This window comes from Sphaeramia orbicularis, chromosome 12, assembly GCF_902148855.1.
Source record: "Sphaeramia orbicularis chromosome 12, fSphaOr1.1, whole genome shotgun sequence".
NCBI lineage: Eukaryota > Metazoa > Chordata > Actinopteri > Kurtiformes > Apogonidae > Sphaeramia > Sphaeramia orbicularis.
In genome coordinates, this window is record NC_043968.1 from 51327169 (window position 1) to 51383398 (window position 56230).

At 37.2% G+C, this 56230-nt stretch overlaps 2 protein-coding genes across 2 annotated transcripts; both read left to right on the plus strand.

Annotated features, from left to right (window-relative positions):
• Positions 1–7421: 7421 nt before the first annotated feature.
• On the plus strand, positions 7422–39193 carry fam163ba (family with sequence similarity 163 member B, genome duplicate a). Its single transcript, XM_030150517.1, has 3 exons — positions 7422–8391; positions 33527–33642; positions 36501–39193. The coding sequence occupies exons 2-3, from the start codon at positions 33550–33552 to the stop codon at positions 36936–36938; spliced, it is 531 nt and encodes a 176-aa protein (XP_030006377.1). The 5' UTR covers positions 7422–8391; positions 33527–33549; the 3' UTR covers positions 36939–39193.
• Positions 39194–45247: 6054 nt separating this feature from the next.
• On the plus strand, positions 45248–52453 carry swi5 (SWI5 homologous recombination repair protein). Its single transcript, XM_030149954.1, has 5 exons — positions 45248–45445; positions 47188–47236; positions 47337–47440; positions 47819–47913; positions 50922–52453. Exons 1-5 carry the CDS (start codon positions 45348–45350, stop codon positions 50984–50986), a joined length of 411 nt encoding a protein of 136 aa, XP_030005814.1. The 5' UTR covers positions 45248–45347; the 3' UTR covers positions 50987–52453.
• Positions 52454–56230: the final 3777 nt, after the last annotated feature.

Here is a 56230-nt window from a genome sequence, read left to right on the forward strand (position 1 = left end):
TTGTCCTTTGCTGAGATAATCCATCCACCTCACAGGTGTGGCATATCAAGATGCTGATTAGACAGCAGGATTATTGCACAGGTGTGACTTAGACTGGCCACAATAAAAGGCCACTCTAAAATGTACACTTTTACTGTATTGGGTGGTCCAGGGGGGTCAGAAAACCAGGCAGTATTTGGTGTGACCACCATTTTCCTTGCACAGTCTTCTTCATGAATTCTCTGAAACAGCTTTGGAGATGGCTTATGGTAGAGAAATGAACATTCAATTCACAAGCAAAAGCTCTGGTGGAGATTCCTGAAGTCAGCATGCCAATTGCATATTCCCTCAAAACTTGTGACATCTGTGGTATTGTGCTGTGTGATAAAACTGCACATTTTGGAGTGGCCTTTTATTGTGGCCAGCCTAAGGCACACCTGTGCAAAAATCCTGCTGTCTAATCAGCATCTTGATATGCCACACCTGTGAGGTGGATGGATTATCTCAGCAAAGAAGAAGTGTTCACTAACACAAATTTAGACAGATTTGTGAACAATATTTGAGAGAAATAAACCTTGTGTGTACACAGAAAAAGTTTTAGATCTTTGAGTTCAGCTCATGACAAATGGGAGCAAAAACAAAAGTCGTGCATTTATATTTTTGTTCAGTATAGATTGCCAATGACCCAGAACAGATGTCATTACATTTTGGGAAAAGTAGGTCAAAGTTTTAATTTTTTATGTTTTTTTTTTTTTTTTTTTAATCTTTTTTCTTTCCCATCTACTTATAATGGATAAAATTTCAAATGTCTATAAAAATATCAATTTTGTTTCAATTTACTTCAACCTTGGCACATATACAGAGGCAATTGACATCAGCACACGCACAGACATGATGACATCAGCTGGATCGATGCCAAAATAAGCTACAATGCATGCAAGGGGCGGGGTTTGTTGTACCTGGCACCACTTGTTTCTTATTGCTTTGATCTAGTTGTATTAATTCTCCTGCCATTCTTCCTGTGGTAAGAGATAGAGCATAAGGTGGAGTTTAATAACATTCAGAGGCTAGGGAGTGGTTCATTAGTTTTGATAGTTTAGGCCGGATTAGGGTTGCTTTGTAATGGCTTATAGTTATCGTTTCTGTTATCCTCCCCCATGTATCTTTATTGAGATTTTCATCATTAAAATAAAATACACTGAGTAACAGGAAGAGAAAGGCACCAGACGAAACTGATGTAACTGAAACGTATGTTTGACCTTTAAAGACCTTTAAAGAATGATTTTTGTGGCAACTTCCAAATGACTTTTTTCCCTACATTTAACTTTTCATAAGTGGTTTATCACCATTTATTATCAAATTATTCTCTGCAGTTTGCATTTTTCAGTCAAAAGTGGGCATTTTGCGACAGTAGATGTTCATCAAAGGTCAGAATAAATTCAAAGGTTATTATATCAAAACAGAGAGAAGTGAACAAAATGTGACTTTTATTATGAAATATCTACAACCAGTGTCATTTGTCCAATTACATGAATTTTACCTGATTTTTTTTTTTATATTGATGGGATCAGTGTGTCACACAAGCATTTTAGATTGGTAGACACTTTTGAGCACTGGTGGCTGTTTATGTCCTTTAGGAGTAAAAAACAAAAGCACCTAGAAGTTCTCTTACTGAAGGAATATATATGTAGGTTTACTCCAGCAAACTTCAACATTTCAGTTATGATTAGATGAAAACACTCTTATGACCTCATCCAGGCACACATTTAACCACCAGGGCTGAGGGCATCGCTGGCCATTTTAAGTTACCCTGATTAGCTCTTCATCAAATGTGGAGCAGGATGACTGCAAATTCATCGTGTGTTAGATTCAATTTTATACATGACGTCAGATCATTGAGTCCTTCCGGTAGACGCTCATAAAAGGGAAGATTTGGGGCTGAGCAAAAAAACAGAGAGCAGAGCAGAAAGGCAAACTGGTATCATGTTGGTTAATGTAATAAAGACTGTTATCCCCTCAGGCAAAGCTCTGTGTGTCCCTCTGATGTCTCTGCTCTACGCATGTTGCTCATTAACCTTTCCTCCCTCTGTGGCTTTCCATTTGTTCAATAGTGTTTTTTTTATCTTTTAACCACCTTTTTATTAGTATTTCTTCTCGTCAAAGCACTCTCTTTTAGAGCCTATCACTCTCTCTCGTTGCTATCTCATTGCTCGTACATGCACATTTACATTTCTGCTGCAGCTACTGATGTATCAGCAAACAGAAATGAGATGAGAAGCCATAAAGTCAGCTTTAAACCGTGGGGAAAAAAAGGAGAATAGGAAGAGAGTAGAGGACAGGGAGGAGGAACAGATTTAGACAGAGAATGATGGTCTTTTGTGTGGGTGTGTACGTGTATATAATGGTGTGTGTGTGTGTGTGTGTGTGTGTGTGTTTGTGTGTGTGTGTTTATGTAAAGAGCCTGCGGGTCTATCTGACATTATCCTGCCTAGAACAGTCCAGATACTGCCCTGAAACCTTCCCATCATGCACTGATGTCAATTTGGGACAGCACGTGTGTGGACTTACAAACCGCTGAAAAAGTGAATAATCCATAGATTACAAACATGGTTTAGTTATAGTTCGATTATTACTGATGATTATAGCTGTAGATTTATATATTGTTGGTGTTGGTAAGGATTTCCCTAGTTTACAGTGAGCTTTTTAATTTAGCTAAAAACTAAACTGATGCGCGGAAAGCACTATGTCTCTTTTATGTCTATGTCTATTTTAAAATCTCCAGGCCCCCCTCAACCCCAACAACATTATAACAGTAATGCAATTATAACTTTTATTGAAAGAAACATCAATATTGTAACAATACTTCTTGCTTTTCATTGAATAATTTGTTGAGCAAATTAAAAATAACTTAATTAAATAATGAATTAATTTTTGGTTGAACAATACAGACAAACTCAACAGGATTGCTCTCTTGGACAATATTTTTTCAAATAAAAATAGGAAATGCAAAATTATCTTACAACTATGACAATAAAGTTACTTTTTTAGAACAACAAACAACTATTGGTAGCAAGGATGAACATTTTAACAATATAAGTGGCTGCAAAGAGCCTGTTTTCATTGCACATCTCAGAACATTGAAGTGCAAACTGCACAAAAACAGAAACAATGCACATTTTTCTTTTCCAGTCCAATCCTTGTCCATTCTCCAACCTAAACTCTTTGTCTAGTCTAGTGACAGATCACCATGGCAGTAGATTTGTTTAATGTCCCTAAAATGAGTCCAGGGTGCCCCAACACCAAAACAAAATTCCACCTGCTACATGTTCAACCTGAAGAAAAAAAAAAAAAAAAAAAAAAACTAGAAGCACTCGGAGAGCGCAGACCTCCGCCAAGGCTGATCAGTGGGCCCCCCCATGGGCCCCCCCACCCCCGATCACCACCAAAATTTAATCATTTCTTCCTTATCCCATTTCCAACAAACCCTGAAAATTTCATCCAAATCTGTCCATAACCTTTTGAGTTATGTTGCACACTAACGGACAGACAAACAAACAAACAGACAAACAAACAAACAAACCCTGGCAAAAACATAACCTCCTTGGCGGAGGTAATCAACCAAGAATGATCCCATCCCCCCCGGCAAGCCTTTGTGCCTCCCCTAGGGGGCCCGCCCCACAGTTTGAGAAACACTGGTCTAGACATAAGGAACAGGTAAACTAAGCACCTGCTCTGGATTCCCGTAGCCACTGGAGGGCCCCCTAGAGCACTTATAATTAACCACAGAGGAGCTTGAATATCTGTATTTCAATCACTGCATTATATTCTATATTGGGATACTAGTAATCAATATACAAAATTATTACCGCTTCTACTGGTTTGATTGATCCCTGCTGCCCTTGTTAGCTCTGTCAGTTCCAGAGATTAGTATTGACCAAAGAAAATCATTCTGTGCATGTTCACCTAATGGAAAAAAAAAAGTAACAGAAATAACAGAACTATTTTTAACCCCTAAGTGGATGGCTAGCTTACAACCCTCAACTGAGACCTTCAGTTAAATGTGACAAATGTGACAGTTTGGAGCTCATCTGTCTTATGTTATGTATCCTCAATCCCCTCAAACAAAAACAAAGACAGTTGGTTAAAATAGAACTCTGTTATACTCTTCTTGTGTTCTTTATATATTAGCTTATCTCTGTTAGACTGAAAACAGCAACAGTAAAACCACATATAATCTCCATTTTGTGTTGCCAGTAGTTGCACTGAAGATTTGTTTTGTAACTGTCACGCTTAGGACAGAACCGTAGATCAACAAACAGTAAACTTAGCACACTTAACAACCTAACATATGAACTTTACCTTCACAAGTTTCATAATCAATCTCACCATTGTAGAAGAAACAATATCACAATTAATCTTCATTCTTTTACTTTAGAGTCATGTCCGGTTGTGAAAACAGCACTGATGTTTTATCAGTTGTCACTCTCTTTAACTCTGAAAGTTGTTTCTTAATGGTTGTCATCCTCAACTCAATCATGGTGTCAGTTTTCAATGTCATGGGAGCCCAGTCGAGTGACTCACCACACCCTCTAGTGGTCACATACATTTTCTGAGATGTTGGCCTGTGGCTGTGAGTAAATTTGGTGCATATCTCTACAGTATACTGCATTGGAGTCTGTGGAATAATCTCTCTCTCTCTCTCTCTCTCTCTCTCTCTCTCTCTCTCTCTCACACACACACACACACTCACTCACTCACTCACTCATTCACTATCTCTCTCTTTTTTTTTTTTTTTTTAGAAAACACTTTCAGGTCTTTTTTTTTTTTTTAAACATTTGCCTATTTATGATACAGCATACCAAAATATTTTTTTTATGTTTCTGTAAGGGTTAATACACTATTATGTAGACCTTTAATCAAAATGGAATTTTTAATAAAACAATTATTATTGCTATCCTGGAAATTTCTAATTTACTGTTTTACAAAAAACAGAAAAAAATTGTAAAGCACATGATTATTTGTTGATCAAGATGTGAAATTGAAGTTATTTATGTGCATTAATGATCAGAAAAGGTAGTTTTAGTGGTTGAATACTATGTTCGTTTAATTTCTAACTTCTCAGAGAAGCGCGGTGAAAAAATATGGATTAATTTTGAGATTACTCATTGCTATTCAGAATAGTAAAATCAAAATAGTAAAATGTCGAGAGCTCACTGAAAATGCCAAGCACTTCACAATGCTAGATAGTCTCTGGGACAAATAGGGAAAGGTGGTCTAATATATTTCTTACCTTTTGTGAAATTTGCACAGTATATCCCTTTTAAATAGACAATATTTAATTCAGTTTTAATGTTTCTGAATCAGAATCCAATGTCACACAGGTGGTGACATTCAGCCAACAGGTCCATACAGGGAGGACATTAGCATGTTGTGCAGCTGAGGATATGAGATCATAGTTTATATTTTTGTTGACTGCAGACACAACAAAACAGAGACAGAGATGACTTACCAAGTCAGACATGAACTGCATTTAGGTAAAAGCATAGTCAGTGAATCTAAAATGAAATTACAGTTCCCTCCTCAGTGTCAAAGGAAAGGGGAAAAAAAAGAATGTTGTAACATGTCAGAGTCATCTGTGTTTCACAGTATTGGTTAAGTGTATTGGTATTGGTTAATAGTGTTAAGGCAGTGGGGAACCCATATTCAAATTATGCATAGGGCCTCATAAATGACTGGACCTGCGCTGTTCCAACATATTATTAAACCTTAAACAAACTGCAAATTACAACCTATGTTTTACTCCTCTTTATCAGTTAGTTTATTATCTGTTAGGAATGTGAAAAAATCTCCAGGCTCCAGCCAATTTTATGGATCTGCTCCAGAATTTAAGGGGTTTGTCCTTGGTTTGTGCTGTACTGTTCCATCAAGACAGGCAGGAGTGATCACACATCCACCTTGGCAGAAGTAATTACCCTACAAGAGTGCAAGAGTGAACCACAACACTAAAATTGAGGATCAGACAGTCAAGCGATGAGCTGAAAATTGCCATAAAGCCCTTGGCTAAAATCCTGCTTATGTTGATTTGAAGTGGATTAACTCAGAGTGAATTCCTCTTGACATGACAGTTGACCATTATAACTGGTACAGAAGAGCAAGGTCTAGACTACACATCAGTGGTGCTGGAGCAGAGATGCAAAAAATATCAAAATATAAACCTAGAGTTGACAGTGTGGTACAACTTTAAACTATTTTTGTAGTAAAACTGTAGTATTACAACATTATTTTGACTAAAGAAGAACAAAATCTGCACTGACTCATGAGTCAAGTCCACTGTGATACACTTCTTTCTCTCTAACGTGCACACATGGACATAGGGAGAGAAATAGATACTAGGATAAGATAAGACAAGAATAAAAGCAGATTTCATCTTGACATGACCATTCCAACCATCTCATTCGCTCCTAACATACATATTTCAACACTGCATACTCTCAAAGTGCACTAATCTCCGCTTCTGTGAGCTTGAATAATGAATGCAATAAAAACTCACAGTCCTACTCTTAACATCGCCTCAAACTGTCCTTTATCTGATCTGAATGCAAAAAAGAAGGGGATTTGAGGTGGTGGATTAGATAGTTAGGGGAGAAATTAGGTGAAGAGTTGAAGACGTCAGAAAAAACCAATGAAACAGTTCAGGCGCTGACATCAGGGGCAGAAGGACCACCTGACAGGGGGTAACAACTGGAAAACAGTGAGGAAGTATTTACAGACTCACTCTTCCATAAATCCATTCCTAGTGTGTTCTGTTGTCAGGAGACAGTGATGGAGACAGAGCAAAAGGACAAGAGACAGGGGGAGGTGCAGAAGGAGAAAAATGACCCTTCCAGAGACAGTTGTCTGTCTGTCCTCCTAATGGAATTTAACAACGGTTTTGTTCCAGACTGAGGGCCTGTTTACTTTTCCACCTTGGTAGAACCTTGGGAAGAGGACAGGTGTAATTTTTTAATTGTCTCTATTGATCTAGCTGTCATATTTTCATATTTCTTGTATGATTAACTGCCGATAATTAGCAAATGTCTGAATGCTGCAGCAACACATGTACCATCAATGGGAGGGCAGATCTGAGGGCTGACGTTTGGTCTATTTGTGAACCTGGTTATTCCCTTCTGTTCTTTAACTCTTGAATATTAATCCAGAACACAGATTTTCCACTTAAAAACACATTTTCAGCTGCATCTGTCACACCAAACACATACAACACTGCTCAAAAGTCAGTAGGAACCTTATCCAAAGCCTTGTTTATTATTATTATTATTATTATTATTATTATTATTATTATTACCATATATACCCTCGTTTGTCTCTTGCCCCCTTAGCCAGTCTGAGTCTCTGACTGAAGCGCCATCTCCCAGGATGCTCACTCCAGGATGCATTTAGTCACTGGGTCTGCAGGCACTAAGAGCCACCTCTGGATTTAAGCGCATTTATCCGTCTCCATGCTGCTCCGGACGTCGCTTTGTACGAATCGGCAATTACACGAAGATCCAACAACCGTGGATCAAATATACAGCAGCCGACATTCTCTGAGACGAGCCAGCTGCAGACAGCTGTAGCCCTACAGCGACTTGCCGGCATGGCAAAACATAGGATGCAATGAGAGAAGCATGCTGGAGATGGAAGAGATAGATGAATAGATTGGATGAAAGAAAACAAAGAGAAGCGTGTGCGAAAAGCCCCGGCAAAGGAACAGCTTACAACAAATATTTGACCTCGACCTGATCGGACGGTGGGAAACTGGTATTTGAAATGGAGATGTCGAGGTTTTCTCCTCCTTCCACACTCATGCTGCCGAGGCTGATGATGATGTTTGCGTAGGAGTGTTTTATTTTGCGAACAGCGTTGGTTTACCAGCCTCTACTGTTCAAACAACTCCAGACTAGCGGTGGATCTAACTGCTTGTTCCAAACACATCTTCCAGAGATAATATTGGAGCCCGACTTTTTGCATATTCCATCGTTTTCATACTCGGAGTTTTTCTTGATTAGTTTTCTGGAACTGGACAGAAAATGTCGTGCATGCGAATGAAAAGAATGTACAGAAAAAAGTAGACAGCAGTCAAAGATCAAGATTATTTATTATGTGGACATTTTTCCGCTACTTTGTGGTTTTATGAATAATAACTAAAGATTAGACCCAACAGGGCGTATTTTAACTCAAAACGAGCGCCACCGTCACTTCGAAAGTCGTCGCTGAAGTGTTTTGCCAATTTTTGCCAAATTTTGGGGTTTAAGCGGTATTATTTCTGAGTGACTGAGGTCGACACCAAGTAAATCCAACAGGGGTCGGGACCTGAGCTCCAAGGAGCCGCCAGTATCTTAGATGTGACCTGGTGAATTCCTCTTATCTCTGAAGGTAAGGACCTTAAAACCTTCAATATACATATCCTTTAAATAACTTAGCCCTGCTGTTGACAGTAGGACACCAGATACTTGTTGTCAAATCATGCATACTATGGGATAGATAGATAGATAGATAGATAGATAGATAGATAGATAGATAGATAGATAGATAGATAGATAGATAGATAGATAGATAGATAGATAGATAGATACTGATAAGTCAGTTCTAACAAATGAAGTGCTTCATGAGTTTCAAATTTCAGCACCATGGACAGTACCACACTTACTTCCTTGCAGAATAGGAGGAATCTGTTTTCTTCTCTCTGTTTCACCCTAAACATTTATAATTGATTACAGTCCATATACCATACACTCTGGACAATGTGCATGAAATAGAGTGTGCATTTATGGAAGCTAGATAGGCAGAATTACCAGGCAGACTCAGAGAAACATGCGCATACATTTAAAAGGATGCATAAAGACTAAAGGAGAGGTTCACTGCTTTATATGACAGATTTGCTGGCTGGCCGGCTTGCCACATGCTGACAAAACAGCATGGCTTGTGCGCCACAGCTACTGTCACCAACTGTTAGCCATGGTCACATCCAAACTGTTCACTCCGGATATTTTTAGGAAGGGTGGAAATGCATCTCGAACAGCATTGAGGCCATGGATCAAGAAAACATTTCTCTGAATGTTGTTAAAATTATGAAATATCTTAGGCAGGATGCAACCCCATGTCTACTAGGTGTTTTTTGAAAACACTTAGGTAGAAGAACCTTTTTCCAAACACAGAACAATGGCAGATTTAGAGTGTTTTTAAAGATGAGTAGTGATAAAATTTGATCCAAAAAAGGAATACTTTGTAAGAACATCCAATAGAGAAATAGGAATAATCAATGAAATATTTCAGGATTTGAGTTTTCCATTTCCACTTTCTAATAGAAGTACATAGTTTTATAATGTAAGCATGAAGTTTGGGGCAAACTCCTCAACTTCTGTCATAATGCACTCATAAAGTTTTAAGTGAGTCCACACCCCAATAGTGACAAATTAAAAAAAACAACAAAACAAAACCATATTTGTAATTAAGTAAAGAAAAAAAACAGTGACTCTGCTGATGCGTCCATGTAGACCATGAGGGGTCACTAGTGATTTAAGTAAATGATGCTCATGCTACTCAATCTTTCTGTTATATGAAACCCTTCATGTTGTGGTTCTAATAAGAAACTAGATCTGTGAAAATAGATATCCACACACATACTGTAGATATTGTGGTCTTAGAGAGCCCACAACAATGAAAGGAAGGCGGGGCTTATGTTCCCATGGTGACTCCCTCTATGACCCTCGAAACAACCTTGGCCCCATGGGAGATCAGTCATACTCTTGCTGTATGCGCACACACACAAACACGCAGATTGAGATCCCCCTCGAAGCGTGACTCTGAGTGACTGTGTGTTTCTTGTATGCTTGCTGCTGCTGCAGCAGCCTTTCAGTCTTTGTATCAGAGGAGAGGAGAGGAGGCGATAGAGTCTTGTTGAAGGATAAGGATATAAAAACAACTCTCAAAAACAGATGGGCAATGAAAAAAGGAGACAGGTGTAGGGAGAAGAATGCATATAAAACACTGACAGAGGGATGGAGAAAGGGAAGGAGGGGAGCTATATACACTGGCAGAAGAGGAAAGAGTAAATGCAATTACAAAGGCAGTGTATCCTCTCCTCTTTTTGCTGGACATTTAAAGTGTACTCACATATCAGCTTAATTACTTTTAAAATGCACTGTTGGGAGGGGGAATCATGATAGATCAGCTGTGGTAGAGATAAAGAGGAGAGAGAAGTGGAGTGGATGGAGTGAGACTGGGGGAAGGGAATATGGCTGCTCAATGATCATGTTAAACAGTCACCACCCGTTCCTCCCTTCCTCCACCCGTCTCTCCTCCCCTCCCCCTCGACACCATGCTCTGCTCCCCTCACAGCTACACCCTGACATGCTCACACATCACGCTCACGCACAGATGCATTTCCACACAGACACATATCACCGGCACACACGGCTAAGGCACAAGCACACACATGCACAATCCATTGGTCAGCTGCCCTCATCACAATGAGTGATTGTAAAATCTGAGGCACACTGCACAGAGTACATGGGAGGTTCTGGAGGAAGGGAAGGGGCATGAGAGGAGGATGAGAAGAAATAGCAACAGAAGAAAAGCTGCTTTTCCCTTGGGCTCTTCTCTTCTGTGCATCATCCAACGCAGTTTTACAGTCATGCATTTGTTTTTTCCAGCACATAAGACTACTTTTTGCATACACACACACATAATTGAAGCACATGTATTACCAAATTAAGATATTAAAACAGCATCATTCTAATTCAGTTTTTATCAACGAGCTGTTATATCATTGGTCAACATTACAAGGGGTGGGACAAAATATTGATATGGTAATATATCTTATTACACAATATGTTATATATTGCATTGTAATGATGCCAGATATTGATATTTTTATGAAAATGTGAGACTGACACCACAATCCTCAGAATATTTAGATATTTATTTTCCTGGTACACGTACCTGCAATTTGTATTGTAAATGATTGTCTTTCAATATCAAGTATCACAGAATAGCCGTATTGTGACATCATTATTATTGAGGACAACTTATCCTTTGTAAATGCATATGTTGAATTACCTTGTGATTCCAACCTAGTCATTGCTCATCAAGAAAGTGACTCTGATAATAACACCATGAAAACTGTAAGTCTAAATAGACAAATTACCTTATTTACCTTTGGTGAAGTCACAAGTGCACATAACATAAAATATCAATAAGTCAAAATGTTTGTGAACTAAAAGTATTTATTTTAAAAATGAAAGTCAAGGCAAGCACACTAGAAATGTCCAATAAAACCAATCACTAGCAAGAAGCAAAGTAATTGATATTTTCAGTGGCAACAAAGAAAGAATTAAAGTAAATTGTGTAGTTGGGGTGTAGTCGGATGTCAACTTGGAGGGTAAAGCATATAGAATAATAAGAACTAACTACATGAATGACAGCTGATGCTACAAATGAGGCTCATGTTATAGAAAATTTAATTTGACAAGAAAATTTTTTGTCTGTCTATATGGTCTGCTGCATGCCGCATACACACACAAACACACATATATGTGTGTGTGTGTGTACATATATATATATATATATATATATATATATATATATATATATATATATATATATATATATATATATATATATATATGTGTGTGTTATGCTGGAGAAATGCAAGATTATATTTTCATCATTCACGGTTTCTGTAATTTTAATTACATTACCAAAGCTCTTTTTCCTTGTATATATTATGTGTTTACAAGATAAACAATTCAGTTTACAGTGTGTATAGATGCATTTGAGACTAAAAAGTTGCAATGTCAACATGCTCTTTGGGAAAATGATGAAGCAAAAAGAATTCAAGAACAAGCCAGCTCAGCAAGGTCATGACTTACTGTGCAACAGTGGATGACAGCAGAACAGATTAAACGACAAATTCTCATTCATAAAGTCTTCCTCCACCGATGTGTTTTTACCACATTATGCATCTCTGAAATTCAGCCTGATTGCATCTTGCTTTATTTTTTATCACTTTTGCATCTCAGCATTCCCTAAGCTGGAAAAAGTTGGTTTAAGTGCAAATATGTCAGAACTTTTAAGCGTAAACCACCCACTCAACTAACAGAAAGGCAATGGTAAAATGTCCGTCTCTAATAGCCCTGTCGCCATAGTAACTGCCAGATCATACTTTTACACACAAACTGCCTCTTGAGCAATGACCATTATCTCTAACAACGAAGCAATCATCAGTTTTGAGTTGTCAACACAGTTCTCTATATGTTCTTATAGACCATATAGATTTTCTGACCCTCTCAAAGGTCTCTTTGTCTACATTCCACTTACTTATATAGTTTCCCATCTTCTTTCTTTTCACCCCATTTGGCTTTTTCTGTCCTTTTCACTGCTAATCACACTCCTCTTTCATGTTCCTTCCTCATATGGTTTCCATTTTGCCCCACTCAACTGCCTTGACAAGCTACTTATTGTATTGCAAGGTTTAATTATACATGTCCACTGCTGGACCTTCATGGAGTGTTAAACCTTCAGTCTGAAAACACAGTGCAAAAAGATGGAAATACCCGGTATTGCACAGAAGGATTTTCTTTGTTGATAATTTTATATCACATGTATAATGTTTGAAGGATGTATTTCCTGATAAATGATAGTGAGATAAACCTGATGCTTCATATACAAGGATCTGAGCAGCACATTGTTTTTGTACATGACGTGTGTGTGTGTGTATGTGTGTGTGTGTGTGCGTGCGTGCGTGTGTGTGCGCGCGCGCGTGTGTGTGCGCGCTCGCGTGTGTGTGCGCGCGCGCGTGTGTGTGTGTGACTCAGATAAGACCCAGACAAATTCTGAGATGACGGATGAACACTCAGTCTGTTCATGATCCCTTTCAGCATGCTACAGATTTTATCAAAACTTAAATGAGCATTCAATGGAATTTAGGCACAATATTGAAGGTTTAGAAAAGATTTAAATGGGTCTCAAAGGTACAAAAATAGTGTCTTTCAGGCTTTAGAACTAAGATCAAAATGTTATTCTTGAAAGTCTTAAGACATCATCTGCACTCAAGACAGTATTTTGCATGGAGACCAGATGATGCATTTATGGGGGGACAGGTTTTGCCTTATAAGGCTCAGAGGTGCAGGTTCTAGTCTAAAGGGAAGACGTTTTGTGTTGCATGCAGCTTACCTCTTTGGACTGTGTCATTAGCAGAGTGAGTGATTGAAAATGCAGTGACTATTTATTCTATTTAAAAAACCACTGGGGGGCTGCCATTCTGAGATTGTAATTGATTGCTTTCAATAACTGCTCAATTTGTTCATAATTAAATCTCATCAGAGTTCTTCGATTCAGTCCACCTTTTGCTAATCTTCAAATGTCCACAAAAGCATAACATGTACTTGCAAAATATCACAAATAAAACAATGACTGCTTGCATGTTTGCACGTCGGTCAACAGCTGATTCTACTTTATTCTCTTTGGTTACATTGACAGACCTATCTCAACACTTTATTAGCACTTATTAGCACTGTGTCTGGATCAGTCTACTATTTTGGAAAAGAGGTAAAAGCTTGCCAGAGTTCTTATGCCAGCGCAGGATGCAGTGACAGTGCCTTTGCAAAACTGTGTTTGGGCGAGATTACGTTCATAGATCATTTGCATGAAAAGTGAGCCACGGAAATAAAATAACTAAATTCCTCCAAAATGAAATACAACGTAATAAAGTTTGCCATCTTCAGCTTGTACTTCCTGGTTCAGAGGTTGGTGTTGTTCTTTTCATGTAACAATGGGGACTTTGAAAACAGTGACCTGCAAATAGAAAGAACGATGCAGATACTTCCAATAAGTACATTTAAAAATTAAACCAAACTAAAAAAGAACCACATGGTGGAGTAAACAAAAACGCAAACAAAAATGCTTCCTACACCGTTTCTATTAAAATACACTAATACAGCAATTCTTTATAATTTACAACATTGGAAAAAGAAGAAAAAACACATTTTGGGAGAAAAAGCAAAAAACCTGCTGAAGATATTTCTCAGAATGCAAATTATTCATCTGTGTCACACTATTGCTCATGCAGATTCCATGAGTAGCATTTCATTGCACTGTTTCACAACTGTAAGATGATTTCATCAGCACCTCTGATTCGTAGTAACTCCTGACACCCCTGAGACTCTTTGCAATGAGACTGTAAGTTGTGTAACTTCTTGTAAATATCACGCATGCTTCACAGAGTCCACTTTGAATATACAGGGCCAGAGAGATATGCAGTGAGATCCATCCATGTCAGAAGTGCTGTTTCTGCTAGCATGTCGCACTGCTGTTCAAAGTGATGTTTAAAACAGAGGCCTGCCCACGCTCCCTTAGGCAGTGTACATCAGCTTAACAGGCAGAGAGTTAGAGCAGAGAGGGAGACAAAGAGAGCAAGGCAAATGGAAAAACAGGCTAAACAGACTAAACAAAGAATAGGGCACTGGGAAGGAGACAGAGAGAGCAGGTGGAGAAGAAAAGTAAGGCAGAGGAGAGCAAAAGCAAGGCAAAGATGACGAAAAGTGAATGACATAACTGGCACTATGCCATGAATACAAATGGAGATATAAAAAGATGAAGGAGAGTGGCACAGGTGCCCAGCTGCTCTTTGGCTAGAAATGGAAAAATACACATGCAGCAAGATGCAAAACAATTTAGTCTACACTGCCTTGCATCAAAACACCCCCAATCCTTAAAATAAATGATATAACTTTGTAGGGAAGGTTGCCAAGAGAGTCCTAGAGAGAATAAAGAGTTTTGGACAACACTGATCTCTCCTCTCCTCTCCTCTCCTCTCCTCTCCTCTCCTCTCCTCTCCTCTCCTCTCCTCTCCTCTCCTCTCCTCTCCTCTCCTCTCCTCTCCTCTCCTCTCCTCTCCTCTCCTCTCCTCTCCTCTCCTCTCCTCTCTTCCTCTCCTCTCTTCCTCTCCTCACTGACCATATGTTTAGTCATATGTGCACATCAGCCAAGGTTATGTAGCAGTGAGCGCTGAGACAACCATGTTGTAATGTCATAATACTACTTGACCTTCACTACCTCACCTCTTGTTTCACTACATTTATTATGGCATCTGGCCAGGTGTGTGTACTTTGGTGTAAAGTGTGAGTATGTACAGTATGTCCCACAGGTCCATTTCAATGCCTATGACATATCAGATGAAATCCCCATCATCCAGTATGGGGACATTATGACTGATTAGGTTACATGTCCTTGAATTCGGCATTCAGGACAATCCATGTTGTCTGTCTATCTTTCAACCCTTTCTCCTCTCATCACACAATAGCATGAACTCTTCTTCTGATTACAGGAATGCTGCACACTTCAGCATGTTGTTTTAGCCACACACTAAATGATACAACTGTAGGTTCACACATGAAAACATGCACCACACCAAAATTTGTCTTCTGCCTTTAACCCATCACTAGATCATGCAAGCATCACACCACACACCACATACCAGGAGCAGTGGGCTCGCCATATCAGGCACCCGGGGAGCAATGGAGGAGAAATGAGGGGTTAAGTGCCTTGCTCAAGGACACATCAGCCAACAACTCTCCGCCAGTCCAGTGCATCGAACCAGTGACTCATTGGGCACAAGCTGACTCTCCAGCCCACTCTCCAGCCATCTAGGCCATGGCTGCCCCCCCATATAGGTGCTGGGGTTACCGTAATATTGACAGTCTTACAGTATTTATAAAACTGTTCTCTTCATTGGTTGAAAATGGCTCAGTATGGTGTCTGTGGTATAAAATGATCTGAACCTGAGGCTTTCAAGCCCAGTGCTGACGCAGGATCAGAGTTAAATAAATATAGACACTTGTAATAGTTGCACTGAAGCCTGTGGCATGTGGAGGCTGTGCTGGGCAGAGAATGGGTCCTAGTGAAAGATTCAGAATGCCTGAGTTCAATGAAGAGCTTATACCAGTATATTAAACATGGTGCCATATGCCTTGAAAAGGTAAAGCCAGACTACCCATGAACTCTCCTATTAGTGCATTTATCCTATTATGAGGCTGAGTTAATGCTGTGGCATGGGCCCTTTCGCTGCATGTCACCCCCTCCTCTCTCTTCCCTGTCTCACTCCACTGTATCTGCAGTAAAACAGAAGATCCAAAAGTAATTCACAACAGGACAGAGAAGGCAAACCTGTCTCCTTTTTTATTTTTACAAAAGTACATCAGTCAAAAATACAATATTTTGTTGGACTGACTTTAGTATTGATTTCAGAATGTGTACACTCTGACATCATTTATGCCATCCAATGCTTCAACAATGTCACAATAAATGTCACAACAATTATTTCAAGTCAGAGTTGCATTAGTTTTTCAACAAGATCTGGTAGAGAGTCAAGATCTTATGACAGTCAGTTAAGCTCAGCTCAGTTTGGTTTAGTTTATTTTGAATATGCAACAAAACAAAAGTAATCCTACATAGTCTTCAGAAATATAACAGATTGCAAGAAAACATGAAAAAACATATACATATACATGAAAACAAAGTATGACTTCATTTGCACATATGAAAAGGAGTGGGAGGAAGTAGAACCTATTTAATCCCACCCCTTCTCCACACAACAGTTCATCCTTTAGCTTCCTATCAGCAAATATCAGCAGAGTCAGACCGCTACATAAGTCTTCTCCATCTCATCTCAAAGATTCTCAATGGGGTTCAGGTCTGGACTCTGTGGTGCTCAATCCAAATTGATGTCTCATGCTGCAGAACCACTTCTTCACAATTTGAGCTTGATGAGTTATGATATTGTCATCTTGTAATATGTCATTGAAAGAAAAAAAAATCGGCGGATGTTCAGATCTGGTCATTTAGTATGTTCAGGTTCAGCTGATGTCATTTTTGTGGCCATGATGTGGCTCAACCTAGGACTGACCAACTAAGTCAACCCTAGATCGTAACATTACCGCGTAGGCTTGTACTGCAGGCACTAGGCATGTGGGGTTATCACATCATCCACCTCTCATCTCATCCTGGTGCACCCATCATTCTGGAACAGGGTTAGTTTGGACTCATTGGACCACATGACTTTTTTTCATTGAAACACAGTCCAATCTTTATGCTCTATAGAAAACTGATGGTTGTTTAAAGGTGGGGTGCGAGATGTTTTCCTGGAGCATTTTTTATGATATTACTTAAAATCCCCTTCACACCCTGATTACAACCAATTAATTAAATGCTCTAACACAAAAATAAAATAATTTAGTCACCTGTGGAATGGACAGGACTGAAAAAACACCATCCAATCATTTGAAGCGCCCAATCAAAATGATTGAATGGTGATATGTCTATCAAACTCAACTGTCATCTGTCCCTCTTCCCTCTGTGCGTACCCCTCTTTGGGCATGAATCGTGCGATCTCAGAGGCTTGGAGCACTTGTACAGGAAACGAAGCCAGAGCCAGAGCTTGGCTATATTAGTTATATTAGGATGGTAAAGTTCACCGGCAAACTGTTTTATCACTCACATAAATCAGTAGGAAATGTAATGTTAGCCAGATAGGTATGAACTGGGGCGATTCTGTAAGAGTGGAGGTGTTGGAGGAGATTGAATGAGGTATCCATGGGTCGGGGCCGGAGCCGGCGAACTGTTGCTGTGTAGCACTCGTGAACCTCAAGAACAAGCATTGCGCATGCCAGTACTCTGGAGGCTTTGGGGGGATGTCTGAAGGAAGGGATTTGGACTTTTGAATTGAGCATTTTCAAAATGTAGTTTGCTCGAACTGTTTTTCTAAGATCTCATACCCCACCTTTAAGAAATAAGAAGCTATTCACTGCATCAGTTAGGATTACATAACTGTATTAGATAATCATTACAGTATTGATCCAATGGAAGACACTTGTTTATTCGTTTAGTTAAAAGTTTAGGTGGTGACTATACTACAGCTATTTTTCAGTTTTGGCACAATTAGCTAAATTTGTGTTTTAAACAGCTGTAGAAGAACCACCATACTGCTCTCTTTCCCTTAACATTTCCATTCTAAAACATCTCCCAACCTCTCTTGTACTTGCTTCACCTTGGCTCTGAGAGCTCTGGCTTTGGGCATTACAGGAGCTGGATTCAATGCATCAAGTTTACTCAGCTTGTGGCCACCATGATCTTCTAACACACTAATGTGCACTTCAGGGAATTCCAGAGGCAAACAGTCTCCACCTCAAATGAGCCCTCTATGGACAGGTGCCTTGGAAGCTCTGTGTCTGGGATCTCACTGCATGACTGTTGTTACACATCCATCCTGGAATCTGGTAAAAAGGGCGAACTATACAGTATGTTGTGTGATGTTTTTTGTACATACTTGATCGCATTTAAAAAGTAGTTCTGTGTATTTTTGACAGATCAACTTCAGTTCAACTTAAAAGTTCCCTGTGTACCATACATGTAGTACACACTATTTTTAACACCCATATTTCCAAGACAGCAGCCCACTGTTGATGGATGTGGGAGGGGAGTATGTGTTCTGTTCACAACAACCCATTGTTTGACAGGCTGACAGACAGTCTCACACTGGGGGTGACCACGCATGAAAACTGTACACAGTATGGGGTTTGGACAAACAAGATGTGAAGCTTGCACTACCTGTAAACTGTGAAGTGATTTCCTGCAGAGTTAGCAGATGCAAAGTTCAGCTTATTTTTAACATTGAGAATAAAGAAGCTTTAGGATATACAGTACATTGCGAATTGTAAGGGCACAAATACTGTATGTGCAGCAAGGCAACATGGTGGCGGACCTTTCTGTGTAGAGTTTGCATGTTCTCCCTGATTTGGTGTGGGTTCTCTCCAGGTACTTCGGCTTCCTCCCACCATCCAAAGACATGCACTAGTAGGTTAATTGGTTAATCTAAATTGCCCATAGGTGTGAATGTGAGACTGATAGGTTGTTCGTCTTCATATGTCAGTCCTGTGATGAACTTGCGACATGGCCACATTCGCCCATAGGTAGCTGGGATAGGCTCCAGCTTCCCCACAACCCTAGTGTGGGGAAAATGATTCAGAAGATGAATTAATGAATGAAAAAATATATGTGCAACAAATCTAATTTACTGTCATCGTCAGTGTAAAATAAAAGTTTACAAACCTTAACCCATAAAGACCCAGAGCTACTTTTGTTGCAGCTCCCAAATTCATTTTTCTCTATTTTTAACCTTTCTTAAGTGACTTATTAACATTTATTATAATATTGTGCTCTGTATTTAAAGTACTTTTAGTGAACATCATGTATTTTTCTATATTTAATTCACTGATCATGTAGATTTTCATTGAAACTCAGATTAAAGTTGAGGATTATTATATCAGAAACACAGAAAACTGAAGAAAAAGTGATTTTTTTCTGTAAAACATATTAACTAAATCTAATCCAAGTGTCTCCATCCACTGTAATTTATCAAACTCCATGGATTTTACTGGTGAATCAATGCTGTAGAAGATGACAGGGTTTCCAGGGTAATGGTGGGGCTTCTGAACATCCAAATGGGTCATATCTAATGACCATGAAAAGATGACAAACTGTATTTTACACCAATTATTTACATGTATTGATAGAATTAGTGGATCAACAGGTATTACATAGTTTACATCAGTAGATGGTTTTGATCGACAGTAGATCTTTGGGTCTTTATGGGTTAAGTTTAAAAGGGGTTATTGATTTTCACCTTACATCACATTTATGAATTGGTAGCTTATCTGTTACATAAGAAGGTATTTTAAGATGTTTTTTCAGCAGTCAACCCACACTGACTATGCTATTCACTTTTAATCTAAAATGATACATATAATGCCATTGCTTAGGGGAGAAAGGACCTGAAAATGAAAGGAAAAAAGAAAATGCCTAAATTTGGAATCATCTCATTGTCAACTGCCAAGGAGCAAATGTAATTTAATGGTGTCTCATCTAATTCAGGAAGAGGAATAGGAATTAAATTTATCTGAGGGCAGTGCATTACCCTGAACAGAGCATGTTGCTAGAGGGAAGGTTGGTGTATGTCTTTGTGTTGCGTCTGCATGTATGTCATTACATTTTCAAATAGCATATTAACCTGTCATAGAGGCAGAGTCAGCACAGTATTGTCTGCTTCAAGTGTTTACATTGCTAACATTTTTCACACCAGCAGGTCTTAACGGGAGTCTGAGAATCACAACAAACTGTCTCCCCTGTCAGTGTGATTTCTCAGGAGCAGCCTTGACTGATACTGAACTTGGATTCCAGGACTGGATCAGAGACAGGGAGAGATTATGCATTGCAAAAGCTGACATGTAGTCTGTTAGCAGTTTTCTTTATTGTTATTCTTATTTAATATGAAAGAACAAACAATGAATGGAGAGTTTGCATAATTGTCTCTCAGCATACTGGTATTCTGTCGAAAACAGCAGTTTATTTGTGCAGGGCCTGGAGACTCAAGAGGCTGAGGCAGTTTTAACTTTGCTCTTGTCTGTTTATGCAATGCTAAGCAGAAACAGTGATGACTGCTTATGCTGTTAGAATGAATTTACTCGAGGTGAGTATTTTGAAGAGGGAGACCAGAATAAGTAGTTTGCTCTGCAGCATCAAATATTGGCTCTCCTCTTTACTAAAATACTGCAGTTATTCGAACAGACATAGAAAAACTAATGTGCAACAAAAAAGTAGTGATTTGCACACAAAGTAAGCCTGATATTTTGGAATGTGTTGGGTGAATTTGTTACTTAATGCTGACGTTTATCTAAAACACCAAGCTGACAATCATCCATGTGGTGCCACTGGACTGTTTTTGAGTATCTATGGTTCGGCTTTTGGCTGTAATACTTGAAATACTATACATGTCGCAGACCAACAAAGGGTAAGATACCAGCACCTGTTGCATCTAGTTCACTGTGGAATTTGCTTGTTGCTTTAAATTATTTTCAAGGGTCCTCTTTCTCTCAGTAAAGCCTCCCTTAAAAGATGCCACTCAACCGTGTGTTCTGTAAAACTGGATTTTTATGCAGAGATACATTTTTCTTTTAACTTTGAGCCAAAAGAGCAGGTTCAGGCCAAACCAACTGTCAATGCTTTGTACATTTCCTACGCTAAAATACCTACATCCAAAGAAAATGAGAGGATGAGGGCTGAAGGACATCCTTTTTACTGCTTGCATCATTCAGTTTCAAGGCCAAAAAACTGATTTTCAGTTCAATAAGCATGAAGTTTGAAGAGCTGTAATATCTCTGTACTAACTTCAGTTCCTGCTGGTGCCAAGATTATAGCCTGTCACACACACACCACTGGTATTATTTGCTCAGCAGAGGGTAAACCATGGCATGGCAGAGAGGAGGAGCAGGAAATGCAGTGACAGATAGACAAAATGTGATTATATGCAATTATTTTGAGAAGATTTGAAAGTGAATGTTGATTTTCTTAGATTTTCTTTTTTTTAATGAGAATGTCCGTTTTGGGAAAAAAAAAATGTATAGGGGTCTGACCAAGCGAAAGTGAACATCAACATAAAAAAGTAAATTTGCACACGTCATTTATCAATGGGCTCACTTTTAGCTAAAGATCATTATTTTATGGCACTGTTATCCTTTTTAAAATACCACTTACACAGTACAGGAGAAGTTCCGAACCTTCTGTTAGGCTGCATTAAACTAACAAAAAGACATGCAATACACTGTCTGTTACTTTGAGAAATTTAAATTCTGAATGATGAAGTTTGTGAATTCATACACTGGTCACATTTAAAAAGACTGCCTGTGAACTGTTACTGAGAAATTACTCTTTATTTGTAATTTACCTATATCAGTATGAACCACCACAAGTTGTAAATACCACTGTGTTAGTATTAAATACGTTAAAGCATTGTGATTATATCTGGCTGTTTTAAAAATAAGTCAACCTTTTGGGGAATGCATACAATGGTAAAGAGTTGTCCATGTGTTACTATGGCAACCTGTTCACATGTTACCACATTCTCATGTCAATAAAACAGAGTTTTCAATATTTTACTCCAAAATTGATTGTCAGCATAGTTGAACATAAATCTAAAAGCTTTTGTTCTACTTGATATCAGTTTCTGTCAAGAACTGCTGGTTTTGAATGTTTGCATAAAGCTTAAAAAATGTTATGTCCATTTCAAGTCCTTGTGTTATTGAGCAGCAATTTGAAATTTTTCACCTGAAAATTTTATCTCCCCAAATTTTGCTATACATAATGTTAGTGCTTATAATATGTATAATACATGCATGTAAGTTACTCTGCTAACATGACAGATTGTTGAGCACGAAATGTGTCCACATGTTAGTGCTTGATTGGATCCATAGATGACATAAAGGAAAATATTTTAAAGTTGGATTTTTATCAACAACACATTAAAGGAAAGTGACAGTGTTTGCACCAAGTCTCCAAGGCATCCAGCAAATATTTGTAACTGTGCAAGTCAATTAAAATTTTGCACGATTTAGCATACTTATAATGCATTAGCTGAAGAGTTCTGTCACTATATGACTCCTGTATATATTTATCCTGGTAATTTGCTCTAGGAGCTTCAGTAACTACAACTTTTAATAATAGAAAAAGCCAGTTTGTAGTACATTTGTCTTTGTTTTCTGTTAATTGATTCAAGTTAGTGCAAGTGACAGTCAATCCCATATTCACTGTGAATGCATCAGGTCACAAATAGAATTTGCAGCCACAGAGATGTGATGCTAAATTACAGCAGGATGTTCATGACTTTGATAGCACTGAACTTTTGGCTTATCTCAAATGTGTACAACAAGAATTTTCAGCACTGGAAACATTAAAGGAAACACCAAGTTCACTCTATGACACTTAGGTATTACTTGTAGCCATTTATTCCTGAAAAAAATCCATGCAGCATTTTGAGAAGCACTGCAGAATGTGAGGGTCAGAGTACGAAAACTGAACCCACATGCAAGACCCAGAGACAGACGTAAAAGGTTACAGTGTTTATTAAACACACAGTTAACTGACAATTCTCTGCTAGTGATATTGAACAGAATCTTGAGAACACAGAGTCCCAGGTTCTTCTCAGGGTTAGTGAACCGGACCGGAGACGAAAACCCACAGTCCGGACCAGTGAAACACGTCGGGAGCCCGACTAGGGCAAAGCAGAGGGAGGTCGGTAGCGGAACCAGGTCATACACGGGCAGGCAGACGGAAAGGCAAAGGGACATAGGGAACAGGCTAGCTCACATACCGTTAAACAGGCGAATTAGTCGAACACACGTAGAATCGTTGGAGGCTGAGGCACAGACAAGGGTTAGGCAAAATGCAGGAGTCAGGAAAGGCAAACCAGGTCAAAAACAGGCAGACAGACAGACAGGAGCCAAAAACCGCTGGTAAGTAAAGCACAGAGGCAAATACGAACTGGCAATGAACAGGGGAAAACACAGGGCTTAAATACACAAGAGGGAGGGAAGACAATGAGACACAGGTGGAACAAATCAGGGTGAGGACAGGTAATCACACAGGTGGAAACAGTTAGGGACAGGAAGCAAAGATACCAGACATGACACATGAGGAAAACTTAACAAAATAAAACAGAAAGTGACAGACAAAACACACAAGACAGACAAAACCAGACTAACGTCTGGTGGCAGACGTGACACAGAAGGCATCATTGATATAAATATGATATATAATCATATTGTCATATCCATCACTCCATATATTCTGGAAAGCTAAAAATGTACAGGAAAATTAAAAGTATCATCTACTGAAAGTATTAATTTCATTCAAAATGAGAAGGTACTTATATTAGAACAGGACTAAACTGTAAAGTAATTTGTAATAAGATCTAAAAATGCAGTATGTGATGGACGAAGAAGGACAACTGCAGTCTGCTTCAACTGCATGCAGAGCACGTTTAAAGTTACAGCGGGGCATCTTACATCAGCATTTGCAATCTGAACTGAAAGAACAACTAAGCAAGGTCATTCAGATGGATGAGACATTTAGTGAGCTGTATAATTAAATGAAGAGACCCTCAGGTCACTGTAAAGTTTTTTTCAACTGTCCTCATGGTGCTATTTTCATGCTAGCTAAGAGTCATTTATATGATATATCATTCACAGGAGTGCACTAATTGCACAAATGTTGCCAGGGCAGTAACAGAACTCTTGAGGCAGACTGAGAGAGATAAAAACTATTTCTGACATCAATTCATGGTTACCTGAGTAAACCAGTTTAATCTCTTTTCTTTACCTCTGACTTTACCCTCTCACTCCCCCTGACAGCCTTTGGCAGTTTCGTGGTTTATGATTCAATGTTTCAAGGTCAGATCTGGGGTTGAGTTTTACCTGAGGCCTGCTGTATGTTGTCATTATTCTTTCTGGGCAGAGGCAGAGTGCAGGGACACAAAGAAAAAGTGGCAATGGAATTTTTGTGCACCTATAGTGAAATTTTATGCTGGAACAGGGTGAGCCAGGTGCCAGAGAGTGAGAAGGGTTTGGTAGTGAGGCTGTAGTCAGGGTCAGTGCAGCCAGACAGGATAATATTGTGACAAGGCTTAAAGAGGAATTTGTAAGCTGAATGAAAAATGTGTCCCTCTGTTCTTTCATTTGGGAAAGGGTCATACTATAATAGTTATTTAGAAAAAAAAACACATAAACCGTATATTACCATCATGATATCAATATATTATAAAGATGCTAAAGATGTTTTACATCAGTGGATCTTCTTTTTAGCCTCTTAAATGGTACTTTTTAATGTAGAATGCTGTGTTCAATTATATTCTCAATTGTGTACAAGGTAAAAAAACAAACAAAAAAAAAAAACATCTGAACTTAGTTTGCGTTCTTCAATTCATCATGTCAACAATTCATTATGCCAGAGGAATTTATGCCACTTATTCATTTTTATAAAGAATACCAGTTGAATACTCACTGATTGTATGGTATCTCAGACGATAGACAAAAAATAATAGGAGACCAGAGCAACTTTGTCCAAACCCTTGATTAGGGTCATTGTGTATGTCTTTATATGAACAGCTCTATCATTAACCACTGGGAGACTGAAGATAAAAGCCTTACATAGAAACTTTAGCTGTTTGAAACTTTTAAGTAAACTTTAGTCTTGCTGGTTTGACAGGGGTAATTTCCTTGTGTGTGTGTGTGTGTGTGTGTGTGTGTGTGTGTGTGCGTGTGTGTGTAGGTGTGTGTGTGTGTGTGTGTGTGTGTGTGTGTGTGTGTGTGTGTGTGTGTGTGTGTGTGTGCGTGCGTGTATTGTGTCTCTTTATAGGCTCGTGTGTCAAATCAGTCTTTGACAGCTACAGATGTAAAAGAGCTCATCTCATTGTTCTCAGGGCATGTTATTGTCTATTGTGTATGATTCAGATCTACCACCTACTGTGTTCTTCCCCTCCATTCAACTGAAAGCCTGTCAACAGCCATTTTTCCCAGCAAGACCTCTGCTGTGATCTCTGCCATGTTTCATCAAAGCGTTGCAATACATTCCGAAGCCCACTGTCTGAGCATGTTAGCTAGTACTAAAATTATTGCATGTGAGTGTGTTGGTTTGGGTTTGTGTGTGCGTGTCCCCATCGCTATTCTTCTTCTCTCCAAACCTCTTGTCATTCCGCTGGACGAATACCAGTGAAAGGAGCTGAGCAGACAAGTTTGCCTCCATCCAGTGCTATTTCATGCTGGAGTCAGTTATGTGTGTTTGTTTCAGCATGTGTGTGTTTGTGTTGAATAGACTGAGTGGTTAAATAATTAACAATGTTCGTCGCCTTACTGCAACACATGCCTCACACAATGATCTGATTAGAGGAGCCTCAAGGGATGCACACTGCCTGCCTACCCTGCACACAATGACTAATGCTACATGTGTATTCATGTGTGTCTGTGTGTGTCCTGGAGCATGCTTAAGAAATAGTGAAGAACATATGAGTAATAACTTTTCCTTGTGTGCATTAGCGTTCGGGTGTTTGGTTTGGTGTATCAGTGTTTGTGGAGACTGTAAGATTTCGAGCTGTTTTAGTAACTTAGACTTCAAATAAATTCTGCTACCATCATGCATTATGAGCGCGGTTTATTATTGTGTGTGCATCCATGCAATTAGAGCAGGGTCAGAGGTTATAGAGGACCAATTTTATAGACATGCTCAATACTATGAGGACAAATATCAGCTGTAACATGGTTTGTATGAACATGTATAGAGAATATTGATGTTTAATGCATTTTAGGATAATGAAAGCAGGTAAACAAAATGTAAATCCATGTACATGTGCAATACAGGCAGCCTTGTGGAATGATGGAGATGATTCCAGTTTCTTCACAATAAGTGCACTGTAGACAAGATACAGAACAGATCTACTTAAAAACAGAGACAATGTAGAAGTAGTGTATTTTTATTGAGCTCAGTGATTTGTTGTCCGTTATTATTAAATTGTCATGCACTGTTGCCCATAAAGTTGGAATAATTTTGTTTTCAGACACATTCCTCTTCCGTTATTCCTATTTATACATATCAGTAATCACCTTTGACCTGCTGAGTCTCAGTTACACTTTTTCTACCAAGAATAAATCATATTGCCATAATAATTTAAAGAGAAGAGGTAATATATATATATATATATATATATATATATATATATATATATATATATATATATTTGTATGTATGTATTTATTTATTTATTTATTTATATATACAGAGAGAGAGAGAGAGAGAGAGAGAGAGAGAGAGAGAGAGAAATTATTCCAACTTATTGGGCAAAACTGTATTTAATCAGTTGCAAAATAAAATAAAATAAAATAAACCTCAGCTGCCTTGCTCTCTAAATAATCAAACCACTGACAAACCTGTATCAGTTGACCACCAAAGAATAAAGACATATTTAAATAGAATAATATTTATTTATCTATTTATTCATTTATTTATGTATGTATGTATTTATTTATTTATTTATCAGTCAGTATAAATGCAACAGAGGGTGGTCTGCATTATCAGTTTTATTTGCTGTTACTCTTCGATCAAAACCGATAATAAAAAATAATTGCAGAGAACACTGGTAATGGATTTTTAAGAAGGCCAATATAATAATTATGAAAATAACTGACTAGTTCATCTTGCAATAATACCCTTACTCTTCCACCAAAAAACATACAGATGAAAAGTCTGATATAATTCATCAGCCTTTACTGCGGCCAAGTGTTGTGCAGTAAAAATCTATGTCTAAACATTTTCTTGTCCCTGGATATATTAAATCAATAGAAGCACACTTATTTTCAAAAGTTCCACTATATGTGACTAAAGGATTCGGAGGGTTTAGCATGATCTAATTGCAGAACTGGCGTAAAATGTTTCTAATTATGTATTGTATGTTTCATTGGAGTGTAATAATGCAAAATAACAATCATTATGTTTTTGTTACTTTGGAAGGAAGGTTATGTCAATAATGGGAACAGGTCCTCTTCCAGTCCACCAGATCACATGTCTACAGTAGCTTCAAACATGCTTCCATTTGTTTTTCTGTTTTATGGTTGGTGGACTCAGGGTTTAAAATTAGAACTTTCAGTATTACTGTCACCTCCTTATATAACTCTAGACCACAGTTAATATCCTCTTAAATAAAAAAAAAAATAGAACCGACAAAGCAAACATTGTCAATAACAAGAGACTTTTGCATTTTCTTTGATCACCATAGGTGAGGGACAGAAGCGGAAAAATATCACTAAATATCACACACAAGCCCCTTTAACACCACTGCACTGCTCTGAGTGTCGGGTGCAAAAAATAACTGTGGTTTTGCTCTATTTTCATCTCCACCAACTCTTGAGAAAAAAATATTGGATTCTTCTCCAGCTGAAATTTCCACTGTGTTCATCAGCTCTTTGCTAACTCTGTTTAGCATTTAGCATGTTGCCTTCTATGTATTTATTAAAGCATATTGTCTGGAACCAGCTGGTTGAAGCATGCAACTGCATTTGTGGACAAGAGTTTCAAAGCTTTATCTAAAAAAAAATTTTAAAAACATGAAAGAGACAAAAGAAAAAGCTATCCATTGTAAAGGACATTAACTGAAAAAATGCTGAATGCTATTTTTACTCAAGACCATTTTTTCATGCAAAAAAGCAGAAACTTGTACCATCCTGAGTTTCAGGAGTTTAAATGTGTTGAAATAACTTGTACAATAAGCTGAAGCATGTTGAAATACTCTGTAAACATTGGATGAACTCCAGTCAGGTGTCATTCTCTGTAGGTCTCATTGCATCATTGCACATATAAAGATATGAATTTTTATTTCTTTTTCTTTTATTTTTTTTAGTTTTTATCTTTTCTCTTTTGTTTACTCATCAACCTTTTATGTATCATTACTGATATTTTGTTGGTTGGTTTTGTTTTGATTTCACTGTCTACATGTTCGAAATAAAGATTTCAAATATAAAAAAATGAGTGCAGCTTTGAGGTTTTCATGATCAGCAGCCAGTTTTCATTTTTGATATTTGTCTCTCTCAAGCAGTTTGCCTTTTGAACTTCTTCCTTTAACATGTTGCCTAAACATAAGAGCACGGCAGAAACATATATCAATAATCAGTAATAATCATATATCAAATAGTAGTAATCAGGAAGCTTGTATCATACCCATATTCGAAATAAATCAATAAATTAAAAAAAAATAATAATAATAATCTTCGATGTAAATGTTAGATGTTCAGAAAAACATTGGGGGATGGTTCTTTTCCTTTTTTGGTTCTGAAATGTTCACAAAAAATGGAACCATTTAGTAATCACCAGCTTCCCTCTCCTCACCAAAACCCGTTGTTCTTGTTGTCCTTCTTATTGATTTGGTTGGTGGACTGTGTGGCCAGCAGATTGGATTACAGTCCAGCTGTGTTCCAGCCTGAAGGGACAGAAGCTATTTTGTGTTTGGGGACATAGCAGACTGTACGTTAGCAACCATCTGATCTATTCTAACTTTATAGAGCATCTCTGGAGAGAAGTATCACAATGAACACTAATACGTTTTAGACAAGTTACCTACAAAGGAATTTAACATCGATATATATGTTTCAGGGTGAAAAGGTCGAGAGTTGTCAGTCATTTGGTGAATGTTGCACACTCCATCTTATAGTTTAGTAGCAGTAGCTTACAGGTACTGACAAAAAGTTATTTTTAGAAGCTGTAAGAGTGGAAACAGAGTCAATGTAAACTGTAGGAAGAAGCAAGAATTTATGTTGACTGTTCATTTACATATACTGCAGGATTCTTGATTCTCCATTTGTTTAATTATGATTTTGTTAACACGTATTCCTCTATTTCTATTTTAGGGTGTGTCCATGCCACAGTTGAGTTAGATCTTGACAAAATGGGCCTACGCTGCTGTGTGCTTGCTGCTGATAATGGCTTGCACCATTGAGTCATAGCTTAGCAACAAGCCTGCTGGCCTATTTTTGGTCTCAGGCAATTATCCACAATGCAGTGTGGTCGTATGACACTTCCAGATTGTGGATGTAATGAAGGGAAGAAGGTCTGTACCCACATCTGTCAAGTATCTGCAGGGTTTTTTTTTTCTCAAATATAAAACAAGTTGCTAAACTGAGAGACTGAGTGGCAACTTTTTCATCGGATCATTGTCTGGGGAAAACAGTGTGAAGATTTACAGGTAGAGCTTACCCTCAGAACAGAAAAGAGCCAAAAACTTTGGATGATACAAATGAAATCTAACATCCATCTCATCTCTGCATTCTTCATTTGAACTCATATGTTGGAATGACATTGGTTTATTCGATATGATTACAGGATCAGACGCAGAAGTCACACAGAATTTACTTGAAATATGATGCATTCAGTTGAATCAATAAAATCCATCCCCCAAAATGAAAAGCTGTTTTACATGTTTCTGCAAACACCTGAAGCATATACTCTCATTGTTTTTAACCTCCTATGACCCAAGACATGTCAGCAAAGTACAAGCTTTTTTTATTTTTTATGAAATAAGTGCCTATATTGGAAACATCATGATGCAACAGTTTTTTCAGATGCAGTTTTTAAAATTTTTATGGAATGTCCTTTGTGGTGGACAGTTTTCTTTTCTTTTTTTTTTTGAATGAAGTTGTGAAACTCTTGTCTACAAATATGGACAGTGGGTTTTAGGAGATTAACCTAAAGTTTCAATCTTCATATCAACATTTCTAGATGAAATAATGCATCAATTAAAGTTAAAGTTAAAGTTATGCTGAATCTTTTCCCTAAATCTAATCAAAGAATTTTTATAATCAAAACATACACACAGGAGTGGAGTCATGTATCTATGAGTTTCAGAAACGCACATTGGTCTCAAAATAGGGATCAATAGGATGTAAGCCCTGTTTTATGTATTTGGATGAAGCCGGTCAATCTGAGCAGACATTTCTATATCTGTCATGTTTAACAGTTTTCTTCCAGTGTATTATGACTTTATAATCTAAGTGATGTTTGTTATGTTGGTCGTTTGTCCAGGACAGCAGATGGAAATTAGCTTCTCTGCTAAATCTGTTTCTTGCATCTTGTTCTTTGTAACTAATGCCAATACACTGTCCTGTAAATAAATAAATAAATACAAAATACAAAAAACACTGAGAAAATAGGAATTTGCAATACTTCAGTCACAGTAAAAATATGTCCTGCTTGCTTTTTGCTGCAGCCATGTTGCAGCTGCTGCATATTTTATCTACATCTCTACACAGTGCAGCATCATAGTGCTCTAATGTGCAGTTCTATGTGGAGCTGAATGTAATCACATACCCATTGTTACTGTAACCGTCCCCAGCTAAGTACTTAATTGTGATGTTGCAGAATTGAGCCTTTTAACAGACTGAGGTTACCGCCTTGGTTAGTTGAGGCACCCTTTTGTTTTTATAGCAGACTATATACTGGACAAGATGCCATAGGTTTAATGAATTGCTGATGGATGCACACCATTGGCTGTTGCAAGAATCAAACCAGCAACTCCATCCATTGTCATGTGATTGCTCTGTAGAGAAGGGTAGACAGAAAAAGGGAATTACTTTTGACATTTTGAATGACATTATAATGTTTGTGATTAATGTGTAATTCTTGCAAGAGTAAAATGAATATTTAAAGCCCTGAGGCATTTTTCTGTTAATCCAGCTGCTGTAGACTGAAAAGAGGTAATTAAAGCAAAGCATTGATCTAATAAACTGGGAATGAGGTCAATTCATTCTCAAGTCAATCATACGGCTGCAAATATTCACAAGCCTTTACCCTCAGCCATTTCTGTTGCACATTAAAGACCAGTGTGGCAGGATTTCGAAAGCTTGATAGAGAAATGACAAAGAAATACATTATTGGGTCTCACATTAGTGCCACGGGAGTATTAGTGCTACATGAAGATCACCAGGATTGTGACCCCAGAGAATCTAGTATTAACTTAATGTCAACAATTCAATTAGTCCATGTAGTGACTTCTGGGTTACGGCCAGAGTTCACAGGTCACCCCCAGCTGTCCACTAGGATGCTTCCCTCAGATTGATTCTGATTTTGAACTGGTGTCTTTTTAGTTATTCTTGTCTCACAGCAAAATTAAAAGCAACTGTGTGTATCGAAGAGCCTTAACTAGTGGTTCCCAACCTTTTTTGGCTCATGACCCCATTTTAACATGACAAATTTCTGGCGACCCCAGACATTCAAAACGGAGACTTTTTTTTTTCCTAAAATTAATTTGTTTTTTTGATCATGTAATAGTTTGCTATACTATGTTGCACAAAGTGAGAATTTTATTTTCCTTGGTCAGGATATGTACAGTCAGTCCAGCTTGGATTTACAAGACTGACAGTTAATACTGAACAAACAAGAACTCGAACTATGAATTATGAAAGAGCTGCAGCATCCGAAACCGACCACAATGAACATTTGAAAGATAAACAGTACCACAGTGCTTCAGTTTCAGCTTCACAGTTTGTCATGTCTGTTATGGATTGGGATTGTCTCTCTCAACTCTCCATATATTTTTTATTAGTAAGTTGTTGTTTTGTTGTTTTTTTTTAAATTACTAGAAATTTCAGGCAACCCCATATGAATTCCAGGTGACCCCACATGAGGTCCCGACCCCAATGTTGAAAAACACTGGCCTAAACAGTCATAATTCTGCTTTCGTTGACATGAGCATATGGGGCAAATAAGAGATGCTGTCAGTGAGTGTTTTACAAATTCTTTCACTATCAGCATCTTTCATTGCAGAAACATTGATTCAGGATGTCTCCTTTCTATCCTTCACCACATATCCCCTTGTTATAGGGTTTCAATTATCCTCTTTTCTTCAGGGGATGCATGATTAAGCAAGCAATGATCCCAATATGCTATTTCATTGTGAAACCTTGTGACCTTCACTTAAATCACATAATGGCCCACACATATTTGCTGCATCTCTGACAGTCAATAATATAAAATAAAGGAGGTGTTTGCAGTGTCTGTTAAACACTCAGCAATTCTAGGATTTTTTTTTTCTTGTGCACAGAAAAATAACATAAAACATACTGTGAAATTGAGGGGGATGGTCATATCAATTCCTGTGCAAAAGACAACATGAATAAGCAACAAGTTAAACTGAATAATAGGCAAATAGATAAATAGAATAAGAATGAATGAAATCATAAAGATAGAATCAATAATCTGCAAAAACTTGGGTGATGCAAGATTTGTGGCACATTCCACTTCAAATTTGCTGACAGAAACATCAAGGTTTTTATTGCACAGATACATTTTTATTTTGCTCTTTTACCGTAGGACTGGAGATGCTTTTTGTGGTTTTTAAGCAGTGGGCATGCACAAAAGCCTGTGAAAATAGATTTTTTCTTTGCCTTGGGTGATTGCATTTTGGCTGCTTTTCAGTCACAGACCAACACAAAATGCTCAGGATTGTTTTGTCCTTATGTCACCGTCTTTAGATATTCTTTTTGCCTGCTTGATTCGTTCTCTTCCTTTGATTTTCATGTGCATTCTGTTTATGTTTCATCTATCCCTACCTATTCCACAAATCTTGCCTTCATCCCCTCCATCATTTTGTCTTTCCATTCATCATATCCGTTTCTATCACTATTACTCAGCTCATCCTGACCTCCTTTCTCCATTTCCCTCCATGTCGATTCACTGCTCTGCCTTTGTTTCTGTGGCCCGCTCAGTCACTTCAGCTCTTGTCACTCCCACCATCCATTTACCTCTTTGCTCTCCTGTCATTTCTGCATCTTGTCTTTATTGCTGCTCTGCTGTTGAAGGCCATTTTCCCTCTCTATTCCACTTCTGTTTTTCTACACGTTCCAGTCTGAGATCCCGTCTGCAGCATTCGTGGTTGATTCTATTACATGTCTCTTAACTGGTGGATAATTCAATAAGCACCACTGAGATGACACACAGTTATAATCTACTTAATGAAGCCTCTGTGCTGATGAATTGTATGCTTTCTCTCCTCTTCCCTTACTCCCTTTTCGTCTTCTCATTCCCTTTCCACTCTTTCTCCCTCTGTCCTTTACTCTCTCCCATAATCCCCTCATCTCACTCTCTGCAGGGTGTTGATGGAGAGCCTTTCGAATGACAGCCGGGACAGTGGTCATCACTGGTGGAATTCTAGCTACAGTAATATTACTCCTTATCATCGCAGTACTGTGCTACTGTAGGCTGCAGGTGAGGCTACATCTAATACATGCATTCTTTGAAAATTAACAGAAGTGCAGTTAAATGCAAGTGAAGCCCTTTGTTGAACAATAGCCATGTGTTATTTCATCAAGTATATTGTTTAATTGCATTTGTGCATATGTGTAGACCCAGGTTTGAGAGTGAGGATTAATATAAAACACAGTCAGAAATGTAAACATCTGCGTAGGCTGAACAATCCTCTTAATGTGACATCTTAAAAATAGATATATTTAGAAATGTTCCGTCTATAGTTGAATTCAGAGCTGCCAAGACATCATGACAATTTGGTTTTGCTGTCCAAGAATTTTGTTGAATAACCTGCTTGTATTATTCTCTGCCAGGATGAGTTGTGAATCCCTCTCTTACAGCTATCTAAAATTATTCTATTGCAATATCACCACATATAATATGGCGTATTCCATCAAATTCTGCAGGATTGAAGACATCAATAAATACCAAAATGCTTAAAAATGAATATACTGCATTGATATTCACACTGAAAACAAGCACTCTTATGCTTGGTTTTTCAGCCTTCATATCGGATACTTCTGCACAAAACAAATTAATTAAAAATTCTTTATTTATTTTTCTTTTACCTATCAATGTGACTCAAGGTGGAAATTAGCCGTATCGCTATAATATCTCGTATTCACATGTAAATGTTCATTAATACAAGCTGTCTCATTTTAAAAATAAATAAATCCATCATTCATTCATTTCTTTTCTGCATGGGGCAAGTATGCTTAATGTTAAAAAATAAACTCCTGTGAAAAGTTTGGTCAAAGGCATTCCAGTCTGACATCCTCTCTGTATTATGAGCAGCATTCATGGCTGATTCTATTACATGTTTCTTAACTGGTGGATAATTCAATAAGCACCACTGAGATGACACACCGTTATAATCTACTGTATTTACTGTATTTGTAAATGTTCATTAACACAATCTGTCCCATTTTAAAAATAAATAAATCATTCATTCATTTCTTTTCTGCATGGGGCAACTTAAGTATACTTAATGTTAGAAAATAAGCTCCTGTTAAAGTTTGGTCAAAGGTGTAGGCTTTTTACAGTCTTGCAGGGCTTTTGTAGTGTGTCATTCTCACCTTTCTTTGCCCCTTTTCCTGTCATCTCTCCACTGTGATGAACAGTAAAATACACCCAAAATACTTTAACAAACTCACGATCAAGTTTAGAGAAATATTGCAGAATACTTTGTAAGCCTGTGATTGGATGATACATTCTCCAGTTTTTTCTAACTTTTCAGGGGAAGCAGTTATATCTGTCAGAGCTGTTTTCAAGAGAAACTCATGAATTTGCATTAAGTTTATGAAGAAACTGCACTTTATTAGCACTTGATGTGATTATCAGGACTTGCTGAATATCAAATTGCAAACTGATCAAAACTGAAACAAGAGGTAAATCTAGTGATCCAACTGGTGGCAAAGAAAATGTCCATGGTTCCTACAGCTGAATAAAGCCTTACTAATTTAGACACCAATACTTTTCATTTTACACACAAACTAAACACCTGCTATCACCTGGCTTCGTCAGCATTTCTATCTCAGTGTGTCTCCTATCTGAATTCACTCTCAACTAAGTTTATAATGTTAGCAAATCGCCCCTTTGATCCCTTTTACTGAATCCTCTTATGCTGTGTTAGAAATTAGAGTTTGATGAGCCACTAACAATTCCAAGTTTGTTCTCCTTTCATGGTCGTATTCTGATATTTAGGTTGTTTGCCCTGGTTGGGTGATTTAAGCTGTTCAAGAACAAAATTAATGAAATCGCTGAAAAAGGAAAGCTTTTTTGTACTCGACAAACTCCAGTTAAGTAGAGGCATCACACTAATAACATCAAACTGCAGCATTATTGCAGTGTGTGGTTTGCTTTTTCAGCACAACAGCAGTGAGACGTTACAACCCTCAGTGTCTGCTTATTGGATCTTTGTACATTTTCCAGTCTATTTCAGAATAAAATGACTTAGCATTATCAACTTTCATCTTAACTTTGCTCCACATAACAACATCTTCCAACTACAAATGCAGTGTTATTGTTTAAATAAAAGTAAATGAGTGCAACTTACAGCCTTAAACAACAAAGGCCAAAGCACTAGGGACCAGCTTACACTCTTCAGCTGTCATTATCCTACAATGAACCTGAATACATGTTTATATATGCATTTGAAACCAAAGAGGCAGTGTTTCAATGCTGCAACCATACTGCTGTTCAGTGAGTAGTACTATAAAATAGTACTACACGTTCTATTTGCTATTGTTGTTTCTTAGACCAATGTCAGGAGATCAACTGAAGCATGGAAATGGTACAATCCTAATTCTCATCTTTGGTCTTGGGATTCTCATATTCGTGCTTCATATTTCAAAATCAAAGAGATAGTTTTACATTAGATGGTGCAGTAGCAGAAGAGAATATAGAGATTCTTTTGGCCCAGTCTAGCATAATTGCTAAACCAAAAAGAGCTGTGAACATTCAAAATTTGGAATATAAATAAAAGACAAGATTAAAAGTAATCTGCATTGAATCATTTTTAATTTTAGACTAGGTAGACCGACTTGCCAAACCCTTTTTCTTTTGCTGTATTATTCCTCAGACTTGGATCGTGCAGAGATGGGTGTTGTATTTTGATGAATGTTTTTCCTTTCTCAATGTCTTTACTGTTGTTTAAATATCTGCAACCTCTCCCTAATACGCTTCCCAATCTCTTTGTCCTTCCATTTGGCACATTTTCTTCCTTCCTGTTCTCCCTGACATGACCACTCCTCCTCCTGTCTTATTCTCTTATTCCTGCTCCTCCTCATCTTCCACCCTCACTCTTCTCCCATCATCAGTATTATTGCTGTAAGAAGGAAGAATCCGAGTCGGAGGAGGAGGAGCCAGACTTTGCTGTCACATCCCGCCTTCCGCCTGTTCACTCCAACCACAACATTGTGGCGGCGACAGCCGCCGCCTCCTCCATCCCAAATGGCCCTGCCCTTTTCTCCACCCCTCCACTGGCCAGAAAACTGACACGTTCACAGACCTTCTGTCCATCTTGTACGCACTATGAGTTGCCATTCTACCTCCAGCCCCCTCAGCCACAACTCCACCACCAGCCAGATGGGTTGAGGAACGGAGGAGAGCGGATCAGCTATCGCAGTGTCCAGCAGCAGGATCTGGACCTGCCAGTGCCTGTGAACATTTCAAACTACCGCAAACCTAACCTTGCCCGGTCCGTCACCATGAGGGACATGTTTACACGCAGCTGTAGCATCAGCACTGACGTTTAGCTGTGAAGGGGGTTGAAACTGGTTTAAACTGATGTTAAAATGGATTGGAAAGGCCTATTCTGGACTGGGCTGGAGTCTATACTTTTTTCATCTTGACCAGTTTAATCCAGTCTGGTATGGTGTAATATAGTCCAGTCTCCTACTGGTCTCCTCTCATGGAATAGAGGACTCAGATGGCTCTCAAGACAAGATTTTCAAATGCATTTTGCTCAGGTCCGGGACCTTAGACCTGGGCCAAATTTGATTTTAAAGCAGAAAAATGTTAAATATTATCAAAAATATAGATGTATTGATAATTTTGTTTCAAATAGATCTCTGTTTAAAGTAATAATAATGGAATTTGTTTTGAAACTTGGTAATAATTTATGTCACACTACTTTCAGTGGATCCACAGCCTAACAGATAGACAGGTTCCCGCCATGTCAAAATGATATAATCGGCAGGGATTTTCTCTCTGCCATAGCTGCTAAAACAAAATATGATTAGAGAGGTCTGCTGTTTCCCTCTCCTGTGATGGGATGATCTGTCTGTTCCTCCATCCACAGATTATAGGGATTCTGAAACATCCCACATAACCAATGGAAAGACTAGAAAGGGGAGGGATGACATAATATGTTAGTATCACCCACAGACATTTTAGACCTAGGCCATACAGTAATATTTTAGACATAAAGGGCTCACCGAAGATGAAATCCCTGCTTGTTTTCCATATGCTTTTATAAACGTCCCCAATTTGAAGGGAGGCAAATTTCTCTAAGTGTCTGGTAACAACAAAAAGCATACAGTATTTCCAGTACAGTATGCTACACTTCAGCAGAGAAAGACCTCTGTGTTATTGGGCTGACTAGGTGCCAAAGGGGACTGAATTGTTGTTTTTGTGTGCATACGCGTGAGTGTGTTTGCATGCATGTGTGTGTGCGTGCGTGCGTGTCTGTGTTAAATTGTTATACCAGAGTTCTTATTTCAAACAGTTAAACAGAGTTGGTTTAGCCCTATCTACACTGAACCCATTGATGGGTTGCAATAACATTTTATTATCTAACTTGTAACATTTATTTTAAGGGGGGAAGGAATTTTGTTTATTTTCCACTTTACCCTAAATGAATCTTAAAGAATGACCCACACAGATTATTTAACAAATGCTACACAGATATTTTGTGCTTTAATGTTTATTTTACTACTGTCACACAGACTCAAATTGTGGATGTCTCGTAAAATGGCGAAACTTTCAACAATTTTCCTCACAAATCTATGTTTTAGACTCACTATATTCCTTGTGTTGTCTCTGATTTAATGATTATATGGATACATGGCCGAAGGGTTCATATACCTTTAAAGGCACATGTATAAATATTTAACAGGCCATAGCATACACAGCAGTCTCTCTTCTTTTAACTGGATGGACTGGATGAATATTTGTTCCTGTACCAAGATACAAACAGAGTTCCTTCTCTGGATTGTTTTGTTTTATTTTAAATTTTATTTCTGCGCTTGGCTGACCAGCCTGGCTCGAGGGCTGATATTCTAACTTGGAGAAGCAGTGGCAGATTTTATGGACCTTGGACATGCATTTAATGAGTGAAATTATTTACTGCTTACTTCAGAAAACATCTGTGGTTCAAGCTGATGGGATTGTCCTTTTTGGATGCGTACCTCCCTCCCTCTCTCTCTCTCTCTCTCTCTCTCTCTCTCACCCCCTCTCTCTCTCTCTCTTGCTCTAAAAATGGGTGGTGAACTCTGTCATACCCTTCGATCTCTCTTTCTCCGTCTCAGTTTTGATTTTATTAGCAACCATTTATTTTCCCACAGGGTGAAACAGTGAGTGATTTTGTTTTAAGTTTTTCCTCTTGTGACATGTGCTTTCCTGCAAATACACTAGCACATAATATACACAAACACACAACATAATAGTTCTTAATGCTATGCTTTCCTTATTAAACTATGTGACAGTTGCACAGGAAATATAGTGCCATAAATAATTATTATAAGAGAAAAGTATTATTATTATTATTATTATTATTATTATTATTATTATTATTATTATTATTATTATTATTATTATTATTATTATTATTATTATTACACATGTATATTCAAATGCTATGTTGCTTTTACCTTAAAGTATTTGAATTATTTGCTTTATTTTATGATCCAGCTGTTTTTTCAGACTCAGTGCAGCAGAAATGTTTCTGTCCTTGTTTCTAATGTATAACTAACAACACATTGTTGCTAATAAAATCGTGTGAAAATCTATACGGCCTGATTTGTTATGCATATTTCTTGCAATTCTGTTAATTTTCATACAGTATTCACTTTGAGTTTTTAAAGACCTTTAATTCTGGGTGGAGGCTCTCTATTACAGGCACAACTGCTGTTTTGCCAAGGGTTTTTTTCTTCACAGCTAATTTTACAACTGGGTGTAGTGTATTGAAAGCTTATTTGGATATCTCATTGTTAGAAAAACACATTTATTTCATCCTGATTTGAAAATAACTATTTTCTTATGCTTTGTTTGGTGCATATGTTTGATATTGCTTTGCGATTGACTTAATAAGCCAACATCTGTTTATTGCAGGAACTCATCAATGAAAATTATTGTTATTGCGAAGCCCAGCCAAATGTATGAGGTAATTATGAAGTCAAGTGTTTTATAAGCCTAAAGATGTAACTGTAAATCCCCTTTAATCATGAAAAAATAGTGGTTTCACAGCTACACCTTTAGGGTTAATAACTTTTGTCATTAAAGTGAAATGTCAAACATGACAGATAAAATGTTACTGAGAGCAGTAAAGTCTTTAAAGTATCTAATCACAGCAATGGTGGTAAAGTCTGTTTGCAAACAGATTTAGTAAAATCAGGTGATGGATATGACAGCAAATACATTTCAATAGTAAGACTAAGATGCAGGAATGAGACGCCTTACCGTGATGATAAACAAACCTGACAGTTAGAGGCTAGAAGATGATAGTCACAATGAAAAGTCATCTGCTCAGGGAGGCTAAAAGTTAAAACAGGAAGCTTTAATCTGACAATAAAATGAATGAGTCAGAGGGCCATACAGACTATTCATACAATAAAAACAACTGAAAACTATTCTGGAGTGGAAATAGAGGTAGTTATTAGAAGGATGAGTCAGAGCTAATGAATGAGAAATAGCGCATAGCACAGCATACACAGACAGATGGAGGCGTAGAGGAGCTGATATCAAACCGAGGCCTCCCTGGCAGAGACATGAATAGCCATTTTGTGATGGCATTAATACAACAGCACTGCTTCAGACATGAAAAACCTTTCAGATTATGATGGATTCCCTTTGATGTGGATATATTCAAACACCTACTTATTTCTACATGAATTGCAAGTATGGTAAAAGGGAATTACTACCACTGCAGCATCCCACCCACATAACAAATTGCATGTATTTATTTTTTTCAAATTCAGTAGAATTTACATTTAATGAAACAAGGACCACTTGATTGTTTCTAATTTCCATTTTTACATAGAAATGTTAAAAAAAAAAAAAAAAGCTGAGGTGTAAATTATATAGAGGGCTTTTAGTGATAATGTATTTTAATCAACTGCTGTTTAACCTTGCCTAGAGGGTCCAAAATTAGCCTTAAATGGTTCACTTTTAATGAACAGAAATAAAAGAAATAGAGTCTTGGGATATTTTCCCTCCACTTCAGGTCCTGGACAGGTTCAGTATAGTTTGTCTGAAACAGAAATATGTTAAACTGTTTACTGTGGCTGTCAGCCCAGTTTTGGTTGAGATGTTGTTGGAAAAGAGATGTTAGACATGTTTTCTGATATACCTCCATCATGACTGACCTTGTCCATCTCAGCAGTTCCTTTGTTTCCATAGCAGATGACTGGAACTGCCTGAGTGTGAGTCAGCTGTGTTCTGTCAGACTGTCCTTCAACTGTCACCTCTCCCAAGATTCTATGCATAAAAGCTCGTCTTACGGTTAGAGAATACATTTCCAGTGGTGTGAATGTACACAGTAGTTGGTGGCTGACTGCTTGCATGTGTTTGCTACACTCATAGGAACAATGTGTTAAAACTGGCACAAACTCCACATGACCAGTACCTTCAAACAACTAAACACTGAGCCAACTGCAAAATATAACAACTTTAAGCAGTTATAGGGATATGACTGTGGTGTTAGAAGTACACTGTTGTTCAAAAAGCTGCAATAATTTTGTTTTCAGACACATTCCTCATTTTTTCATTTTTAGAATCATCAGTAGTCACCTTTGACCTGAAGCAATGGTTGCATAAGAGATTCATCAAGAATGAATCACATTATCACAATAATTTCATGAGAAGAGATAAAAAAAATATTTTATTCTGACTTTATGAGCAACAGGGTATCTAGCTCCTTTGGGAAAACTAACTAATACATTCTAAAAACACTCACTAAAAGTTCAACATTCCAAACATTTCTGTAGTAAAAGTATGGAAATGTTTTCTTTTAACCCATAAAGACCCAGTGCTACTTTTATGTCAGTTCTCAAATGCCCTTTTCTCTATATCTAACCTTTCTTAAGTCAATTATCACCATTTATTTATAATATTATTGTATGTATTTTGTATTTTATCAATATAAATCAGGTATTTTCCAATATTTAATTCACTGATCATGTAGATGTCCATAAAAGCTCAGATTAAAGTTGAGGGTTATTATATCAGAAACAGAGAAAACTGCAGAAAAAGTGACTTTTTCAGTAAAATATATCATCATTAACTGAACATTAACCAAGTGTTTCCATCCACTATCACTGATCCAACTCCATGGGTTTTACTGGTGAATCAGTGTTGTAGAAGATGATGGTGTTTCCACAATCACTGCAGAGCCTCTGAGCATCGAAATGGGTCATATCTGATAACCATGAAAAGATGACAAACTGCGTTTTACACCAATTACTTACATGTATTTATAGGATTAGTGGATCAACAGCTATTAAATATTTTAGATCAGTAGAGCGTTTTGGTCAGTGATGGATGCTTGGGTCTTTATGGGTTAAAGAGCTGAGTGTGTGAAACAGATCATTCTAAAGTGTTGAATGTTATTTTAAGACATTTTGTGTCAGCTTGAAAACTACACCTTAACACACTAATTCAATACTGACACAAAATTTGTAGAGTAATTCATATTCAGTGTGTATTTTTTCCACACATTCCTCTTGAGAGTGTACCTTTCTGTGTAGAGCTTGATGACGTCTTCCTGTATTTGTTTGCGTAACCCTTTGTAAAATGCAAAGTGTTTGCGCAGGATGTGTAAATTATTTAGAGGCATAATCGCCTCCAGTGTAAGCAGAGCTTGTAGCATGGCCTTTAGAGGTGTATCGATGTTTTATGACATGCTTTGAATCATCCTCCTCATCTGTGAGCCCTACACACTCTGCAGCAGTGCACTCACTCACTATCACTGTCGATCTACTGCAGCTCTCATTCACTCTAATCTCCACCCTTTTCTTCTTCTACTATCTTTCGCCACTCCCTTATTCTTTTGTACTACAGATTTTGTGTGTGTGACTATTTTATGGTCTCTGGACACAATTCTCCCAGCAGTGGAATTTAGATGCAGGAGAGTCTATGAATTATGAACATGATAGATAGCAGGCTTTCCAGCATTACTAACCAAAGCTGTTTCTCCTCCATTCTCCATTTACCCTTCTTTCCTGTAAACTAGCTCCATTCACGTATCTTGTTCTTTGTCTGCTCTGATTTTCTGCTCGCTTATTTTTCTCCTTATATTCTTCTCTATTTCTTCACTTGTATCCCCTGGATGCAAACTCTACTTCCCTAATTATCAAGATATTATATTAATTATACATCATTCAAACATTTCCATCAATACTGTTTTTAGATTTTTGCCCCTGAGATCTCTACCACTGCACAGTCCAATGGTTGCAATGGTTTTAATGGCTACTTAATTTGCAGAAAGTAAGGCTGAGAGAAATTAGTTGCTATTAAAAAAAAAAAAAAAAAACTTGCATTTTGCAAAAGTGCATAAAAGTCTTTTGTTAAAAACAGAATGGACATTTATGGCAGTCATTAAAAAAATGCTAAATAAAATTCTTGGTTATTAGCATTTCCAGAGCATTTAATCATCAGAGTTTGGTGAGTGAAAGATAAGTGGAGTTGGACTCTTTTGTAAAAAAAACAAAACAAAACATAGAAGTAGATTTGGTCTCAGATGTAGTAGCTTAGCATATACAAAGCACAGGTGACAGGGTATTCCTTGCCAGATGTCTTTTGACCACTATTGCACTCCCAAGCAGAAATATAAGCAGACAACATTCATATTCAAGCACTTCAGTATTGTCTCCATATTAGTAAGAAGCAATTCCTTTTTCCATTATAACCCAAAAGCCTCTAAACAAACAAATCTCTAATTGCTTACAGTGACAATAACAACAAATGTTATTTTGGTGCTGGCAATCATAAAACAGCCCTATCATCATCACAGAAGTTTGCAGCTGTTCCCAAATTTTACTTATGACTTAGTGTCCTTAATTAAAATTCAGAGTTGCATAGTGGCTTTCAATATATGAGTAAACACACACACACACACACACACACACACATTCTCCCCTCCAGATACTTAATGCTATCTCAGAGATGGGGAGAAATAGTCATTTACCATGAATCTCTCCTTTTGTGTTCCACACACACAGACTATGCGCAGGAGCCATTACCACCCAGTGTGTGTAATCTTGTGATTTCTAAAAGGAGAAAAGGCCATGTCTCCTGTCTGAATTTTTCATTCCCCACCCTCTCTGTCTCTGTGTATAACAACTAATAAATAAATAATGAATCCTGAGGCCATAACGCAGAATGGACTTGATTTTATATCCTCCACACCCCAACATCATCTCCCTCAGATACACATTTTATCTGTCTTCCTCTTCACGTCTCACCCTCTTTGTGTATCTCTGCAGAAAGTCCCTCTTTCCACTCATGTACTCTGTCTGCCTCTCTGTGTTTTAACAGCAAGACCTTTTTTCCCTGTTCTTCTTCCTTGAATACTTGCCCAGTGAACCATACTGGGAAGACTCAAACCACAATATGTGGTAGAAGAGTGTGTGCATCTGGTTGTGTGTTTTTGTGGATTGGACATGACCTTTTGCTTTGTTAATCCATCACCGATTTAGATTTAGAATGCTGCTGGCTTTTCTGTCCGAAAGGCAGCCTGTATGATGAGCAATCAAGAGTAGTCTCAGCTCAGATCAGCATCAGTACATGCCACAAAATCACTCCTTCTAATTATGAAAATAGTCTTTTCAGCTGAGAAGTGTGTGGGCTGTTTCAGACAGAGAGACGGGGTAGGAGAAAGTCTGTATCCAAGCGCTTAGAGAGAGAATCAAATTAGAGGTGAGATGAAGACAAATAAAAGACCTCAACATCTACACTGGTACACTGTCCCCATCTGGTGGTGAAATTGGGTAAATAATATATTTGAGACAGCATGAAACAGGTTCTGGCTATTTCATTACCAACCTCATTTAGTACTTTAGTGAGTTGAACTGTGTGAATGCAATATTTCTGTAACCATTTAAACTTTTCCTTCAAAAAATAAATACATAAAAAATAAAACATTGGGCATTTTAAACTAAACTTAAAACTAGCAAGTGAACAATGAGCATCTCTCTTTGAACAAATGGAGGAACATGTAGAAGTAGAAGCAATCTGGGAAAATGTCTAACAGTATGTAAAGTACAACCTACTGCAAATAGTATTTTATTCATGTATTTACTTACTTATAGTTTTTATAATAATAATAATAATAATAATAATAATAATAATAATAATAATAATAAGTGTTTGCTCCTGAAGGATTCTGTTGGGTTTCTGTAAATTGGCTTGGAGTCTGGTTTTTGACCAACTCTATATGTAAAGTGTCATGAGATAAGTTTTGTTGTGATTTGGCGCTGTATAAATAAAATCTGATTGATTGATTTGATTGGTTTTCCCCTGAAAGTCGCTTTGGAAAAAAGCGTCTGCCAAATGCATAAATATAAATGTAAATGTGAAATGTAAATGTAAATGTAAATGTAAATGTTAATAATAATAATAATAATTATTATTATTATTATTATTATTATTATTATTATTATTATTATTATTATTATTATAGTTGTAAAATGTATGCATGGAATCGCCTTATTTTGGTAAATATTTGGTAAATAAAAATAAAAATAATATAAAAGTTCCAGATCACCATTGGTCAACGGAGAAACTAAGTCCCGCCTCCATTATCGACAGCCAATCACGTCTCCTCTATCGTCTGCCGCGAATTGTTGAATACTTCCTACTTCTTTGTGTTTACGTGCCCACTTTTCTGCTGCAGTAGAACATTGTAAAACCCAACATACAGTTATTTTTTATATATATTTTATGGCAGTATGAATACAGAACAGTCAATTGAAGATGACGTAAGTACAAAAAAATGTCCAGTTTCGACACCGGACGGGAATGGCTCGAAGAAAGGAGCCTTGAAACGGTAATTAGTGTTAGTCAACTACCTTTAGCTAGTTTATATGATGTATGCTAATCCACAAATAATCTGAAACTGTACAGTGACTGTGTAGGGCCCGATATACTTCAAATATATATATATATATATATATATATATATATATATATATCTTTTGCGAGGGTTTTTTGCGGAGGAGCCTCCCTTTTTTAACGTACAGCTAGACCTTTACCATGCTGAACGTCCTTTCAAAATATATTGTTGAATTCCAATTAGTTTTTGTGGTGTAACTGTGTACACAACTAACTAATGGGGACTACCTTAACCCTGTCATGCATAGTGGTCACTACTGTGGACAGCTATTCTATAATGTAATTTAACCTGAACGTCTATAACAGTACCTGCATAATATCTGCATGATTGAATATAAAGGCTAGGAAATAAAATGGTACTAATATTTAACCTATAAAGACCCAGTGCGTCTTTGATGGCAGTTCCTAAATGATTTTTTCTCTCTATTTAACCTTTCTTAAGTGATATATTATTTATATATATTATTATTAGTGATTATATTATCCTCTGTATTATTTATTTTGGGTTGTTTTTTTTTTTTTCAGTATAAAGTAGGTATTTTATTAAATTTAATCTGCTGATCATGTTGCTGTTCATTAAAACTCAGAGTAAATTCAAAGGTTATTAAATCAGAAACAGGGAAAACAGAAAAAAAGTGACTTTTTCGGCACATCTATCATTAATAAAGTGTGTCCATCCACTGTCATTGATCTAACTTCATGGGTTTTACTGGTGAATCAATGTTGTAGAAGATGACAGTGTTTCCATGGTAACTACGGAGCCTCTGAACGTCCAAATGGGTCATATCTGATGACCATGAAAAGCTGACAAACTGTATTTTACACTAATTATTTACATTTTCATGGAGTTAAAAAATGTCCAGCTGAGTGAACATTTTTTAACTCCATGAAAAATAGATTCATAAAAATGTTTTAATTGCATTGTTTTTTTCATGCCTAAAGAGGAATAAAATCACTCAAGAAAAAAATATTGACTAAGGTTCTCATAATTCATGCATGAAAGGGTTAAATTCAGTCTGTTGTCTGTAGATGAGGTGTTTAACTTAAAATTTTTGGAATGTAAATTAGAAATACCCTACTTGTGTTAGCCACAGTTGGATTTTCGTGGTGAGATGCTTGCACTCAGTTCATGTAATTGTTGTTTACAATATCAGCATGTGCAACTGAAGGCAATTTCAAGGTCCAGATTAAGGGTGATCCAGTTGCAAAATGTGCAAGTATTACAAATCTGTATCATTGTATTCAGTGTCACAGATTCTAATTATATACACTCTGTGGGTGGCACTGAACAGAGACACATGATGTATAAAATATGGATTTTTTTCAGGGTTTTTTTTTTTTTCTGCTAGTTGAAGTTAAAATGTTTGAGCTGAAAGAAAAATATGCATTTCATAAAAAGTAGCTAGTTCCTTGGCTTTCACAAGTAAGCAGACTCAAATTGAAATTACAATTGTAAAATGTAATACTGTCCAAAATAATCGCATGGAATAACTTTTTTATTCAGCCTTAATAACAACTATAAAGTTAGTATTGATAATAATATTATGAGTTAGGGGGTCAGTGGACATTATGATCATGTACCCAGCTGTTCTAAAATACACTACACTGTTAAAGCTTTCTAATCATGTGAAAGATATCATGGCTATACTATTATTTGGATTTTCCCTTTTTCTATAGAACTCCATTCTCAAAGTTGAAGAAAGTACACTCCAACTTCAGATCACCTGTAAGTGAGTCTTCCTACTTCCTTTCTATAAATTCCTTTTCTTCAACGGCACCATATTTTCCTCTGAAATGCTTCATGATCATCAGTTTGCGTCTCACAGCTTCAAGTAATGGAGAGTGCTAAAGTTAGGCCTGAAGAGGAGGTGGTGGAGTTAGAGAAGAGACTAGAGCAGCTGGACTCAGAGATAGCACAGCTGGAAGCTGAGTGAGTACAGCTGTGTGTGTGTTTGTCTTGGGGTATTTCTGTCTCTGAGGTCCAATTGACCCCCAACTATGAAGTGAAACCATCATAATAAGGCAGTTAGGTCACTAAGGCGGATAGTTACCCTCTCAGAGAAGCTATTTTAGAGTACAAACTTAGAAAGTTATTGTAAGTTTAGGTAAATGGTATAAATAATTTACTTTATGATTAATTAACATGAAATGAACAGTGGTCACATTCAAAGATTTTGATATAACATGCATCTTTAGCATGCAACCTTTTAATATTGATGTTTTAGGTTTTTATGTTTCGTGTGTGAGCATATGAAGTTTTGCACAATTACGTTTTTGAGTAAGATCAGTTTTGTGTTTGTTTCTTTAGGGGATATAGAGTAGAAGAACTGGAGCATCATATTGATATGCTGCATGAGTACAATGATATAAAAGACATTGGACAGTCACTCCTAGGCCGCCTTGGTAAGCGAAATGTTAAAAGACAATTTTTTGTTTTTTTCCTTTACAGAATGACATATCTATTTGGAATTGATTTCACACAGCTTTACACTCCATTTGATTGCATGGCCCCCTGCAGAAACAAACTCATTTATCTTCTCTTGCATCTGGGGTGCAAGAGTTTATGTTTCTTTGGTATGAAAGCACCTCAAACCCCAATATATTTGTGTAAAAAGGCAGATTTTTTTCCCCCTTAATTCATCTATTGGAGTCGGTTTGACATTTCTTCTTTCTCTCTATGCACTGTCCTTCTTTCCAACGTGTGTGACGTCAAGCTCCAGTTTTATCTGGTGCACATTTTCCAACTATTTCTTTGGGAGCTCTTTGCTATAGAAATATGAGTGCAACAAGACAACAGCTGACCAAAGCTGTAATCTGAATAAGCTGTGTGTCAGTCAATGTGAGTCATGATTACACCTCTTGGCTCATTTGTAATAAAACACTGTGAACCCTTAGCAGACTAGATGAGACATACAGCAATATGTCTTTCTGGTGTGATTAGGCCCAGAGGGAAAAAAACCTGTAAATTGGATAACAAATTAATGGGCAAATTATTTCTGGCACATGATATTACAGATAAACCAACAAAATTATGCAACCATGCTTTCTTTATATATAATTAAATGTAATCTTAATATGACTAGAAATCTTTTAAACAGCAGGATGAATTGATATAAACAACCCTATGTATAAAATAACAGAATACAGTCTGTTGTGGTCACTTAACATTATACTGAGGTTAGCTGAGCTTCAGCTTATTCTACTGGCAGCCATAAGGGGGCAACAAAGTTATATCTCTAGCCAAACCGCTGATCAAATGCCAAACACGTCTTACTATTCTTGTAGTTTTTCATGTGTATGTCTGATGTAGGGCCGACTTACTCCTACAGAACTCATTATCTATGCTTTTAGATGATATTAGACTGCTTCAAACCTTTTAGTAGATGTAGTCTACCCCTCACAGAAACAGAAGTATGTAGAAGTTCATACCTTTGACACTGTTAGGAAAGTTTTGATGAATCACAGCCAAGTCACACTATGGTCAGAGCATGTGTCATAACAAACATGACTTTTTACCTACATTTAATTCAGACATCTACTGATCTTAGCAGAATGTGTAAAATGTACTTTGCATTGTTTTAAGTAGAACCCCAACTGTGGTTTTCACCATAAAAAGTAACATTATTCAACACACAGAAAAACATGTTTAAATCAGTAGTTTAGTTAAAAAATCTTCTGTTACTCTGACTTTTCTCTCAGTGCAATGAAGAGTCAGGATGATAATGACCTCTTAGTGAATAGAGGTGGCGTTTCCCCCCAACACAATGGCAGTCTTTCACATCACTTACACACAATCGCAATCACTGTCTGTTGTACAGACACATGCATAGTCAGCCACACACACACACAGCCAAATACAAACACACGCACTCCCCTCTATCCCTTTTCCTGCTCTGTCAAACACACAGACACACTTTCACAACGACTCTGCACTTAAACACTAAGTTGCTGTTATACGCTTTTATTCTGAGAGGGAGGAGAAGGGTGGGCAGGCTGTAGAGTGATCAGGGACGCAAGAAGAGAGGCTCTACAGTACCCTCACAATACAGATGTCCTTTGTCTCTCACCATGTCCTCCTCTCTGTCTGTCTGTCTGTCTGTCTGTCTGTCAGCGTTAAGGTCATTGTTACATCTCCAAAGAAATGTTGTAGCTTTCCCCTGTTCAGAAGTGTTTTTTTTTTTTACTTAAATATTTTCCATATACTTGCTAGTATTATTCATATATTATTTATTTTGGAATTACTCATCATAATATTTATCTATCAACCTATATAATTACAGTGCTGATAACAAAGAAAAGAATTTAACTTTTCAATTTAAAATTTACTAGTGTCATTTGTTCTTCTCAATAAATTTCACTCAATGACAAAATTCTAGAAAGTAGCAAAATGCTCAGTACTTTCCAAAAGGAAATCTCATTAAAATTGTCAATAAAACAAGGATCCTTGTTCTGTATTCTAAAAGACTTTTGCCTCAGAAGCATAAAGATGATTGGCATATCCAAGTGTGTACTTGTTTCTATAGCTTCAGGCCGTCAACCCAATTTTTCCAGATGTACTGTGCATAATCACTGAACAAATAAGGAATAAACTGCAGTTTACATAAGGTATAAACAAACACTTACATCATTATAGGGCTGCAGTCAAATACCTGTGCAAAGTCATAACAGCCAAAAAGAAGAGCAAATAATGATGAATGTCAAGGCAACTTCACAGAGGACAGGCCATATACAGAACTGTTTAGATTGCATTTTCTTTCTGAGTCTCCATAAAGCTTCAGATTTACTGTTAAAAGTTACAATTGAAATGTCTTCAGGAATTCTTAATTTACAGTACTAAATGTGGAAAACTAAAAACCAGGAGTAAAGCATGTGAGACAAAAAATTACATGTTTTATTTTGTGTGTACTTGGCAGCCTCCTCATGTCATGTTAGTGTGCAGTAATGGCAGAAACGAAATTCTTCTCAGTCCTACAGAAAAGCAGTAAAACAGTAACGAAAAGACATACAAGCTAACTCGTCTCTGTATCAGGCTCAGCTTGGTACAACTCATAATAACATAGTCAGCATGAGATAAATGCAGCAAAGTGCCAGCAAGTGGAGCTAATTTGTCACATGTGGTATGTGAAAAAAAGACATCACTTAATTAGAGGTTTAAACTGAGTATTCTATGTTTCTTATTGACAATTACAGTTATGTTGTAGATGGGCTCAAATAAGGCTTTCCTGCTAGCTTTTTACATCTGCTGTATAATTGTAAAGCTTTTAAAGTAAAAGCTTTATTTTTCAAGTCGCAGTGTGCCACTGAGTCCTTGGTCTATTCAGTGTTTTGTGGATTGTTTGAATAGAAGACTAGAGGGAGTTGACCCTGTAATCTGCCGGATGGTCTAACCCCTACTTTGCTATGTTTTGCAGCTGCTCTGAGGGGGACCACCACACGAGATCTCTATAGTAACTTTGGACTGGAACTGGATGACTGACAGACTGGATAATACATGAAAATGCAGTGGGAGAGAAGTGTTCCTTGGGCCAAAATAGGGCACCTAGAATGAAGAAGACAAGAGAGTAGATTTGAGGAAAGATGAGGGACTTTGTCAAATCTATCTCAAAATATCACTCAGGTATCCTTGTGTAAACTGAATAGGTTTTGCTTTTAGTCATCCCCTAAGAGATGGAGAGGAAAATCTTTACCGATCAAGTTGAATCTGAAGTTACCTGTAAATCCCTAAAAACAGAACTACTTCTTTTTGAGTCACTTTGGGCAGTAACATCTTAATTTATCAAAAACTAATGCCACACATGATGTTCAGATACATTTTGGGATGAATTTTCACACAGAACACTGACTGGATTTTGTTCTTCATCAGTAGACAGAAAGAATACTAGAGGCACCTGTTAACATTTCAGTCTACTAAGACAAACTTAAAACAGCTTATTGAGATTGGTGTCTAAGATTCTATCTTTCATTCACTTTATAGAGTAAGAAAGTGGTTTGTGCAACGAGCCTTGAGAAATCTTATTAAAAATGTATTAAAATATTGTTTGCTGAGAGGGCAGTCCTTTTTACCAGAGTGTTGACTTGTGTTTATGACAGAAAACATGTTAATTGTAGAGCTTTCCATCTGCTTTTGTTATACAAGAATATGAATGTGACTCCATCACCAGGCACCATGAAAGGACCTTGTTTTGACATTTGAGCTTATCTAAATAGAGTTTGGATAAGGGTTTGCATGGTGGCTGTAGGAATGGAAGAAAAGTTGTTTGGAATTCACAGAAAAAGCCATACTTACATGTTGACTGAAGAACCTGTTAAGAAAATGTTCTACCACCAAGATCTTACATTTTCCTTTGGACTTTGAAATGAACGTCCTCTAAAAACATGCTACTTATCTGCTTGTTTACATTTTTCTGCTCTTAGCTCGCTATGCAGTATGCACACAATATAAACACTAGATACAAGCACCATTGTACTCATTTGGTAGAATGGAACTGTCGGACCAAACTATATCAAGAAAAAAGATACATTGAATTCCAAAATGATAAAGGGGTTCTCCAGGATTTAATATTATACATAAATATTGGAAACTTGAAGCATTCAATGGTCAAAACTGATGCAAAATGTGCCAACATATTCTGATCTTAGCCCTCACTATTCCCCTTATGATTACCTTAATGTGGAAAATCAGTGAAATGCTCCTTTAGGTAAATATTTGTATCATATAAAAATATAACTATTAAAATATGTTAATTGAGCTGCACTTAAACAATCATCCCTATAGCAATGCATTATGAGAAAACAGCATATCCCTATAAAACATTTTCACTACTTTGACAACACCCACATTTTATAATACACAGCTGGAATCCAATGTGTTGTAAATTTCCCCACTTTTTGTAATAAATTGTTACACAGTGTGATGTGTGAGTGTTGGACTGGATGTCCTCAGTGTCCTCATCTATACATGTTACATTGTTATGTTAAATTAAACTTCCTAAACATTAAACTGATGTTAAAGATTTTGATCTTATGCTAAATATGTTACAGATCTCAGGGTCCATTAAAGTAAAACCTGTTTTACCTCCGCCAAGGAGGTTATGTTTTTGCCGGCGTTGGTTTTTCTGTCTGTCTGTCTGTGTACAAGATAACTCAAAAAGTTATGGATGGATTTGGATGAAAATTTCAGGAAATATTGATGCTGGCACAAGGAACAAGTAATTAAATTTTGGTGGTGATTGGGGGGGGGGGGGGGTTCCACTGATCTGCCTTGGTGGAGGCCTGCACTCTCCGAGTGCTTTTCTAGTTTATGTTTTATTTCCACTTTTGTTGACTACTGCAGTGACTTTTTGACAGTGCTTTCCAAAATACTGTACAACTTTCAGATTATTTAAAATGCAGCTAAAAGTGTATCACCCCTATTTTTTAAATTAACTTCTGCAATATATTATAATTGTTGGGATGCACTGATTGCAAAATTCTGGGCTGATAATGAAATGTAAAATGATAGATTGGCCAATAGATGATGCCGATACTAAAGCATATGTTTTATTTGTTTTGTTTCTGATACTTATCCCTCCTTTAGTGTCGATGAAAACTTCATTATGTATAAAAATAGGATAACTGTTTTAGGCTTTCAGCCCTTCATAACATTACCTTTGAGTGAGCAGACATTGAGGCATATAAGTATTTGAAAAAATCTTTCATATAACGCACTAGATAAAAATTGGCCTTTGCCTTCGTTGAAATGTCCGTTTTTATTCCTGTACTGATGTTGACTGATATCAGTCAATACCAAGATTTATCCAGTAAATTGATGCATTCCTAAATGTGGGGACAGATATTACATATTGCATTCAGACTGTTTATTCTTACAAAATACTGCAGATTAATAGGAAATGAGGGGGTTATTTTATTATGAAGTGAAACTTTATTGAATTGTGTTGAGTTATTGATGTGTTTTATATGATTTTTATGATCTTATTTTTTAATCCAGCCCTGTCCCTGAAACATTAGTGTGGTATCATCTGAATGAAAGGTCATATTAGTGCCACACACAACTTCTATGAAGGGTGAGAGGATATTAAGCAACTGTTAGAAACATTTCCTGACAGTTTCCACAGGGCCATCTGAAAGTGTAGAAGTTTTTAAATTTAGAAAGGGGATGGTTACTTTCTTCCTTTATTTAAAAACTCCCCATAGGGTTCACTTTCAGCATAGAGCAAAAAAAAACAAAAAAAAACAGACAAGTGCTGTAATATTCTGGGTGTGCCCTTATCTGTCCAAGAAACACTGATAATGTGTCTTCTAAAGCTGATAGCACCTCATGGTCCCAACAATGCAACAGGGTATGTGTGAAAGTGAATCTATTATCATCACATAAAAAAAACTTTTATCTGTCTTTTGTAGGTTGAAGCTTAACCTATTTTCTTATCCTGATCTTTGCATTGCAAGGGTCAATAGTGTTAAGATGTTCACATACAAGATGAGCCCAGATGATAAGTACTGATAAAAGTTATTGTACTGTGGCAAACTTTGACTTGTCTTTTTTTTTGATGAGTCTTTGTCATTGTAGATTATTCAACTAAGTAAAAATAGGTCATAAGTCATGCATGTTGCAATAATTTATAAATAAATGTTATCCTACTATTTAAGCTTACTCCACCACTCAGGAAATGACCTTCATTAACTTGCGATGGTGACCTACAACAGTTTGTTTTAGTGAAACTTTTGTAATCTCTGTGTATTATGCAACATTTTCCATGTGTGACACTGATGTAATGAACCCCACTGACACTGTTTAGAAAAAAATAAAGACTTTAATTATTCTGCTCATAGTTTAAAGTTGCTATAGAGTAAAATGATCTATAAGTGGTCGAAAGGGGCCATAACATATTTCGGTACGACAAAGAAAATGTTTTATACTGTTTGCATATCATTTTGGATGTTTATAAGCTTCTTTCCTTCATGTGATCCACATATTTAATGCCTAAATCTACTTTGGTATTAGTTGTGTGACAACTGTTCTGTGTCAGGACAACTGTGTGATGTTATTTGATCAACAGACATGCCACTGAAGAAGCAGGTGCTATAATCATGCACTCTGCATGTATTCTGATCCTTTACATAAGTATATGTACTAATACCACACTATGAAAATACTACATTTCAAGTAAATGTTCTGCATTCAAAACATAAGTGTTTTGTTATTGTATGATGTTTTGGACTCATAATACTGCATAATAAATGTATTGTGCATTTTCCTGCTGAAGATATTTCAGGTTGAGCTTATAATTTGTTTGATGCCCAGCAATGCAGTATATACTAATGTTTGTATCAACACTGTCATGTGAAAGCTGTGTATCTCTAAAAAATTTATTCTATACAGGCTTAGAAAAACAGCCCTGTTTCAGCTTTGTGATAATGCATTTTCTAGCTGATCCATGGTTTTTACATATTGCCAAATTATCCACTGGAGATCTATTCAGATCCTTCACTTACAGATACCACATTATAAGTAGATGTTCTACATTAAAAAGTGATCAGTGATTGTGCTATTATATGGTGTTTTGGAGTTGTAATACTGCATAATTAATATGTTTAGTGCATTTTCCTGCTGAAGATAAGGTTAAGCCTTTCATAACTTGTTTAACTAGTTTGATACCCAGCCATGCACTGTACTCTATGTCAACACATCTCATGTCATCACAGAATCTGTGATTGTCAGATGTGTGTAGCAACAATATCATGTGAAAGTTGTGTATTTCTCAAGCTCAGAAAAACAGCCCTGTTTCACCTTTGTAACAATGCATTTCCTAGCTCACAGGTGTCAAACATGCGGCCCGGGGGCCAAATCCAGCCCGCCAAAGGCTCCAGTCCGACCCCTGGGGTGAATTTGTGAAATGCAAAAATTACGCTAAGATATTAACAATCCTTTTAGTTCAGGTTCCACATTCAGACCAATTTAATCTCAAGTAGGCAGGACCAGTCAAATACTATCATTATAACATAAAAATAATGACAACTCCAAATTTTTCTCTATTTACACATGTATCTACACTAGAACAAAGTATAATTTCACAAAAAATGTGAATAACCTGAACAAATATGAACAACCTGTAATGTCTTAGGAGAAGTAAGTACAATTTTAACAAGATTCTGCCTGTTATTAAATGTTTTGTGTATTTGTAGATCCAGTGATCTGTAAGTTATAATGTACGAGTGGAAATGATAAACAAGCAGAATATTGTTAAAATTACTGTTATGTTTTCCGTTTGTTCATGTTATTCACATCTTTTGAAAGGATAGTTTGTAGATGTAAACCTGTTCATAATGTAAATTTACTTTTTTTTTCGCTCTAAAACAGAGAGAAAAGTTTGGAGTTGACATTATGTATACATTATTATGTTATTATTTCACTGGTTCGGCCCATTTCAGATCAAATTTAGCTGAATGTGGCCCCTGAACTAGCATGAGTTTGACACCCCTGTCCTAGCTGATCCTTTTTTGTTTTTGTTTTTGTTTCTGTTTTTTTCTTTTTATACAGCTCTCCAAATTATCCACTCAGTAACTATGGCGTTTGGTTGCGCTAAAAACCTGCAAGTTCATGTCCAATGACCCATGTGTTTGGGTTCCATGTCAAATCCTGCTCCATCCACAGTGACATCATGTGAATCCAGTCTGCTCCTCATTCTCCTGCTCGTCCATTGGCTCCTGGTCGGCAGCTGCG

Coding starts and splice junctions, on each gene's coding strand:
- fam163ba (XM_030150517.1), top strand. CDS start 33,550: ATGACAGCCGGGACAGTGGTCATCACTGGTGGAATTCTAGCTACAGTA. Junction 33,643..36,500: donor TGTGCTACTGTAGGCTGCAG/GTGAGGCTACAT, acceptor TCCCATCATCAG/TATTATTGCTGTAAGAAGGA.
- swi5 (XM_030149954.1), top strand. CDS start 45,348: ATGAATACAGAACAGTCAATTGAAGATGACGTAAGTACAAAAAAATGT. Junction 47,441..47,818: donor ATAGCACAGCTGGAAGCTGA/GTGAGTACAGCT, acceptor TTGTTTCTTTAG/GGGATATAGAGTAGAAGAAC. Junction 47,914..50,921: donor GTCACTCCTAGGCCGCCTTG/GTAAGCGAAATG, acceptor TATGTTTTGCAG/CTGCTCTGAGGGGGACCACC.